The 72,089-nt window shown below is 39.0% G+C and overlaps 2 protein-coding genes across 3 annotated transcripts; both read left to right on the forward strand.

The window, feature by feature from the left end:
- Positions 1-16,624: 16,624 nt before the first annotated feature.
- LOC104094676 (aminodeoxychorismate synthase, chloroplastic) lies at positions 16,625-37,463 on the forward strand. 2 transcript variants are annotated; one of them, XM_009600650.4, is made up of 14 exons: positions 16,625-16,905; positions 17,528-17,908; positions 19,675-19,806; positions 20,245-20,312; positions 23,638-23,702; positions 24,121-24,187; positions 32,527-32,781; positions 32,862-32,988; positions 33,318-33,592; positions 34,069-34,148; positions 34,265-34,364; positions 34,818-34,900; positions 35,312-35,929; positions 36,555-37,463. In XM_009600650.4, the coding sequence occupies exons 2-14, from the start codon at positions 17,572-17,574 to the stop codon at positions 37,063-37,065; spliced, it is 2,718 nt and encodes a 905-aa protein (XP_009598945.1). In that variant the 5' UTR covers positions 16,625-16,905; positions 17,528-17,571; the 3' UTR covers positions 37,066-37,463. The 2 variants fall into 2 exon arrangements, with proteins under 2 accessions (XP_009598945.1, XP_009598944.1); XM_009600649.4 differs by having other exon boundaries at positions 16,625-16,792.
- A 12,720-nt stretch (positions 37,464-50,183) lies between these two features.
- LOC138892791 (uncharacterized) lies at positions 50,184-51,220 on the forward strand. Its single transcript, XM_070176530.1, has 2 exons — positions 50,184-50,546; positions 50,621-51,220. Exons 1-2 carry the CDS (start codon positions 50,184-50,186, stop codon positions 51,218-51,220), a joined length of 963 nt encoding a protein of 320 aa, XP_070032631.1.
- The last annotated feature ends 20,869 nt before the right edge of the window (positions 51,221-72,089 follow it).

Below are 72,089 nucleotides of genomic sequence, written 5' to 3' on the forward strand. Positions count from 1 at the left end.
GTAGGTAGTATTTTAAGTAATTTGAGATAATTCTTATCTATACGGGTAATTGGTTAATTATGGGTTAATGAGAGATTAACAAGTTAATCAAGTGATTAGTGGATAATTAATTCAAATATTTGGATAAGAATTAAATCTCCCAACGTGGCAGCAAGGCCTTGAAGTACTTGTGACTCTTTGGGTCTTGATAGTTAGGTGGCATGTGTAGGCAATTTTGAATAAAATAAATCCCAAAAGTGAGGCCCACACCACCAAGAATTAAAAGCTTGTGCTTGGCTTGGTTACACTTATCTTTGCATTAGGATGAAGATGAATCCTTTGGCCTACGACGTCGGATGGGATGAGGTCATGGCAGATCCATCATTAAGCTTAAGGCAAAGAGATTTTATAAGTGATGCTCGTGCTCTTGACAAAGCAAATGATGTGTTTTGATGAGAAAAATGGGAACTTTTATTGCATCGAGCTTGGTCGAATTGCAAGTCACTTTTATATCTAGTATACTAGTGTTGAAACTTACAATGAAATTGAAATGTTGTCATGCCATATGAATGAAAGCGAGGTCTACCATGTGATGGATGGAGCTTCAATAAAATTTCACACGAAGTTATATGGTGTAATAGCAACGATATTTGCAATTCTAAGGGAATATGGTGCAATCTTTCTCGAGAATATCATACGGATTTTCCCCTACTTCGATTCGCCGTTACGTGTTGTCACAAATGACATGTGTTTGGGGGATTGTCAAGAGAATTGTTTCAGGTATGTTTAGGCTATCCCTTCTTTCTTTTTGGCATGATCCATACGATACAAACGAAACGAGCGAATGTACAATTTCCATAAATGACTCTATTCATAGAAATACTAGAGATGCCTATGTTCTTGATTCCCATATGTCTTATTATTCCATCATTTGTTCATGGGTCTTAGAAAATATGTAAGTGGATAAAGTTTACTTCATGATATTAATCAAAGGTATAATGGTCTTATGATGTTCCGAAAGATTTTATTGACGTACTTTTCATGCATTGCATTCATTTATACATGTACATTGACCCATGACCAGATGGCGTTATATACGCGTATATTATATGTATATGGGATATGGGAAAAGGTTATGGAGTTATATACACACTACCACCTGATCAGCTGGTATACGTTGATGATTTGCCCACAATGGCCGAGATGATATGATGGGATGCCCTCAGAGGCTTGATGATATTATGAACGCATATACCTATGCATGGTATGACATTTATACGCATATGCATGGCATTGTAAATATTAACGATTCACAGGGTTATTCAGATTTACATGTTGAGTCTTTTACTCCATGTTTCTCTCATGTCTATTATTTACTGATTTTTATTCCTAACATACTCGGTACATTATTTGTACTGACGTCCCTTTCCTGGGGACATTGCGTTTCATGCCCGCAGGTCCCGATAGACAGGTCGAGAGTCCTCAAAATAGGCTATCAGCTCAGCAGAAGATGTTGGTGCGCTCTATTTGCTTCGGAGTTGCTTGTTTGATCAGTATGATTTAGACGTGTATTGTTTGGTATGGCGGAACTCTGTCTCGGCCTTTATGATAAGTATGTACTCTTAGAGGCTTGTAGACAGATGTCATATATACGGATACTTGTATGGCCTTGTCGGCATATGTTTTGAGTTTACAAATGATCATGTTGGCCTTATAGGCCCATATGTCCCGTGTATAAGTTTTTATATGAGGTTGGGTCGTTCTATGTTGGGTAAATCCCTCATGTTTACTCTGTTTATCTCATGACGCCCCTTCTGGCCCACTTACCTATGATGATGTAATAAGAAAGATTTGTTATGTTAGTACTCGGTTAAGTAAAGTATCGGGTGCTCATCGTGACCCATCAGCTTGGGTCATGACAAAAGTGGTATCAGAGCAGTTCTGTCCTAGGGAGTTTACAAACCGTGTCTAGTAGAGTTTTTTTTATGGGTGTGTTGTGCACCACACTTATAAGCAGGAGGCTACAGGGAATTTAGGATTGTCACTCTTTCTTCTTACTCTAGATCGTGTGGTAGAGCTCACTTGTAAGAACTCAATTTCCTAAACTCTATCTTATTCATAATACGACGATGCCTACATCCAGAAAGACGGTTGATAAGAGATATAGTTGTGGAAGAGTTGAGTCAGAGGAACTCAATTTTGCATCATACTTATGATGAGTAAATATGAAGTCTTCATCAGATTTTGTGTGTATTAAGACGTGTAAGCTTCTTGATAAGGAGCCTTAAGGCAAGAATATCTATCCACCCCTATGGTGAAAGGAAATGAGAGATTTAGAAGATAGATACAAATTTCAACAAGTAAAAGAAGCAAGGTGAAGAAGGGTACGAGGTACCCAGTTAGTAAAGATGAACATTATCTACAATTCAGGAAGAGAGATATAAGCATTTTGAGTTACCTTCAATAGTAACAGAGGTATGTACAATTGGCCACACCCATCTCATTTACGCCTTATGGGGGCTAACAAAAGTAGTATAAGAGAAGGACGGATATTAGGATCTGGTTGGGGTAAGAGTAACCCAAAATGGTGAATGGATTATTTGTGTTAGTTGACATTTCCGAAGGATATAGCAAATGTGCTAATAGATCTCCTTGTGAGATACCTAGATGGTGCACTCTAGAATAGTACAGCTAGATATGAATACTAGAATGTTCAAAGATAGTCACTGGAAGCCTTGAAGGGATAAATATTACCTTAGTGTGGATCCCGTCCCTAGTAGAAAAAGAATGTTAGGCACCCCGAAGAGCCAGTAGATGGAACAAGGGGAGTTAAAAAGCAAAAGAATGTCTTGCTCGAGTTTTCAGAATAAAGTGATAGACAGAGATTTTGGCAGGGAAATAAAAAGAGAGTTAATGAAGCATTATGAATGAGATGTGATACATGGATGACAACGGTAGATCGAAAAGATAACAGTATTACAGAGTCTATAGTCAAGTGAAGGAAAAGACGAGAGGTGACAGGCCTTGAGGCAATAAAAGAGTATAGGCCATAAAGTCATATCCGCATTTTGAGAAATAAGTTCGTGACTCCAACGTGATTACCAAAAGGAAAAGTTAGACCCAGAGTAATAAGAAATCGGCATGGACTGATGAACAAGATAAACTAAATATGAATTAGGGACTGAGTGATTTGATAATAGTCAGTATCATGAGAATTTCATATTGCGTTCCAGCGATAATAGAATGGACGACAGAAGAATACCTTTTAAAGGTCATTCAGGAAGACGCTTCCCTAAAGCAAGCAAGTTGAGTAAAGTTAAGCTTAAAGGGGACTGCATAAGCCAGTTACACTAAGTGTCACCCTCGCGAGTGAGGAATTTTGCTATCCTTGGTACAGAAGGATTACCGCGAGGCGAGTAAGGATCATTGATGATGTGAAAAGATGCCAAAGATAAGAAGGTAAAACATTTATACGTAGATCATCGTAGCACTAAATCTTAGTGCTCCCCAAAAGGGAAATATGGAGTGATGTGGCATTAAGTTAGAATTAAGTGGTTCTAGTAATTATGGAATGGTAAAGGAAGAATGCGATAAAAAAACTGAAAAATTGATGAGATTGCACTTATTCAAAGCCTACATATATACTACAATTCCAGAACATTATGCAAACACGGCGTCAAGGAAAAGAAGTAAGGGTCCCTGCCTGAGATGTTATTGATAGATAAGGAGCCAATGCGAGACGTAAGTTAAGACAAAGGAAATAACCCAAGAAACATTACGCGAAATATTGTTATGATAATGGGCCAATGAATAGTTAGTAATTGATTCGTGAAGAGCCTAGTTATGGCTAAACAGGAAGTTAAATACGAGTCAGCAGATTGTGCAAGATAAACATAGTAAAACCCAATATAGCGAATTCAGCCTCGCAGTAATGTCATTGTAATACTTGAGAAATATTCAGATAGGAGTTGGAGTAGTTAAAGGTACCGTATGCGTATTATGGGAATAAAAGAGAGTGCCACTAGGAAGACAGTCAAAATATCAATTCAGAAGCAACCCTACCAGCACAAGGGCATGGAGGTAAGTAACTACGGATAATTATAGGTGAGGAAGAACATCAAAAAATTTATTGGGTATACGATGTAATAAGACCACAGTTTTACAAGAGTCAGAGGGTCTTCCCTAAGTACAACAACGAAAGACTAGCTGAGGAAATAAGGAAAAAGGCTTCAACCTAAGCACAGTGACCAAAAGAGGAAATGGTCTTGTAACAACAGTCTCACAACAACATTGTATGCACTCCATAATAAAGTGGCACCTATCATGGCCAATATGGGTGGGCACTAAGATAAACCAAGTATTCATGTAACAAGTGGCAGAACGACCAGGAAAAGCAATTGCTTGCATTTAAAGAAAGTTAAGAAGGAATGAAAGGAATTATTCGATCAATGATCCAGAGATAATTACATTATGAACGCACTCAAGATTTCGGAGTATTATCCATGCAGCATATATGTTGATAATCATACATCCATAGAAGACTCTGGTATAAGTTAAAAGAAATAATTGACTCCAAGCCATAGACAACAGATTGAATTGTTAGAAAATTATATCATGGATATTCCAAAGCGTCCATGAAAGGCTAAATAATAACTAATACCATGAGCTGTAGATCGGAAGATATCTTAAGCCTACATAAAGGTTGATCAGAAGGAAGAGGAAACTAAAGAGTTACATCAACTAAGTAAATTAGGAGTCTGATTATTGGACCAGAAAGTTATAGACATCATGATTGAGAATATTGCAGAATTACTCTTAACATCAGAGGTACAAGATAGATAGTACAACAACCATTTTCTATAATGACTCTATGACTAAGCCAGTTAGAAGAGTACCAGCCTCATAAGAAGTCAGTATGAAGCTCTCACCGGATTGTGTATGCACCAGAGGTGCAAGTATTATAATAGAGCTTCAAGTTATGGATATGAATTATACCTGTATGGAAGGGAGGTCATGAAAGAGATAAAATATGTGATGCGAGATTTTAAGGTAAGTAAGGTAAAGGTGAATAACGTATGAGATACTCAGGTACAGAAGGTTGTGAATAGTCCATACTTCGGATAGAAGGCTAGAAGCGCTGGGATTCAGTATCTTGGAATGATAGTAGCGTCGTCAAAGGCATATCTTCCAGCCTATGGTTTCTAGGTACCGAGAGATCTAGTCAAGAGAGTAAAGAAGAATTAGAGACAATGTGATGTCTAGGTTGGTGTTACAGAATAACATAAGGAAATCTATGGTGCAAGCAAGTTGAAGGAAGGTTGCGAGTAGTATTAATAAATAAATATATGTGTAGGTCACAAGCTAAAGTATGGTAAAGTGACAAGGTTTTAGAAAGACGGGAGTAAGGATAAGAAAGGGCGAGTGAGAAGGTGACGAGAATGGATAAATACCCGGGATTAAGCCCATGAAAACAAGAAGAGATAATGATTTCTCTAAATTATACAAAGCTCATTATAGCCTGAATGAACTCAAAGGAGTCTAAGACTAATGGCATTTAGAAGAGATGGAATGTTGCCCTGGTAGTAGAATAATGGTGTAATTGTGGTAAATAAAGGATGACGTTTGGGCCTTCGATTGAGTTATGATTTGAAGAAAAAAAAGGGGATTGCATGAATTGTACAAGATTAAAATACCCACGTAAAGTGAATCATATTGGGATGCTATGAAATACGGTTATGGAAGTATAGTATCGCCCCTAGGTGGATCATTCTAATCATTTCAGATGTTCCCCGATGAGACATAAGCCCTAGCAGCAGTGTTACATAAAAGGTCAAGTTATAATGGTAGATTATAGATCAATATTGAGTTGAATCAACAATGGATGGATAAGAGTTACAAAGTATGAGACGAGGGTATGCTATCATTCTTAAGATAAACAGTAACGAGGAAGCATTAAAGGACTTAGATTTATACATCTATGATAAGAAGCGAGAGAGTAACTTGGAATTGGGTAGTAGACCTCGATAATAATAAAACCAAGGTAAGAGTTATGGTATAGTATGACCTACCTAGATGCAGTAAAGTCATATGGATGAATAACCAGGTCTATGAAATAAGATATAACAATATTCGTAAGTTCGACAAAGTACCGAGCGAAGAACTTCAGTATACCTATAGATGCCCAGAGGGACATCTTATTAAGCTATGTATATGTCTATAAAGTGAGGCCTAGAGATTGGCTAAAAGTTGGAGGAAAAAAAGGAGAGAAGAGTCGCATAGGCTCACTTACAAAGTCAGAGTCGTACAGGCTGCATGATAAAAGGTAGCAACAGTTACAAGATTAGAAGGATTCCGACCACGAGTCGTGGTGTGAGAAAGAGGCCTAAAGGGGGGAATGCCCTGGCCTCTGGGATTCATTCACAGAACAATTGTCTAGATGGCAAGGGGAGTACTAAAGTATTCGCAAGAGCTATGAGTTATGAGAATGATAAGTACATCAGTCAACATTCGAGGACGAAAATTCCAAAGGGGGGAATGATGTTACACCCCATATTTTCATATGTGAAAGTACGCCATAAATAAATTGATGAAATCTCGAAAATGAGATGTTACATCCCGTATTTTTGTACGTTAAAATTTCGTCATAAGTTAATCGATGTAAGCACGGGAATGAGATTTTTTTGAGGTTATAAGCATTATGCTATTTCAAACAAGTGATGAGTAAATTCGTGAAGGATAGAGAATAAGCAAATAAAAGAAAATGAGTTTCGTCGAAGTTTGGCAATTTGGGATAAAATACGGTCCAAGCTATAATACCCCGTATTTATGGACTAGTGCCATACAAGGTACCACATGATCATGATAGTAAGGTGTATAAGGTATGTTTAAGGTAGGTAGTATTTTAAGTAATTTGAGATAATTCTTATCTATATGGGTAATTGGTTAATTATGGGTTAATGGGAAATTAACAAGTTAATCAAGTGATTAGTGGATAATTAATTCAAATATTTGGATAAGAATTAAATCTCCCAACGTGGCAGCAAGGCCTTGAAGTAATTGTGACTCTTTGGGTCTTGATAGTTAGGTGGCATGTGTAGGCAATTTTGAATAAAATAAACCCCAAAAGTGGGGCCCACACCACCAAGGATTAAAAGCTTGTGCTTGGATTGGTTACACTTATCTTTGCATTAGGATGAAGATGAATCCTTTGGCCTACGACGTCGGATGGGATGAGGTCATGGCAGATCCATCATTAAGCTTAAGGCAAAGAGATTTTATAAGTGATGCTCGTGCTCTTGACAAAGCAAATGATGTGTTTTGATGAGAAAAATGGGAACTTTTATTGCACCGAGCTTGCTCGAATTGCAAGTCACTTTTATATCCAGTATACTAGTGTTGAAACTTACAATGAAATTGAAATGTTATCACGCCTAGGGGTGTTCAAAACCGAACCAAAATCGAAAACCGAACCGAAATCGAAGATTAATGGCTTATTGGTATCGGGTTAACGGTTTAACGGATGGGGAACGGATTGAAATTTTTTATTAACGGCTTATCGGTTTGGGGGCGGATTATTCAATTTTCTTAACGGATAATCCGTTAACCCGTTAAGAATATATATATATATATATATATATATATATATATATATATATATATATATATATCCTTCTTCCACTTCCATATATAACGTATTGTGTCACTATTTGAAGGAGTTCCAGTACTCTATCTCTATTACTAATCTACTAGGAAATACATTGTGAAAATAATATTGAGCATTTAATGATCTATTCAGAAAGAATATGTATGAGAAAAGTCATCTAAACATCAAACAAGAATCAAGACAGTAGTATTTATTTCTTTACTTCGTTGCCTAATGCTGAAATTTGGTGTATGCATATTTTTTTATAGGGATCTACTCGCTTATGGATTAAGTTGTTGTTTGAACTTTGAAGCTGCATAAATTCAAGCATTGTTTGGCGTTAGTTGCAGGTCAAACATTTCTGTTTAGTCTACTCACTTATGAATTAATCATTTTGAAATATGTATTCTAGACTCACTTTGAATATAGACTGAAATTTTATCATTTCAAAATTAATCATTGACTTTTCCTTTGCAGTTGTGGGCGGAGGAAAGACATGTATTCTAGACTCATCTGTAATGTAGTCTGCTTTGGGATATAATGGACTCATCTATTGTATTCTATAGACTGGAATGTAGTCTGCTGAGCATATGAATTTTATTTCGAGTCACATCGGTCAACAAACAATTAATGCACGCAATATAGATTGAATTAGGCCGATAAACCGTCCGATAAGAGCTAAACCGATACCAATCCGCCCGATATCTTATCGGATGGCTAGCGGATTAATACATTTAAAAGTCGATAACTGATAAGCTAAACCGTTAAGAGTAAATAACCGCCAAATCCACCCGATAAGCAGCCCTAGTCACGCCATATGAATGAAAGCGAGGTCTGCCATGTGACGGATAGAGCTTCAATAAAATTTCACACGAAGTTATACGGTGTAATAGCAACGATATTTGCAATTCTAAGGGAATACAGTGCAATCTTTCTCGAGAATATCATACGGATTTTCCCCTACTTCGATCTGTCGTTACGTGTTGTCGCAATTGACATGTGTTAGGGGGATTGTCAAGAGAATTGGTTCAGGTATGTTAAGGTTATCCCTTCTTTCTTTTTGGCATGATCCATACGATACAAACAAAACAAGTGAATGTACAATTTCCATAAATGACTTTATTCATAGAAATACTAGAGATGCATATGTTCTTGATTCCCATATGTCTTATATTTCAATCATCTGTTCATGGGTCTCAGAAAATACGTAAGTGGATAAAGTTTACTTCATGATATTAATCAAAGGCATAATGGTCTTATGACGTTCCGAAAGATTTTATTGACGTACTTCTCATACATTGCATTCATTTATACATGTACATTGACCCATGACCAGATGGCATTATATATGTGTATATTATATGTATATGGGATATGGGAAAAGGTTATGGCGTTATATACGCACCACCACCTGATTAGCTAGTATACGTTGATGATTTGCCCACAGTGGCCGAGATGATATGATAGGATGCCCTCAAAGGGTTGATGATGTTATAAACGCCTATACCTATGCATGGTATGACATTTATGCGCATATGTATGGCACTGTAAATATTAACGATTCATAGAGTTATTCAGATTTACATGTTGAGTCTTTTACTCCATGTTTCTCTCATGTCTATTATTTACTGATTTTCATTCCTTACATACTCGGTACATTATTTGTACTGACGTCTCTTTCCTGGGGACGCTGTATTTCATGCCCGCAGGTCCCGATAGATAGGTCGAGAGTCCTCCAAGTAGGCTATCAGCTCAGCAGAAGATGTTGGTGCGCTCCATTTGCTCCGGAGTTGCTTGTTTGGTCAGTATGATTTAGACGTGTATTGTTTGGTATGGCGGGACTCTATCTCGACCTTTATGATAAGTATGTAATCTTTGAGGCTTGTAGACAGATTTCATATATACGGATACTTGTATAGCCTTGTCGGCCTATGTTTTGAGTTTACAAATGATCATGTTGGCCTTATAGGCCCGTATGTACCGTGTATAAGTTTTTATATCAGGTTGGGTCGTTCTATGTTGGGTAACTCCCTCATGTTTTACTCTGTTTATCTCATGATGCCCCTTCTGGCCCACTTACCTATGATGATGTAATAAGAAAGATACGTTATGTTAGTACTCAGTTGAGTAAAGTACCGGGTGCCCGTCGCGGCCCATCGGTTTGGGTCGTGACAATAAAGCACAAAAAGAACCATTTGTGTGTGTACAATTATTCAAGTACTCTGCTCAGTCAATAATCTAGCATAGAATGATATGCAAGTAAATCAGGTTAATAACCAAGGAAATTTCATGTAAATATGAAATGTAACAACCAAACAACATTGGCCAGATTTTCCTCAGAAATTTCCAACACAGTACCAAACCATTGATCAATTTTCCTTAATCCGCGTGTATACCATCAAAAGAGAAACATGAGAGGGTGACCCTAGGGAGATGGATCTATATCCACACAATGCACTGATAACTCACGTGCTAATAATATCAATCACACGGACAACTCATGTACTGCACAGACAACTCACGTGCCAAAATATCAATATCTGGATTCGTACGGATAACTCACATACCAATAATCATAATCCGCCTGGCGTATTCACAGGCTCAATATTGCAGTCCGCCCGACATGGTCAAAGGCTCAATAACTCAATTCTCCCAGTATGGTCACGGACTATCAGTCCAGATCATATCACACAGAAAATAGATATATAAGATTACATGTACATGATCAATGAATATCAAGTTTCATACTTCTAGACTGGTATAAATGACATGCTAAGGTGTATGCATGTGCACAGTGTGCTATCATAGCTCAAATAAGTAATTCCATCACGAAAACAACAATTATCAAGTTAAATCAGGAGATTAACCTCTATGTAACCTCAAATATGGGTCAATTAGCTCACAACAGGGTACACATATGAGAAACATCACAGCATAAAGCTTAACGGTCAATTTAAGACATTTCATAGCCTAAGCACTACCCCAAGCTTGGATAAATACCCTGGTGTATGCACATGGGCTCAGCCCCACACATGTGCACTGCCTATAGCACATAGCTATCACAAATAACTCACACAAGTAGTGTCTCAATCAAGTTTAGATAATATACTTACCTCAAGCAAGCCCAATCAGTACTCTAAAAAGACCTTCCCTTGCGAATCAACCTCTGGATGATCCGAATCTAGTCAAAATAACTTAATACCATCAATAAAAGGCATAGGCAATGTTTCCAAAAGATAAATCTAAAATCTTTAACTCAAATTAAAAAGTCAATCCAAAACGTCAACCATGGGCCCGCACCTTGGAACCCGACCAAACTCACAAATTCCGAACACTCATTCCGTTACGAGTCCAAATATATGTGTTTCATCAAATTTCAACCATAGATCGACCCTCAAAGCATCAAATCTCACTCTTCAATAACATAGCCAAAACCCCCAAACCCCACCTTTAATCCATGAAAATTAGGTGTAATAATCAATGGATAATCAATATTTATCATCAAAAGTGATTAAACTTCACTTACCTCTTTAACTATGATGAAAAACACTCCAAATATTGTCCTAGACCGAGCTCCACAAATCCATAAATGAGAAAAATATCAATCCCTTCGACATATGTAGTCTGTCCAGCAAAACCACATCTGCGGTCAAAATAATCGCACTTGCGATGCCGCATCTGCGAAAACTCCATCGCAGATGCAGAAACTCATTAATACTAGACCATCCGCTTCTGTGGATCATTTCTCACACCTGCGTAAGTGCATCTGCGCTCCTTCATCCACTTCTGTGGACTCCCCTGCCAAACTCAACTCCCGCACCTACGCACATCTAGTTGCACCTGTGTATTCCTCACTTGCGATCCATGGTCCATATATGCGGACTTCTTCTGACAGGCTCACCCTCACACATGTGCTCCCCTAGATACATCTGCAGCACCGCATCTGCGGCCAAGGCCACCGTAGATGCGAAAACACTAGAAATCCAGAATTTCTTCAGCAAAAGCCACAAGTCCAAAAATGGTCCGAACTCAATCTGAATCATACCCGAAGCTCCCGGGACCCCGTCCAAACATACCAACCAATACAAAAACATAACATGAACCTACTCGAAGCCTCAAATCACATAAAACAACATCAAAACTATGAATCTCACCCCAATTCAAGTATAAGAAAACTAATGAACTTTCCAATTTCAAAACTTACGCTGAACAAGCCTAAACACTCGGAATGCCCTCAAATTCTGCATGCAAGTCCCAAATGGCACAATGGACCTATTCAAACTCCCAAAATCAAAATCCGTACCCACTATCAACAAAGTCAACTTCCGGTCTAACCTTCCAAACCTTCAACTTCCCAATTTTTGCCAAAACGCATAACCCAACCTACGGACCTCCAAATCCAGACATACGCCTAAGTCCAAAATCACCATACAAAGCTATTGAAATCATCAAAATACCATTATGTAGTCGTCTATAATAAAGTCAAACTCTGATAAACTCTTTCCACCTAAGCTTTTAACCTTGGGACTGAGTGTTCCAATTCACTCCGAAACTTTTACGAAACCAAATCAAATACCCTGACAAGTTAGTAACCACAGTTACACATAAGTAAGGCATCAAATAGAGGAAATAGAGCTAAAGTGCTCAAAACAAACGTCCGGGTCGTTACACAAAGTATCCTATTTGTGGGTTGGGCAAATAAAATACTGTGAACAAAAAGGAATTAGCTTCACATCCTTGTGGCAAAAAATTATAAGAGAAAAAAATATTGATGCAAAAAGTTAATGTGTACCTATTAACGTATAAAGACAAATCCCTAGAAAGAAGACAGTAATAGAAAAAATACAGTTATCCAATAGGAAAATAAAAAAATGTACTGTGATTTGCAGATAATACCGGGTGGAAGACAATTGTTGTACACTTTTATAGTGAAATAAAGAATATAAAAAGACTGCAAAAATATAATTATTAAGGAAGGAAAAGAAAATGAAAGCCTACATTAATTATGGATAGATGGAACAATACCTCACCTTCAGCAAGTTTAATTCCTGTAATAATAGAAAGTAATCAAGTAAACCTTAGTTTTTTTTTCTCAGGGATAAAATGGTCAAATAGATTTTAAAGGATATTTATCTAAATTAACTTTAGAGTTGGATGTTCCCATTTCACGTTTCCATGCTTTGGAAGTACCATGAGGACATGTCACATGTTTTGGACTTCCGCACGACAAAAAATGATGAGAATTTAACATATGAGAAGGAGTCAGTGGCTATTTTAGACTAGCAGGTTCGTAAGTTGAGATCGAAGAGGTTTCCTTCTGTGAAAGTGCAATGGAGAGGTCAGTCGATCGAGGCGGCTACGTGGGAGTCCGAGTCCTATATGCGTATAGATACCCCCACCTTTTTACCAGTTCAGATACTTTTCTATGTCCGTTCGAGGAAGAACGTTTCTTTTAGAGATGGAGAATATGACGACTTGATAGGTCATTTTGAGTACTAGCCCTAATTTATATATTTCAAGACCTCCCATAGCTTCATTTGATATTTTTTGATTTACATGCATGGTCCGTGTCGCTTTTCAGAAAGCTTTTATGTGAAAATTTGAAAACAATATGATTTTTGACTTAAAATAAGGTTAGAGTTGATCACGGTCAATATTTTGGGTAAACGACATCGAATTGGTATTTTGATGATTCCGGTAGGTTCGTATGATATTTTTGGACTTGTACGCACGTTTGGTTGGGGTCTGGGGGTGACCCGAGAGCATTTCTGCGTGTTATGTGAAAATGAGTTTTAAAGTTGAAAACCTTGAGTTTTGATGATCGATTATTGTTATTTGATGTTATTTTGATAATTTGAGGTAACGAGCAAGTTCGTAGGAGGGTATTACACTTATGTGCATGTTCGGTTTGGAGCCCAAGGGGATCAAGTGAGTTTTGAGTGTGTTATGAATGGGTTTGCAACTGGCGCTGCTCAGTAGTTGTTGGTGCACTACTGCAGATCTCGCATTTGTGAGGTCTGGGTCGCATTTGCGGTCAACAGATCACATTTGCGATAAAGGGGCTGGGATGGGTGACGTCGCATTTGCGAGGGAAAGTTCGCTTTTACAAAGGTGGGGACAGTCGCTTTTGCGAACATTTTGGTCGTATTCGCTACCACTAGACATTTAGGACAGCTTCGAATATGCGAAGCAATTATCCATATTTGCGAAGGTGGGAATTTCGCATTTGCGATAAATATGTCGCTATTGTGACTTCGTTGGGCCTGATGCACTGATTGCATTTGCGATTAGTGTGTCGCATTTGCGGACATCACATTTGCGAACAAGTGTTCATAAATGCGACGTCTGTAGCTGTGTAAAAGAGAAAAAATCGGAACTTAGCTTATTTTACACCATTTCTCAACCCCAAACGACAAACACTCTAGAGGCAATTTTTGAAGAATTTTTTCTTCTCAAATTCATTTGTATGCAACTCTAATTCATTTTCTATCAATTCCCCATTACTTTTCATGAGTTTTTAACATCAAATCTATGAATTTCATGATAGAAATTAGGGATGTTGGGTAGAATTTAGGGATTTTGTGAAATTAAAATTTAGACGTCAAATTAAAGTTAAATTTCGAATCAAATCACATAACCAGGGCTTGGGGATGAATGGGTAATCAAGTTTAGGTCCGAATCTCGGATTTCGACTAAGCGAGCCTCTGGTTGACTTTTGTTAACTTTTTTAAAAATGATCAAAATTGAACCTTTTTCATTTGTGGGTAGTTTCTAAAGTTTATTTTGAATTGTTTGATTGATAATTAGCTAGATTCAATTGGTTTAGAGGCTTGTTCGAAAGGAAAAGCCGTGGTTGATTGTTGATTTGGTTGCGGAGCGAGATAAGTGTCATGTTTAAATTTGACTTGAGGAAATTAGGACTTGTTGGTCTATTTTCTACGTGAATTATGTGTGAGGATGGTGTATATGCAAAGTGACAAGTATATATGTGTCGTCATGGGTTAAAGCATGCCGGTGAAAATTGATTTATTGTACCATGTTGCTTCATTTACTATGCCTTCTATGCTTTAGTTAAATTGTTATTCTTTAATTGTTCATTTTCGTGTTTGTTGATTAATTTGAAGTTGTTGGAATTTTGGAAGTTGAATTTGCTTATCATAACACCACGATTGAAGTTGAAATTTGCTTTCCACCTTGCTTGATACTTTGGATTATTATTGTTGTTTGGTAAGGAAGAGTGAAAAGCACGAAGGGTATTTTCGTGCACTTGATTACTTTATTATCATTTATCATATCATGTGAGGAAGAGCGTAAAAGTACAAAGGGAGACGCCGTGGCAATTTATTTATCATATCATATGGTGAGGATGCGAGTAAAAGTACGAAGGGTGATGCCGTGCCATTGCATTTATCATATTACATGGTGAGGATGAGAGTAAAAGCACGAAGGGTGATGCCGTGCAATTTGATAATTTTATTGCTTTACTTGATTTTCGAATTGTGAATTTACTTGGCTGCTTCGTTGCTTGTTTTAGAAAGAGACTACTTGGTGATTCTATGCTCGCCGTTCCGATATTTTGCTCATTTTTTTATATATTCCCTTCCCGTTATTACTTGGTTATTTCTGTTGCTTTATATATATATATATATATATATATATATATATATATATATATATATATATATAGAGAGAGAGAGAGAGAGAGAGAGAGAGAGAAAGAGAGAGAGAGAGATAGAGAGAGAGATTTTAGTAGGTGTCTTGTCTTAGCCTCGTCGGGGTTAGGCTCGACACTCACTGAGTACATTGGCTCAGTTGTACTCATACTATACTTCTGCTCTTCTTGTACAGATTTTGACGTTGGTATCAACTGAGTCCCGAGATACACTTAGCGGATACCAGTCAATGACTCGAGGTAAAGTTGCATCCCGTTTGCAGGCCTTAGAAGTCACTTTCCTATTTTATTGTACTGTTTTCATTTTATTCGGACAATGTTGTATTCCTTTAAACCCTTGAATTTAGTTGAATCTAGTTGTTTGTGTACTTGTGACATCAGATCTTGAGATGGTTTATGTTATGACTTTGATTAGTTATTAGATAATCACTGCTTTTCTTTTTATATTACTATTTACGTTGATTTGCCTAACATTCGATGTTAGACGTCATCATGGCTCCGCGCTTGAAATTTTGGATCGCGACAGAATACCTTAGTTATTAGTTACCGACCCAATCAAAGACAATAAACTACCAATGATATTTGTTAGTTAAAGTAATTAGGAACGTACAAGATCTTTAATTATATAAGAATATGGAAAATAATTTAACCAAAGGATAGGGAGTTTGATTGTTGTTGATGGTAAAGAGGTGACAAAGATACTTGGGTTTTGAGAAAAATGGTCAAGGAATAAAGTCATGGAAATTGTTAGGATTTTATCATGGAAAAGGTATTTAAAGGATAACACAAATAACAATAAAATAATAAAATTGTTGGTAAAATCAAAAGTGTTTTTAAGCTGTTAAACTATAAATTTGGGATAATAAACTTATGGCTTTAGACCGATTTTAGCTTATAAATACTTGATTATAAATACTTTTTGATCTTACCAAGCATGTAATAAACTAAAAAGTGCTTATAAGCTAAGCTTGTCAAACTTAGCTAAACATCCTCTATATATATCATGTGTATGTATAATATTTGTGTCTAAACATCTTTCATAATTAAATTCAACATTTTAGTTATCATAACATATGTCAAGCTTAGCTAAACATCCTCTCTCTATATATATATATATTATGTGTATGTTTAATATTTGTGTCTAAACGCCTTTCATAATTAAATTCAGCATTTTAGTTATCATATTATATGGGATGTTACGCAAAAAATCTTATCAGCGGTTTCCCAAAAATTTTCCATTTAAAATTATAAATACGTGCGAGATATGTGTAGTTCTTTCCTTTTTTAAATCTTTTTATTTTCTTTTGAGGGTAACGAATTTGGTTGGCACACATGCGCGCCGCCTCAGCCTTTGAAATCTTGTGGTTGCACACACACCAATGTCTCGGCTCTTTCATTCTTTGCTCCTCCACCAACCCACCAAACCGGTAAGAGAAATAAAAAACAAGAGATTTGGAAAACAAGTTATTGCTGCGGCACCATCAACATCCCAACCATAGGTATTACTTTTCCACCAAACGTTTTTGGATCTGTTAAGTCCATTGCATTTCTCTGTGAGATCTACTTCTTGGGTTGATGCTGTGTATTTCAGTTTGTATGCCTATGTGTGCATGTAAGTAAAAACGTCATTGTTTCGCTGATATTAACGTTTCTATGAAAAGGGTGTGTTCAGAAATGCTTCTTTTTGTCCATGGTGGGCTTCATGTATTTTTTTCTTATGCCTTGGAGCTTTAGTTGTAGAAAATATTTGTGAACATGTAATTCATTAAATAGCTGAATCAGTTACTATTGAATTTTGCAACAGCTAGAGAAACGAAGTTGAAAGATTCTGCAGAACTCGTTGGACATGTATTATCTTTTCGGCTGGCTGTTTACTTTTTAGGAAAATAAAAGAAAAATGAATCAACTTTTTGGCTGCTCTATTCTTTAGAAGAGGTGGTAAAAATTGTAGACAGTTTAGAACTTAAGAGTGAGGGTTCATTAGTTTTGTTGTACTTGTACTTGCTATAGCAGAATTGGAACACTGAAAGTTATTTGGTAGTTTGCCTTTAGGGGCAGTGGGATTGCATTTTCAAGAGAGCAAGGGGAAAAAAAAATACATTTTTGGTTTATGATGCCAAGGAAATTTGAACTTTGACTATAAACCCTTTCTAACACACTATTTATTTATCACTTGCGAAGTGACCGATTTAGGATTTTAGACATCTCCAACTGCCACATTTTATGTTTTGCAGAGGGATTTGATTGGTGAACCTGCGGTTTAGTTCTACAAGCAAAAATGAATTCTGCCATGTGCTCATCATCATCGTCATCCACGATTGCCTCTTCCTGCTGGCAGAATCTTCGAAGCAGAAAACATTATCTGTTAGCACCTGAACCTTTTGCAAGGATTGGTGACTCAAGTATGATTGATACACTCCGAAGATATAACTGTAAGGAAGGGAAGGTTGTGATTTCAAGTCATTTGGTATCTGGACATTTGGATGCATCGCGTACAAGAAAAAAGTTGTTAAACCAGCCAGTTCCGAAATTAGAATTTGTACGCACTTTGCTAATTGACAATTATGACAGTTACACTTACAATATATTCCAGGAGCTTTCAATCATTAATGGAAGTAAGCTCCCTATAATTCTGTCTTGAAGTTGAAATGAGTTATGTACCTGTATTGGCTTGTTCATATAACTTAAGTATCTACTCCTGAAAATGTGGTAGTATGTCTTTTTCTTATGCCTTCTTTGTTCTGTATGTAGCAATCACAGTAGTTGGGAGTTTACTAGCACCTCACTTAAGACTTTAAGCAGCATTCTTTCTGGTTAATTTGTTTGAACACATGCGATGTTCTTAATGTCTCTCTGCTATAGTACATTTTAAAAATTACCAATACTTGCTGAAATAAGTTGTACTTCTCTTAGACAAGAACTATTCTTTCTGCAGTTTTAATATGTCATGAAGTGGAAATTACTATCTTGAGCAGATCTATTTATAAATTTATTCTTGTTCCCTTCACTTGACAGACCCCCCCCCCCCCCCCAAAAGACCATATCATTAGCATTGTGCTTATGCAGAAACTAGCTATCCCCAGAGATACAATGACTAGCTATCCCCAGAGATACAATGCTTTTTTTTTCTTTTTCTTTTTGAAGAAAACTATCCAAGGAGTAGATCTCTTTTGTGTCGAAGGTCTTGTCCACTATCTATAGAGTTTTAGCAAATGTGACAACAAATATTATAGTAATGTCAGCTTGAAGCTGTAGGTGGCATGTTATTTCTTCGTCTGTTCAGCAAATCAAGCAGCATTTTACATTATTCCTGCTCCTTTGAGCAGTTTGTTCCCTAATTAAATAAAGTAAAGAAATAGAAAATTTTAAAAAGGAGCCACTCGTATAATTCCCTTCATGTGAATACAATTTGTATTTATTGCATAAATAACTTTCGTGTAGCAAAGGTAGGATTTGAAAATTTTCCTTCCCTTTTATACCTTTAAGTTGCTAAGCCTCCCTCTGGCTATCTATGATAGGCCTCAATTTGGGTCCAGCTTGAATATTTAGGGCCTGTCGTTTTTCTTACAACATGGAAGAAAATGGTCACTTTTATCTTTTCAGAACTTTAAGAAAGAAAGTTCCTCATCTCTCTCTCTCTCCTCTCTTTTCTCTTATATTTTTCCCTTTTCTTTATAGAGAAAGTGAGAAAGCGTGACTTCTGATTCTGTTATTCATTTTTTATTGATCTATATGCTTTACACCTAAAGAGTATAATTTTTGGGAGCTATTCATGTTGAAATTATGAATTGGAATTTCATTGCCTTCTTAATTGGTGAGGGCTATTTATTTGTAAGGCGTAAAATGGGAAATTTAGGATGATAAGATGAGAATAACATGAAACACTCTTACTTATCTAAAAAAAAACATGAATGCTTAGAAAGATGAGGGTATGGATTTTACTTACATAGTAATAGTAAATATGTGCTTGTCAAATGTTGAATTATCTGTAGGTGTCCAGTTTTTACTCTATTCAGGTATTTGAATTCTCCTGTGAAAAATAAAAGAAGTAAAAAACAACTTTTTGGATTATCAAATTAAGATTTAAGTCTCTTTTTTCTGATATGTTTTCCTGATATATGGATACTTCTAAATTGTAACAAATTTGATAAATTGATGCCCGTTGCCAATGTGCAGTTATCAGGACAAATTACATGCTAAGTATTAGATACCTTCATCTTCTATTGTATTTTTGGCAATTTTGATTGGGTAGTCATTTGTATTAATCATCTAGGACAAAGTCATCTTTGAATATGCAGTTTCCCAGTCTTTTCCTTAATTTTAGTGGATAGACATGAGTTTGTGATGTGTCACATCTTTTATTTTTTACTTACTGTGCCAGTGCCTCCGGTGGTGATTCGGAATGATGAGTGGACGTGGAAAGAAGTTTATTACCACTTGTATGAAGAAATGGCATTTGACAATATTGTGATATCACCTGGTCCTGGTTCTCCAACATGTCCAGCAGATATAGGTTTGACTTGGACTTATGAAATCCATGTGATCTACTTTCCTCTTTCCTTGTCTAGGACAACATAGAGCTTCTTATTAACGTGTACTAAAATGTATTAACTTGTTCGAATCAGCATATTGATAATTCACCCTCACCTTAGCAATCCTGATTTTAAGTGTGTTATACTGTTTTTTTATTTATTTATTTTAAAAAAATTCATTCTAAATCATGACTTCCCAACACGGCTCCTTTATCTGTCCTAGACGAGGATAACATACAAGAGTGTGCGTAGTTTTGCTCAGTGTTAGAGGTTGATGCTATTAACTTGGAAAACTTTCAATATGTTGGTATTCTACCATACAGGAGGGTGTTGACTATCTAATTGTCGTTTAGCTTCAACTTTACTTGCTTGTTATGGTTTTTCGGAGTAGCCTTTCACGCCTTACACCTATGTTTCAGGAATTTGCCTGAGGCTACTCCTTGAATGCATTGATATCCCTATACTAGGCGTCTGCCTTGGTCACCAGGTAATGTATCCAGTTATATCTGTCTGTAATATTTTTGTTCATTCTTTAGCATACAATTTTACATGGGATCTGCAAGTTTGTACCTGCAACCTTGTGTAGCCTGTCTTGCTGTTCTGTTCTCTCCTTTGGTACTTGTCAAACCTTTACCAAAATGTGATTTTGGTCGATTTCAGTGCTGAATTCCTGTTCTTCTATATGAGATAGGAAATTTTAAGTACTTGATAATTAATTGTTGTCAGGAAATAAATTTATGGGAGATGGTATTTCGGAAATCTTTTCAACTTATGTGTTACGTGGAGAAAGCAACAGTATGTACGGAATATAGAAAGTATCTTACAAAATACAAGGATTACCTATGGTTGTTACGTGGAGAAAGAAACACTATGTACGGAATATAGAAGTATCTTACAATACGAGGATTGGCCATGGTTGCATAATATTTTTTAGGCAGAACACGTAGGTGGCCCCCTAAACTTGCCATTGTTTCTCTCATTTTGACACCTAAACTAAAGGTAGTACCTATTGAACATATGAAGTGAAGACAAATTGTGTCAATTAGACACATATTTGACAGTTCCAAACTAATCTAGGTGCGTGACAACTACTCGCTTTAATGTGGCAAACAATACCAATCAGAAAAATACTTATAAACCAAACAGAGAGAAACACGTATGAAAATAAAGTCTATATCTGCAAAAGAAAAAAGGCAAAAAAAAAAAGAGGTGGCTGAAGGGAAGAGAAGTTGGTGGAGGAGGGCGGTGGCCGAATTTGAGAAAGAGATGGTGGTGGTGTTCGATCCCTCCAGCTGCGCCCTAAATTGCAACTTTTCTGTACAGAGCATGAGCCACGAAGCACCGTAAGTAATAGAGAGGTGCCACGGTGGATTCCCGACCAATGCGGCTCCAATCGAAATTCTTAACACAACAAATCAACCTAATCAACCCACCAACCCCTTCCATGGAATAATGTAGGGTTGCGTTTCATTAGTCTAGTGTAGATTCACGTATAAGTTATTGATCTTAAAGTTCAGTTATTTTCTGTTAACTCTTTAAGAAATGGAAATCGGGTGAGAATTGAAGAGGTGAAAACCAGAAAAGGAAAAAAAAAAAAAGAAAGAAAAAAATCAGATGGCAAAAATGGGCATTAATGTCTTAGAAGCAGCTTTCAATAGGTACACGAAGTTCTATTAAAAGTTTCATGACTTATATTTTAAAATTTTAAAACATATAGAGAGATTTGGTAAGGTCCTGGAGAGTGAGTGTTGAGCAGCGTGAAGCCTTTTCTGTCTGGATCTGAGGTGGATGGATTTAAGGAGGGACAAGAGGTGGTGGGTTGTGCAGTTGTGGAGGCGCGGTGGTGGTGGAAATTTAGGGGTAGGGGTGTTTTTTTGTGGTGGTTTGCACGGTGGTGGAGGCATGGTGGTTGTGGTGAAGCAGCAGCTATAGTGGTGGAGATGGTGGCGACATATTACGAAGGAGATTGCAGAAAAGACATTGGAAAAAAAATATTCTTCTCACGCTTTCAAAAGTGGTGTATTACACTGACGGTGCCATGCCAGCGGTGTGTCTAGTTGACACAATTTATCTTCACTTCAAGTGTTCAATAGGAAAAAAGTGTTCAATAGGTACTACTCTTAGTTTAGGTGTCAAAATGAAAAAAAGTGGCAAGTTTAGGGGGCCTATCTATTATGCCTATTTTTTATGTCATTACACAATATATTCAATTGATCTTCAAATATCCTTGCTTCTTTCCTGTTATTCCAAATTTCTTCACCAACTGGCTAATAGTGTTTGTCTATAACCAGTGTTTTAAAAGGCGTGGGCGTATTTAAATTTTTAATATTTCATAAAATAATATAATTACAATATATATTTATAAATAGATAAAATTGCATAAAAATTACTTAAAGCTATAAATATATGAAAAATATATATAGATGTTCTCTATCCGCACAAATAACTAGTCAAAACAATCAATTATACGCTACTTACAAGCACAAGTAACTTGAGTTGAAAAGAATAAAGTTTTTTGAGGAATAAAAGAAGATGACTAACCTGTAATTTTAACTTTGAACTTGGTGTTATGAAGGAGAATGGAGTTCTCTTTGTATTTGCAAAAAAAATGAAAAAAATTGACTACTTGTTGCTTTTGGGAGATAGTAACAGACTAGCGGACAAGATAAAGAATTGAAAATAAGACCATAAATTAGGGCTTCTATCAATAAAAAGGGTCATGACTTTTAAATTTAATATTTCAATTCCTTTTGAGTAATTACAAGTTGACTTTTTAGAATTTGGGTATTATATGAAGAACTTATTTAACAAATTTTGTTTTAGTTTGAAAAACTTTCTGAGGCTTACGCCTCACTACAAAAACGCGCCTCAAACGCCCGGGCGTACGCCCCGAATTGCTGGGCGTACGCCTCTTGAGACTTTCGCTCCACACCATCGCCTGGGGGCATTTTTGGTGCGCCTGGGGGCATTTTTGGTGCGCCTCGCCCCGAAAACGCCTTTTAAAACACTGTCTATAACTTTAAGGTGGTTATTTATAGCTAAAGGCCTAACAACGTGATATTAGTTATGGTGGCAATTGCAGCATGTTGTCAGCTAGATATTATTATTGACATGTCACATGTGATAATGGTGTTTTTTCTGCAAAAGATACATTTTTAAGTAATATATTGCCAAAAACATGTTATATTTCCCTTCTTTTCCCAACAAATCAAGTACTAGATCGATAAGTGGATTGACAACCCTCATAGAAGTCTGGCTTCTGGGTTTAGATATAGATGCATGTTTCTGTATCTGCTCCTTCACTTCTTCGACTGGTGGGTGTACAAAATAAGGTACTCTTTTGCACCGTGTTGCTTATGTATGATTAAATGATGCAGGACATCTTGCTTTCAAATTCATTTCAGAGCAGTTGTTCATTGAAATTTCTGTGAATATTTTTTGCTTGCATATCTATGTCAATTCTCTTCAGTTTACCAAGCTAGTACCCGCAACGTAGTTTCTACGTTTCTTGTGTCTGTTCATACGCATTGCTCTATTTTTACTTCCGCTAAATTTTTCTTCAGTCTTGCTATCAATAATCTATCATGTGTTTATACCTATCTTATATCTGATTAATTCATTGTTAGAGATAACCCTGGGTGCTTTTCTTCAGATAGTGTGGTTAATAGATCTTGTGTAAGCACCCACCCGTTCCCAGGAAAAAAATCATAGATATACAACTCTTGATGTGTAGGTACAAGCCTCTAGTAATGTCTTTGTAGATTTATCTGTAGGAGCTAAAGAGTGTACTTGATTTTCAAATGATTAAACAGGCTTTGGGATATGCGCATGGGGCTCAAGTTGTGCATGCACCTGAACCTGTCCATGGTCGTTTGAGGTATATGAACTGCGTTTTAAGTGTTCTATTTTTGTTGTCTTTTGTTTTTCTCTTCTTTTTTTTTTTTTTGAAAATTTTCTCGGTATTATATTAGCTAATGATCATATGAAACAATAAGTTATTGTCTCATTGAAATATGCATCTATATCTACTTGATAAGATAGTGATTTGATACGGCAACATTACAATTTGAAACCAAGTTATTAATAGTTTATTGGAAACACTTATAGGTTTCAAAGAGAAGGTTTCCTGATCTTCAGAATTCACAGTCAGGAGCTTAACATCTTTACTCCTCATTTTGTGGTTTCTCATGTTAGTAAAGACTTAAATATGATATTTTCTGCTGGGCAGCTGTGGTTCATTTTGGTCACTCATACTTTTCTCGTTTTCAAAATGTCGTTCTTTATTTAATGTGCAGTGATATTGAGCACAATGGTTGTCAATTGTTCCATGAAATTCCTTCAGGAAGAAATTCAGGATTCAAGGTCTGTTTTTTATGAATTTGCTATTCAGTTTTTCTATGTTTTGGTGTTGCGATTAGACACGTAAGCACATTAACAATGCTAGCTTGGTTTCTTAACTTTCTTTTCCTCAAAATTTCATTTGTGTGTTATAGATTTTAGAGACTTGAGAACATCATTTGGATGATAAACTGAAAATTATACAGGTTTCATCTGTGTTTCACCGACAATCATATGATTGGTCACCCTCCTTATAAGAGAGAGTAAGAGTTTTAGTCAAGGCTTGTTTTATTGGTTTGCAATTAGACATAAACTGGGAAGCACAAAAGCGTCTTGCATATTCTCATGGCTGTGTCAGACTGGTAGCTATGTGGGATCAGGACATATGACTTACATGCATGAGTGGACGACCATGGTAATCTTAGTTTCCAACTAAAGTAGTTGGATGCACAATGTAAGAATAAGTATCAGAGCAGCAATTTGAGTGTAGTTTCTCATCTCTGAGTGTTAGTTTTGGAAATATAATCATTGTATTGACACTTAAGATTAAAAATGGAAGTGAAAAATAGAAAGCAGGGGATGCTTTTATTGGCATTATTGGATATAGCTTGGGGGTTTAAGTTAAACTTCTACTTGAGTAAAATGGAAGTTCAGTCACTTTATATATCATTCCAATAATACCTGTCTGATGAAGAGTCTGGTGCTCGTCATTACTACCGGCATTGTCTTTTAGAGTAGAAAATAATCTTGTCATTCTCTTCGTGTATTTGTAGTAGGGGTGGCAAATGGGTTGTTTGGACTGAAGTTGGGCAGGTCAAGATGGGTTGAGTAAATAAATGGGCTAATGCCCAACCTTGCCCAAAGTTCATTTGGATTTTTTTTTTTGTCGAGAATGGTAACAAGTTTTATAAATCAGTGCACAGAAGAAGAGCAAAATAAAAGAAACAAAAAACCTATCCTTGCAATTTACAGAACTTCCTAAATATCTAGTATAGCTTCAGTATCCACTGAAGTCTCTTCTTTACACCAAAAATGGAACAACAAAAGAGAGTTCATCTTGATCTTCTGAATATTATTATCCATGCCTTCAAAACATCTCAAGTTTCTTTCCTTCCAAACTGTCCACCAAATGCATGGAGGAATCATCTTCTATCTGCTCTTCTGCCTGGGTAGGCCTCCTCCCCTGTTCCAACATTTTAGCAGCTCCAAAGAGCTTTTAGGCATTGCCATCTGATGCCTCTCATGCACAAAAAGATATTCCAGATTTGGGTAGTCACCACTCAGTGTAAGAATAGATGAGAATTGGTTTCAGCTTCCCTCCCATAAAGATAGCATCTTGAGCATGTTGGTATTCCTCTCATAAACTTTTTATCTGTTAGGCAAGCTTCTTTAACTACCAACCACATAAAGCATGCCACTTGTATGGAATTTTAACTTTTGTGTTTCCATGGCCACAACTCCAGCTGGTTGGGAGAATTGTTCAAGTTCCCAAATGTAGATTTCACTGTAAATAGGCCTCTGTTGTGTCCTTGCCACCAAATTCTGTCCACCTGTTGCTCCAAACCCTTGGATTGCTCCAGTGTCTTATAGAAATTCAGCAATCCTTGAAATCTCCCGGTCATTCGGAAATCTTCTGAATGTTAGGCTCCACCCCTGTTGGTTCCAGACTTCCCCAATTTTCGATCCCAGAAATTGATCTTCATACCATTCCCCACCTTGAAACCTTTTTGATTGCTGAAAAATGGCCAGAGATTTCTGATTGATTTCCACATCCCCACTCCATAAGGAGTCTTTACTTTTTTTGTTGTCTGGACCCCTCCACACCATATTTAGTGCTGAATACTTGTTTCCAAAGTGCATTTTCTTCTGTGGTGAATCTCCAAAGCCATTTCATAAGTAAGCTCTGGTTCTATCAAGTTTCTAATGCCAAGACCACCATCATACTTGGCTAACGTGAGAGTTTTCCATTTTACCAAATTGAAGCCCCTTTTTTCTTTGTTGCCCTGCCATAGGAACTTCCTTCTTAAAATGTCCATTCTCTTTTCCAGCTTTGGATTGGAAATAAAGACATCACGTAGGTAGGTAGCGAATCTAGTACACTGTTAATCAAGATTAGTCCCCCCCACCCCCACTCCCACCCCAAGGATAAGTATTGATTTCTCCATCCTATGAGCTATTTTTTTGCACCTCTAAAACCGCATTCCAGATCTCATGTGACTTGCTTTTTGCACCCAAAGGCATCCCAGGTATGTTGTTGGAAGGCTTCCCACCTGAGCTCCTAGTATTAGGGCCAAATTATCCATCTCAGGGACGGCATTAACAGGAATAACAAACTCTTGCCCCCAATTAATGTGCAAACCAGATATGCCTTCAAAGATAGTATCACCCTTATCATCCTTTGTTGATCAGTCTGAGCTTCACACAAAATAAGTGAGTCATCTGCATATAGCAAATGTGTGATCTCCAGACCTATCTCATGCATGATTAAAACTTTGAAACCCCTGATCCAATTGTTGTTTTGCAGTTTGTATCATGTTGTTTAGACCCTCCATAACCAGAATAAACAAAAAAGGTGACAGGGGATCACCTTGCCTGATCCCCCTATGTGACGGAAAGAACCCTTCTGGAGATCCATTTATAAGAACTGAGGATCTGACATTACTAATACAGAACTTTATCCAGCTTATCCATTTTCTACCAAATCCCATATTTTCCAGCAACTTCAGGAGAAAAATCCAATTCACATGGTCAAAAGCTTTTTCCACATCTAGTTTGCATAAAATCACAGGTGACTTATCTTTGATTCTGGAGTCCACACACTCATTTGCATTCAGAACTGCATCAGCAAATCTGTCTACCCTTGATGAAGGCCATTTGTTGAATGTTCACCAATTTATACATCACTTCCTTCAGCCTTTCAATTAGCACCTTAGAGATGATTTTGTAGACTAAACCTATCAGCTGATAGGTCTGTAATCATTCAGCTCCTTTGCTCCATTCTTCTTTGGAATCAAGGCCACATAAGTAGCATTGAAGGTTCTTTTTAAAACATTCCCCCCTATGAAAGTTTTGTATAGTGCTCATGATATCCTCTTTGATGATGAAAACCCCCATGGTGTAACCATCAGGTTCGGGAGCTTTGTCAAGAGCACATTGCTTAATGATCTGGAACACTTCCTCCTCCTCAAATGGTCTCTGTAGTCTCAGCATCTCAGTTTCTTCAATTCTGGGGTTGTTACTCATATTGAAGCCAGGTCTCCATTCCTCTGTCACAGTATATGGCTTTTGATAAAAGGATAGTATCTCCCTCTTGATATCAACAGGTTCCTTAACAATTTCTCCATCAACTTCCAATTGGTCTATGTGATTATATCTTCTGTGAGCATTAGCAGTTCTTTGGAAGAACTTTGTGTTTCTATCTCCCTGTTTTAGCCATAAAGTCCTAGACCTCTGTCTCCATGCTATTCTTCATTTTTGGCCAGCTCCTCAAAATTCATACATAAGCTAGTTTTCAATAAAATTTCATCCTCAGTTACAGGTCTTTGCTCCTGCTCCCTGTCAAGATCAGAAATCTAATTCAAGATGTTCTTTTGATTTTCTAAACTTCCCATGCTATCCTTCTTCCATACTTTCAACTTCTCTTTCAGAGCTTTGATCTTGCTTGCTGGTATGAAATCAGGTCTCCCTTCAAATACAAAAGAGTCCTGCCAATTCTTCACTAACTCATTGAAACCCTCCACTTCCGGCCACCAATTCTCAAATTTGAAGTAGGACTTGTTAGGTTCCCAATTCCCACATTGTAACTCGATTGGGATGTGGTCTGATGTGATTCTAGGCAACACCGATTGTTTTATGTTTCTAAATTCCTTATCCCATTCTGATGAGATGAGAAATCTGTCCAATCTGCTCGAAATTTTGTGTTTGTTACCCCTTGCCAAGTGAAATTACCCCCAGAAAGGGGAAGATCATTAAGTTCCATTTCTTCAATAAATTTTGAAGTCTTTCATGGCTCTTGTCAACATGTTATTGTTCTTCTTTTCTGAGATGAATCTAGTTGTGTTGAAATCCCCACACATTACCCAGGGACCACCAAACAAACCTCTAGAAGCTCCCACTTCCTCCCATAACCCCTTTCTTTCTCTTCTAGTATATGGGCCATACACCCCGTCAAGTGCCAGGTGAAATCTTGTCCTTGAGCGTCAAAACGACAAGTTAAAGAATGAAGCCCAATATTTAAAACTTCTCCCTTCCAGATTTTCCTATCCCACATTAATATTATACCCCCTCTCGTGCCACTTAGCCTCCAGGCAGCCAAAACTAACACCTCTGTTTGGCCAGAGTTGTTTCACTATCTCTACTATATCACCTTCTACCTTTGTTTCTTGAAAGCAAAACACATCTGCTTTCCACTTCTGAACCATACTTTTCACCTTTCTCCTTTTTGCCTCCCTGTTTAATCCCCTCACATTCCATGAAATAATTTTTACTTTCATGGATGATCTTCAATTGTCGCTCTCCCCCTGTTTCTACACCTTCCCACTCTCATTGAATTTCATATTAATAACCAGTCCCTTTACCTCATGCATGCCTTTGAATTTTGGTGTCGTAGCAATAGCCTTCTCTGCTCCCGTTTTGCTCTGTTTTCTTCTGCTATCTCTTTTGATAAAGAGTGCTAGAGCTTCCTTCTCACACCCTAAAAAATCCACCCCAAATAGATTGTTCAATCTGATGATATTACTGTGTACCCATAAAGTTGCGTTCATCTCAACATCAACAATAAGTGCTTGGATTGGTACGGCATCTTCGCGTGACTACTGCTCTTCCCCTCTTATTTCAACTATTTGCATGTCGGAATTCTGCGGCTGAAATTGCAAGAAGCCTTCGTCACCGTCTTCGTTCAAGAGTGCTCGACTTTCCCCTCCCTGCCTATCCACAATTTCTAGACATTATGCGTTTTTTTCTTCCTCGTGAAAAGAACCCAAAACTTCTGTCATACTTGTCGTAGTTTCCAAAGTCTTTACACTCCAGTTTTTATTGGCTTCTATCTCTAGCAAAAATGGGTCAAATTTATCAGGCTCAAATAAATCCTGGCCCAAATTAAAGATAACCCTATCCTAGCCCAATGGTGTTATGACTTCTGAGACAGCCACACCTGCTAGGTCACGTGACCTTTTTTTTTGAAATTAGACCATCCTTCGAAGAGCCCACATATATAATACAGGCTACAGACTTAGCCAACTGTCCTGTCCCATCTTACTCTATACAGTAGGGGTTATGTTCTCCATGCGTCCGAGCTTCTTCTCCGATCGCTTATCTAGTGACCACCCGTGCCGGAATGTCACATCAAATAGGTATTTTATAGATAAATCCCCCCGTTTCCACTTCCACTTCTTTGGATATTGCTTCACCGTCACCTTTCACCTTGATTCCGGCCCATCTAAGATGATTTTACAGAGAGGTTTCTTCTTCTGTTTCTAGCCATCCTCCACAAAAATCACCGATCTCTTTGAAAACTTTCTGCGACCACAAGTTCAGAGGAACGGCCAATAGTCGAACCCAAACCCAGTCTCGTTTCACATTCGTTGGCCAGCAACCCACAGTAGGAGTCCACCACTCTAAATTCAGCTTTTTTTCTTCCATCACCACTCTCCTGTGAGGACATGTTCAGCCACCTTCGTCGATGGAAGCTCGAAGAGAAAGGTAAAGTCATTCATGACATATACGTTTACCCCATGTGCTGCCTTCCATGAAGAGCTTACCCATCTTCGAATCTCATTTTAGGTTGGGACCTCCATCTTTTCAAATCATCATCAAATCTGCCGACGATGCATCTTCCAAGCAAATCGACACCAGATAGCTCCGAGCTCCTTGGAATAATGATTATTGAATTTGTAGTTAGGCGACATATGTGTCCTTTTGTTGTTCACTTGTTGCGTCTGAAAGATTCTAGATAGGTTGACTTGTCCTCTGTATTTATTGGAAGAACATTCTCTGTCTCCTGTCTTCTTCTATTAATGAATTTCTCAATCTTAACTGCTGTGTGCCCCTACCCTGCATTGAATGAGGTTTCTGGAATAATCAAGACTGATTTGTGTTTGCCGTGTAAAGCAGCTATGCTAATGTATCTTCCGTATCTGTTGTTCTTGAGTGTACAGAAAATGTCTGTGAAATGGTCCTTCATTTTCCATCCTATGACTGTTTCCCCTCTCACCTTAGACGTCAGATTCAGCGTGTCTGGAATCCATTGTGACACCTTTGAGCTGTAGATGACTCGCCACATGAAGTTTCTGCTTCTCTCCACCCATTCGAACCAGACTTCATTCCTCGTAATTATTTTTGTGATGTCATAAGATTTGAACCCAGCTGTAAAATAAATCGTTGTTTCCCCATGTTGAGATGACCTGAGAAAATAGTAAGCCAAGTTTTTATGCAATTACTAAAAAATGATTGATGAAAAACGTAGCTTCTCCACTGAGACAAGTCGCCGGAATTGAGTTTGAATGATCAGAAATTGTTTTACCCGGTTACCTTGGAAAATGTGCCCGTGAGCATTTTTTATCTTAAATGCCATAGTTCATAATTGGAAAATATTTTCCCTTCTCTTGCTAGGGAAAACATTTTCCTCCAATTGTAGGAAAACGAGTTTATAAGGAAAATATTTTCCAAACATTTAAACCAACCGAACATAAGAAAATTAGAAAATATTTTCCTTCATACCAAACACACAGCTATAACATGGGTCAAGGTAGAACTCTAAGATTGAGCATTTCCATGGGTCAAGGTTGGGAATCATCATGGGTCCATTTGGGCTGATGATTTGTGATGGGTTAACTTGGGCTAGCCTAAAACAGCCCATCTTCAAAATCGTTCTAGCCAAAACCTATTAAAACTTGGGCGGGTCAAATGCGTTTGAGTTAGTTTTGCCACCCCTAATTTGTGGAAGGGAAGGGAGTGTATAAAGCATATTATTCTCCTCCTGATAATTATAAAATATAAATATAAACTCTTTGTGCTTTAACTGTTTTTGAAATAGAAGTGTTAGGCTTCCTGAGGTGGTGACTTGTGTTAGTCAGTGCTTTTTTAAAGCAAAAAGTCCAAGAAATGACAAGACTCCTGGGGCTTTAAGCGAAAAGCTAGGTGATGAAGCACCTGCTTCTTTGATGTAACACACAATATACAGAAAATACAGAAATTGTCTAGCAAGTGGGATTATAGTATGTATTATTAGCAATTACATTTCTAATTTTGATCTCCAATACAACAAAAACAATATTAATCAACAACTCAAATTAAATATCATTTAAGGTCAACAAGCTCACAAAAAGATAACGTCAATCACTACTATGATCTTCAATTTCAATCAATTGGTTAGCTGCTTTATAAACAATATTGAAATTAGCTTTAATTTTAAAGAGATACTCCCTCCGTTTCAAATTAGATGAGGTGCTTTCCTTTTTAGTCTGTTCCACATTTCTAAATTTGAAAATAACTCAACTTTAAAAGATGGATGCTGAGCTTTTAAAGGATGGATGTTGAGCACATTAAACTCTTCATTATACCCATTTTACCCTTAATGAGAAGCTTTGATAACCACACAAATGTCATGGCCCCACAAAGCTTTTACCCCTTAAGCTTTTAAGACCACAAGTTTCAAAAGTCTTCTTTTTTCTTAAACTCCGTACCGAGTCAAACTACCTCATCTAAATTGAAACGGAGGGAATACTTTTTATTGTCCTGTATTTAGGCTATAATTAAAGAATCGGAGAATAATTAGAGAACAAACAAGAAAAGGAGAAATATTTATCGTTGACATCAAGAAAGGGTAGGATAGAGAAGCAGAAGAAAACCTAAAACAGAAGTAGTAGAAGTAAAAGACGCAGACAGAAGAAGAAAAAGAAGAACAAGTTATCTTGAAGACGAAATCATTAAGAAAGAAGCAAGTCAAGAAGTATAAGAAGAGTTGTTGCAAACTGTAGAAGAAAAAAAAATTAAGAGAAAACTGAAACATACATAAACAGGAATCCTAGTACAAAGATTGCATAAGACAATATTTTATCTTTTTTGGAGTTTTAACCTTTTAAAGTCAAATTCAAAGAAGCGATCGGTTCTAACTTGGATGGCTTTGTGTGTTCCTTTGAAGCAAGAACTCTCCCTTCGCATTGCTTCATCGCTTTAAGAGACAGACTGATCGCTTCTAAATAAGTGCTAGTACTTGTGTCGTTTTGTAATTTTTGCTACCTGAAGCTTTACATCGATCTTTAAATATACAACAATTTAAATGTTTCTGTGGTTTAGATAAGAAAGAGAAAATGGCAATCATAGAAGTTAATTTATCTTGGTTGAACTTTCTTGACACATTTCAGGTGGTTCGGTATCATTCCCTTGTAATAGATCCAAAATCACTCCCAAAGGAACTCATTCCCATAGCTTGGACCTCTACCACTGAGACACTCCCTTTCCATGGTGTTGGAGAATCCGATTCATTCTTTCATGCATCCAAAGAAGCAGAAGATATTTTTCATGGGATGTCGGAGTTATCAAGTGATTCAAAGGATGTGCAGGGTGGAAAAGTCCTTATGGGTGTCATGCATTCTAGTAGGCCTCACTATGGATTGCAGGTGAGTTTGGTCATTCACTTTCCATGAGAATCTGCTCCTCTTTTACTAGTATGTAACATGGATTTTGCCTTTGCTACCAGTTCCACCCGGAGAGTGTTGCAACATATCATGGAAGACAGCTTTTCAAGAATTTCCGGAAAATCACAGAGGATTATTGGCTCAGGTTAACGTCAGCCTGCATCAATGAGAGAAGGGTTCATTATGCTGGTAACTGCACTATAAAATAGAGATAGTTCGATGGAGCTACTTATTTAGTCTCCTATACTCTGAGTCCTTTCCATGGGATTGGATTATATGTTTATTTATAGAACTTTACAAATGGTTGTGTCAAAAAGGTGTCTGAATTTCCTATCATTTCTCGGGTTCATCAAAAGTACTTAAAAGTAACTAATTTTGATGGGTTTTCTTGTATGCATCTCATATGCTATTTACCAAGCATGTAATTCCTAAAATCAGCAGCTAAGTGCTTTCAGTTTTTCCTGCTCTGTTTCAGTAGAGTGTTCCCACATTTACTCTGAGCGGTAAATTTTACTTAGCATGCATGCAGGTTCCTAATGTAAGCCTGCTGTCCCAAGGTGCTGCAAGAAATGGGCATCTGGTGAATAAATCGGTTGAGCGGAGAGCTGTCAAAATGGATGAAATCTTAAATCTATCACATCCGAAGTACAGTGTAAATTTTTTGAAGATGACATGGAAAAAACTAGATTGCTCTGCCAGCCAAGTTGGTGGAGCGGAAAATATTTTCTGTGAACTATTTGGAGATCAAAAGGCTAAAAACAGTTTCTGGCTGGATAGTTCTTCAATAGAAAAGGTCCTTTCTTCTCCAGCTTGTAGTTTCAGCACCTTACATGATTCTTTTTTTTGGTTGTCACTGGATTTTGGAGCATGTTTCAAATTGCATCGCATCTGTCATATCTTTTGTTCATTTTGTTAAAGTTTCTTCTTTGTTGCTCCCTCAGGTTCTGTGTCCTCTATCCACTTTCATCATTTCTCTCCCAATACAAACCACCACCCCCCCCCCCCCCAAAAAAAAGAAGAAGAAGAAAAAATAAGCTATTGCCACTTTTGTGTCAGTTTAAAAGCAAGAAAATCAGATTCAATAGTTTCTTATGGTAGTTTTTATTGATTGGTTTATCAAATGAAATGTAGAGGGTAGGTTAAAAGAATTATTCTTGTGAATTCTCATTTTCATCGGTTGAATTCTTTTTTTGAGGTTGGCTGCTTTGCTGTTCTTTTTCTCTTCCTTTTTTTTCCCTTTCTAACCATGATACAGCTTTTGGTATTCAGGGAAGGGCTAGATTTTCCTTTATGGGGGGAAAAGGAGGTTCACTCTGGAAGCAACTTACGTTTAGATTGTCAAATCGCAGGTGAAAATCTCTTCAAATATTTCCTGAGTGCCTTACTTTAGATCTTTCCATTTCTCAATTGATCTCTGCTTGAATGCTACATCATTTTTCAATAACATGTTGCTTTATATTTTCAGTGACATAACGTGTAAAGGAGGTGATCTATCAGTTGAAGATGCTAATGGCCATGTTAAAACTACATTTTTGGAAGATGGATTTTTTGATTATATGAATAAGGTAGTTTCTGACGATTTCTTTCAATATGTGTCACTGAAATTGAAAATCACCACATCAGTCAATGTCACAGTCCTTAGTAAATTGGGGGTAAGACAAGTAGATGAAATGCTATCGTGGGATATTCCCATTAACAAGTTGACTGCGGGCAATAAAATAACATGTTTTCCAATATCTTCGGCTTCTTAGAAAATCTGTTCCATCTGATGTCTTATTAAATTTTTTGTAAGCAATGGCTGTTTTCTTTGTATTTATACTTATGGTTCATTTTTATTCAAGTATAATTTCGAGCTCCTTTTTGTTCTGTGTTCAGGAGAGCCCCCCCCCCCCCCCTTCATTAAGGATGTCGAGTTCCTTCCATGAATTATCTAGATTGATGAATTTTGTTTGGAAGAATATTTTTGAGGATTATTTCGCACATGAGTATTCTAATTTGGTCCTATATCTCTGCACCAGGAGCTCCTATCATTTTGTTTCGATGAGAAGGATTATGAAGGATTACCATTTGATTTTTATGGTGGTTACATTGGTTATATCGGGTATGTCGTGATTTTATGACAAATAATCTGAATCCTCCTCCTACTCTATTCTGTTAAGTACTTCTAAATGTTTCAAGGATTTGCTTTGTATGTTTGGAAGTTTTCTTTCCTTCTTTTCCTTGAAACATTCACTGCTGCATGTAGGGGGTAAGAGAAGTTGAATAAATTGGACGGGTGCATGAGAAATGTCATCTGCTCATGTAGATATGGCTATGTCTGGTTTTCTGTCCTTTCTGTCATTGTTAAGTTTTATGACAAATTAAATCAAGCATTAAACTTGCTGGGTAGGACTCAAATATAGTTGATCTCTAGGAGGTTGGGTTGTTAAACTTGGTTCTTCATTTTTGCATGTGCGTTTGGAGGAAGAATTTTTTCTCATGACTTGATCTTCTTGTGGTTTTCTCGATACAGGTATGATCTCAAAGTTGAATGTGGCGTGGCATCTAATCGTCATAGATCGAAGGCACCAGATGCTTGTTTATTCTTTACGGATAATATTATTGTCATCGATCATCAGTGTGACGACATATATACTTTGTCATTACACGATGTGAGCACAACTAGTACTTCTTACTTGGACGATGTGGAGAAGAGGCTGCTCGACTTGAGAGCTTCTATGACGAAAAGGTTGCAATCACGGGCATCTCGAGGATCGGCAGTGGTCCAACTAATGTCAGGTTTTTCTGCTGAGAAATCAAGAGAGGAGTACATCAAAGACGTTAAGAATTGTCAAGATTTCATAAAAGAAGGAGAAAGTTATGAGTTGTGCCTTACAACCCAGATGAGAATGAAATTGGGGGAAATAGATTCTCTGGGACTTTATCTTAATCTCAGAGAAAGAAATCCCGCACCATATGCTGCCTGGCTTAATTTTTCAAGGGAAGACCTAAGCATATGTTGTTCTTCTCCTGAAAGGTTCCTACGATTGGATAGGAATGCAATTCTGGAAGCAAAACCCATAAAAGGGACTATAGCTCGTGGTTCCACCCCTAAAGAAGATGAATTTCTGAAACTGCAATTAGAATACAGGTACAGAAATCGAAGGATCATAATAGTAGCATCTAATACTCAAACTCTCGCTGACACTTATTTTCCTCAGGAAGCTTTCTGACTATTGACTTGTGTTACCTTTTATCTTATATAGTATGTTTTCCTTTCATGTCTAAACTTCATTTCTGCCAGATGTTCTAGTCTTTTATGCTGTTGTTAGTTCTTCTCAACTCTCGCACTTATATACATGCTTTTTAGCCTCTAATACTGGTTGGGTCATCCCGTCAGCCAGAGGCGGACCTATGGCTTAGGTTGAGGGGTCACCGGACCCCGTAAACTTCGACAGAAATCTTGTATATGTATATGTATATACCTTGAAAATGATTAATTTAAATCTCTTGGCACCCTTAATGCTAAAAGCTATTAGGGGGCACTGATTAAATAGAATATTGTGCCCCCGTCGCATTAAATTCCTGGGTCCGCCTCTGCCGTCAGCCACCTTTCCTTTGTGCTTATGTTGTTTAGTTCTTTATTTAACTTCTATATTCAGTTTTGAAATTGTATTTCTGAACCATCTGGTGGCTGTATGATTTGTGTCATAAGTTGTCTTGGAACAGAACTCATGCTTACTAATCCTGACCAAGTTCTGTATGCTTTGTCACAGTGAAAAGGATCAGGCGGAAAATTTGATGATTGTTGACCTGTTGAGGAATGACCTCGGGCGTGTGTGTGAGCCTGGCTCTGTTCATGTCCCACATCTCATGGAAATCGAATCCTATGCAACAGTTCACACCATGGTCAGTACGATTCGGGGGAAAAAGCGATCAGACGTAAGTGCAATTGATTGTGTTAGAGCTGCATTTCCTGGTGGGTCAATGACAGGTGCACCAAAGTTGAGATCGATGGAACTTCTTGATCATCTTGAAAATTGTTCCAGGGGCATCTACTCGGGCTGCATTGGATTTTTCTCTTATAACCAAGCATTTGATCTCAACATTGTGATACGGACTGTTGTCATACACGAAGGAGAAGCTTCAGTAGGAGCAGGGGGAGCCATTACAGCTCTTTCAGACCCCGATGATGAGTATGAAGAAATGATTTTGAAAAGTCGAGCACCCACTAAGGCTGTTCTTGAACATCAGAGCAGCATCATCTTCTCAGACACACATAAGTGACACGACCACTTGAAAAACCCAATGAAGAATAGGGGTATAGAACTCATTCAGTTGTTTCTGAAAGGTGGGAGCAAATGCAGCTTCTTGTAGTTAAAAGGAGGAGAGGAAGCTGTGGATGAAAGTAGCAGGTAGCCTATGATTCATACAAATATTCGTCAGCACAGTCTATTCATTCTTTTGATCGCGGTTACTGGAAAATATTGCCATTATAGTATACAAATCTACACTGACCTGCAGCGACTAAAATACTGTACATAGTGTTCTGAAGGACCTGCAGGAATTTACAGAAATGTTTGTAAACCTGTAATAGTACTGAATCGATAGTTCACATGTTTGATTCTTTGTTGTAAAATCGTCGAACAATTTTTTTATTTGGCTGACTTTTCCCACTTCCACAACTTTATGACTGCTCAATATGCTTGTGATATTAATGTTTGTATAAGAGGAATGAGAAATCTTTCCACGTAGATGTGAATGCTATTTTGGATCTTGATCATTCATTTTGTTGTGCATAGGCGTTCAAGAACTAACCTGAGACAAAAGGAGGATCTGATTGGACATCTGCAGTCAATCTATTAGAAAGTGTGCAATAAAAGATATAGCTGCGAGAATGAAATCATCTATTCTTTCATTTTGTAATAGCTGTGATAATAATGCATGCGTATTATGGTTGGTTGTCCATTGATTTGTGTTGAGCTTCACCTTGTTGGTTATAAGCTAGAGAACGAGATGAGTTGTGGTATGTTTATATATAGCGTTAAACTCAACTTATTCTGAATCCTCATAATAATGAATATCAACTTCACCTAGTTTAGGATTGAGACATTATCGTCTTTTCAGTTGTGTTGCACTTATTCCTGCTCTACTTCACTCAAGAATTGTAGAACAACTACTTATATAACGGGAAGTCATGTCCTGGAGTCTGAACAAATTTCATTCTTGATTATCTCTGGAGTTTGAACAGATTTCAGGATGTTATCCTTGATTCTTGATTATCTCATTACAATCATGGTTAGGTGGCAAAGTTCCTTGTAAAGGGTAAAAGCATTTGTGCGACTTTCAATTTGTATAACTATAAAAGTTTCTCATTAAGAATAAAATGAATAAAATAAAAAGTTTAAATTTAAATCTATATCCAAATATAAAAATGTATAGCGGATTAATAAAGAAAGTGTGTCAAATAATTGAATCAGATGAAGTAGTAAAAAGGGTAAAAAGGGTCTGAAAACTACAATGATATTATAAACTGAAATGCATACAATCAACTCTGAATTTATTTATTTATTTTTCAATTGACAATATTTTGTTTGGATTTTTCCACCTAAAAAAAATTAGTCTAGCTTACTAATCAGATTCCTATATAAGGAAGGGAGATGGAAAGGAAAACACAACTCGAAAGAACTAAGATAAAGTCCGAAGAAGATGACAACCAAAATTTCGAAATTATTTTGTGAAAGAGAAGACCCGTCAAAGAAGCTGTCAAATCAAGAATCCATTTGCGATTTGAAGGACCAAGAAGACACACCATTAAGAAAAGAAGATACGTTGCAAAATTTAGCCTTCTTTAAAAGGTCATTAGTATTAGAGCAGGAATTACATATAGTGTAATGGTGTATTAATGAGATCTTTTTGGAAAAATTCTAAAAGTCATTGGTATCATAGCAAGAGTTACAACCAGCGTGATAGTATGTTAATGAGATTTTATTAAAAAAACATCTATAAAATTCATCTGTATAAAAGTCAGAATGAGAATATAAAAAGTTTGTTTATACATATAGAGTTAAGCCAAAAAATGTTACAAGAAGAAATGAAAGCAATATGCAGAAGCTAAAGGAGTAAGGATAGCCGAACAAATGGAGCATAATAAAACAAAAAGAGAAAAGAGAAAACACTAGAACAATAGAAATATCACCGAAGAATTTTGAAGAATAAGATAGATATCAAAATTAATCATAAAAGAATATTTAGAAGAATTTGATCCAGACAAGGAAGAATAAATATTAGATTTAGTACAAGAATTTAGAGATATAATATTGGAAGCAAAAAAGAGTCAACCAAGTTAGAATGGTATTAAACAAAATATAAACTCGAAAACAAAATAACAAATAATCTGTTCTTAAAAAAACTTTGTTTTGTTATCGGAAAGGTAAGGACCGTTTGGTTGGTCTAAAGAGGAGATTTAGCATTAATTAACGCATTGTTTAGTTGTTATTTTTGTTTCTCATAAATGATACCTTAATAAGTTTTGCGAGAATATGTATATTATTTTATGTTTACCCTAAAATTTTATTGAAAGGCTAAACCAATTAAATTTGTAAAGTTACGCCTCAAGCAATTGAATAAATATAATTAAGTTGATCTTTGTTAATATAAGGCAAGAAAAAGATGATAATAACAACTATTAAGTGCAAGATGAGTAGAAATTGAATTGAAGTAAAAGTGAGAATGGCCAGAATCTCTTATTGAATAATTTACAAGGATGAACAGAAGTTTACTTAAGCTTTAAATGGCGATTGTAGTTTGGGGGTAGGAATATTTTTACTATTATACAAAGTGTAACCATCTCCCGAGTATTACAGTTAGCCATTATTGGTAGTATCTGTGTCACATGCGTATCTCGCCGGTTACGATTACGTGGGGTTTCGAACCGTATAATCGGAATAGCGGAACAACTGACTCGGGGTGATTGTATCTTTCGAAATGCGTGCCACTTGTCACAATTTTTAGATGCCACGTGACTCAAAAATTAAGGCATAACTTTTTTTAACCTTTTTCCTTTTCTCTCCTAGCCGTTATTTCCACGTCATGGAACCGAACCGATATCCGGTCAGGCTTATAGCTGGATTGTAACGACCTGATCGGTCGTTTTGAGATTTAACATTTCGTTCGGCGGTTTGAGACTTTGAATAGCTTCATATGATGCATTAAGACTTGCGTGTATGGTTGATTTCGATATTCGAGAGGTTTAGGATTGATTTGGAAGGGTAATTCTCAATTTTAAAGCTTTAAGTTGGAAGAGTTGACCAAGGTTTGACTTTTGAGTAACGACCTTAGAATAGGGATTTGATAGTTTTAATAGGTTCGTGTGGAAATTTTGGACTTGGGCGTATGTTCGGATTTGAATTTGGATGTTCCTAGAAGGTTTTAGCCATATTTATCGAAAGTTGACAACAATTTAAAGAATTGAAAAATTTAAAAGTTTCATCGGGAGTTGACTTTAGTGTTATCAGGCTTCGATTGGCGTTTGGTACTTCGGATAGGTTCATTTGGTTGATTGGGACTTGTATGCAAGGTTTGGTTGTGATCCGGTATGTCTAAGTGTGATTCAGACGAGTTTGGTAAAGTTGGAATGTTTGAAACTTAAGAGAAAGATTTTTTTAATCGTCGATTCTTAGTTTTGATATTATTTACTGTGTTTTGGGTCTTTGAATAAGTTTGGATAATGTATTTGGACTTATTGGTATAATTGGATGGGGCCACGAGGGGCTCGGGTGTGATCCAGGTAGTTTTGGACCATTTTGGTTGAGTTTGGGACTGTTGTGTTGCTGGTGTGCTGCATTGCTCCACAATCGCAGAGCTAGACTCGCGATCGCGGAGAAGGATTTGGAAGGAAGGCGTTTGTTCTTCGCGTTCACGTGGTCTATGCTGCATTCGCGTAGAAGGATTTAGGAGGCAATGTTTATTTGTTCATTGGGATCGCATGAGTAAGGCCGTGATCGCGAAGTGTATTATCTAGCAGTGATTTAAGTTGTCCAATTTGGGACTTTGCCCATTATTTCATATTTTGAGCACTAGATTTCGAGATGAGGAGATTTTGAAGAGCAAATTCACTACTACATTGGAGAAAAATAATTTTCACTTGGATTTGGTTATCTAACTTGATTCCCCATGGATTTCTACACCTATAACTTGGAATTTTAGAGTGAAATTTTGGGTTTTTGTTTACATTTAAGAGGGTGTAATTTGGAAATTAGGGGCTGATTTGGACCCAATTTTAGAATCTAATAATATATTTGGATTTGTGGAATTATAAATAGTCGGGATCTACCCTTTGACTCGGATTTTGGCCGTGTAGGCTTGTGTTGACTTTTGGAGATTCGACTAAAGATTGACACTTTATTATTTGGAATTGATTCTTATGGCTTTGTTTGATGACATTGAGTTTTACTTAACTAGTTTCGAGTCGTTTGGAATTGGAGTTGAAAGGGAACACAAATTGTTGTTGATTAAAGCTTGCTGGGTGGATGTAAGCTCCCGTTTGGCCGTAAAATTTTGGAGCTTTTTTTCAAATTTTTAGTCACATAATTGTTTTGTTGATTCACGATTCGGTGATTAAATGGCTTATCTCATTCAAGATAAATATTAAGATAAGACGTTTTGAACGATAAAATTACTTATTGAATTATTGAGATAAATTGAATTACATGATTAGCCATAGACTTATGTTCTCTATCTGCATTTTTATTATTATGACTTGGTGCTTTTTTTTAAATGTTGCCTTATATATATATATGAGTTTGACGATTGAATATTGTGAGAAGATGAAAATTTTGGCACCACAGATATTATGAGCAGATATTGGTTATTAATGATATTGTGTGGATCGGGTGGTATGTCGCCACGAGTATGTGTGTGGATCGGGTGGCACACTGCCACGGGTACATATGTGGATCGGGTGGTGCGCAATCATGGAAATAATTATGGATCGAGTGTTAGGTTGCAACGTTATTATATGTGGATCGGGTGGCACACCACCACGATACTTGGATTGGTACTGTTTATCAGGAGGTAGGTGATAACCCATGCTACATTGGGCCCTGTGAGTGTAGGCACTTGATTATGTGCTTAGTGAGGGGCTTATGCAAGGCACTCGTATAGTGCTAAGTGTGTGTGTGTGATAATTCAAGGGTTTTGAGCTAGGCTCCAAGACCGTGCTGAGAGTATGTGTGTGTGTTTGTGTCAAGCACTATGTATGTGCTAATATTGTATTTATTTGATGATTTAAATTGTGATCTTGTTTACTTGGGCATGTGTAATTAACATGGAGGAATAAAGTTGTATTTTTCTCGTGCTAATTGGTATTGATGTCTCTACTTCATGTTTAGTACGTGAAATCACAATTTACCTTGATATTCTAAGTGATTTCTGTTGAAAGGTTAATGTCTTGACTGATATTCCTGAAAAGCATGTCTTACCTCTAGTTTACTGTGATTCTATTGACAGACTTGATTGATGATACCATGCTCTATTTCATGCTCTATTCATGATTTATATGCTTATTGAGTTGTCAGTAGGTGTCAGAGTCGTCCTCTCGCCACTATTTCTTCGAGGCTAGAATTGATACCTATTGTGTATTGTAATTTATACTCATAATATACTTCTGCATATTTTGTGCAGGTTTTGAGAATGGTATTCACGGTATCCTTGAGCTGAGTAGGATTATTGTTGGAGACTTCGTGGTGAGTTGCGTGGCATGACCAGGTTCGCAACAAATAAAGTCCACTTTTCCTGCTTATCTACTTTTGTCTAGTGTATTTCTTTACCGAACAAATGTATTTTGATCAGTTGATTCTAATTGCTCTTGTTAAATGCTAGTGATATAGTGACACCCGGTGTTTGGGCGTTGTAGATGGTTGTGATCGTGTTTACACCTTATCATTGATTATCTAATTATGATTTATTTCACATTGTTATTTACATCATGAAATAGTTAAATGGTTTAAAACTTATATTCTTTTATTAATGTTGAGTGTTGGCTTGCCTAGCGAGCGAATTAACTCCATTACGGTTTTTGGTAGGATTTTGGGACGTGACAAGTTGGTATCAGAACTCTAGGTTCTAAGGGTCTCACTAATCATGAGCAGACCTTGTAGAGTCTTGTGGATCGATACAGAGACATCAATATCTATCTGCAAGAGGCTATAGGGCTTTAGGTACTTTCACTTTCTAGATTCCTTATTGTGCAGCTTTAGTTCGTCTTGAAGCCTACATCTTCAGTTCCTTCATATTCGTTCGTATGCAATTTTGAGTATTCGATATCATTTGGGCACCAATGAGTGTGATGATGCTACAGAAGTGGCACGGGATGTTTTTCCCGGTGTTATAAGGGTAGATTACTATTATTAGTTTGTGAAGTCGTTTGTATCTATTGTAGCTCTAGTTTTGGTATTTCCCACAGGTACGAGGCCTTACACAGTGTATTATAATACTTCACACGTTGGTCTTGCGCAGTGTTGTTGAAGAATGGTTGGGCGATTGTTCGTGTGTCGCAATAGTTGGAACCTCATGAGAAGGATTATAGGGTCATGATCTGGATTTCAGTATTTGTTCTGGTGGAGGAGAGGCACTTGGCTGTGGATGTTCAGGATTTGGCTTATGGATTTGTGATATTGGATATTTTTGAGCTTAGCGGAGTTCTTGCTTGTATGGTTGCGCGGTCGTTCTTGTTTGAGCACATCGGAGCTCGTCAGTGTGATGATCATCATTTGCTTGTCCTTAGGGATGCGGTGTTGCGGAGTAGTGCTAAGGAGCTGGTCCTCAGTGATGACGGTGAATTGCAACTTTTGGGTTGGATTTGTGTTCATGGTGTTGATGGATTGAGGTAGTCCTCTCTAAGGAAACTCATAGCAGGCATCATTCTATTCATTCAAGTAGCACATGGATGTATCATGGTTGGAGCAGCATTATAGGTTTTGGAGGTAGGATTATCACAAACCTTGAGGAAGTTTGATGTTATTTGGGTCACTGTGGGCAAATGACTAAGTATGTAATTTCATTTTGGTGGTGACTTCTTACACCTTGAGAGTTTGAATTTGACGAGAAAGGGTTTGTTTGAGCTACGAAGGGAATGCGAACGCTTGATTATCATTTTGGTGTGTAACACAACCTTGAATTTTGAATGTGGTTGGATATTTCAGTTGTTCATTGGCGGGATATATTATGATTGGTGCAACATAAGCTTATGAGGAATTCAACTGAGTAACAGTGTGAGATCATGGTAGCTAAGAAGAAGAAGTCATTGTTGGTTCTTAAGTTATGTGATTGTGACTTAGAGCCAAGGGTGGGAGTCTACCATCAACTTTGGATCACATGGTCATGCGTTGTTATAGATTTTGGACTAAGGGATGCTTGCGGGTTAGATATGATTTAAGGAGGATGACCTCGAGGATGATGCAAGCAAGGAATTTACCGGACGTGTGATGTATTACACCTTATGGATATAGGGAGGTTGTGGAGCGACTCATGGTTGATATTTCTTGTGGATGTTACGGGTAAAGAGAAGGTTTGATCGGTTCCTTCTCTTTGAGTATTTATGTGCTAACATAGCACTAGTTGTTCGACATGTTTGGTTGTGCATTCAGAACTAGGTCTGAGTAGGAGACTCTCGAGGATGGTTATAATAGGTTCAGGATTTGATATGTGGTGTCCAAGGATTTTTAAATTTATGTGTGACTAATGATTCAAGATCTGCATTGGATTGCGAAAGGGATTCGGGGTATTTCTGTATCATTATCTATTCTACGATGCAGTGTTGAGAGGTAAAAGAAATAACTTCAATTCGTAGAAGGTCTCTTCATAGTGGGCGTATCGATTTGAGGTACTAATGGTGCATGATAGGGAATAAAGTGGCTTATGGGCCTCTAGATAATGTGGTTTCATGTTGAGGTCACTTGGGATGAGTTTTGGTTGTGGTCCATAGTGTACTGGGAGGAGAAATGTTATCTTGAAGGAAAATCAAAGGTAGTCTGAAGAAGTGTCAGTTTAGCACTGGATTGGATTAACATGGTAATAAGGATAATATATTCCTCTGGTATATTAAAGCTTTACATGCGCTTTTGGTGGTAATACTTTTGGGTTTGGCAGTCTGCATGACTTGGTTAATTTAGAGGTATTCCGTTATGATGGCTTGATTATGTGCAAATAGATTCCGAAGAGTATGTGATGACTTTGACCACGACCTGCTGTTGGTGTCTTCTACAAGCACGAGAAGATTGTTACGTGTTGTGATTTTCTCCTGAATTGAGCTACGTGGGAGGTTTCTGGTCAATGGAGTATGTATCCTATTTGTGATGCAGAGTTGATAACGAGATTATCGTGTGTTCGCATAATAATATGATAGATCCAGTGAGCTATATGGAATTGGGATTGAATAGACCATGTTGAGTTTCAATTGCTGAAAGGAAAATCATGAGTTCTAGACAGCATGGGAGATTTTTTATGTTTAACAGAATGCTAGCATTATCTGGTACCGCCTAAGAAGCATGTGTGATGTAGAAGACGCATTGCATATTGGCTTGCGAAGGCTTGATTTGTACCCCAAAGATCGCATGGTTGCTAACTGTTGATGTTCAGATTTTGCCACTCGGCGCGGAAGATTTATGAAAGTAATTCTAATGATGTGATTATGTATGCGTGATGTGGTAGTCACCTAAGTAGGGGAGTTAGAGATCCAGTATGGAAATTATTGTATTCCTGATTTTTAGAGACTGATTCTCATAGAGGCAGACTATTTCATTAGTTAGGGATTGTGGAAAAGTGTTAATGGTTAGGCAACTGATTGTATGTGTCATGGATTTTTGGAAGCTTATTTACTTAGTTTGGGATGATCTGGATCGGGTTGGAGGCCCATTAGTAGGCCTAATGAGAATGTGTGTTTCACACTGGATTGGATTTGCTTACTCCGTGCAGTGTTTATTATGGGTGTGTCATTGGGTGGACTTTATCTTGTTCATGCACTGATCTATTTCATATGTTAGTCTCTTATGTATAGTGGGTTGTGAGGCTACTTGATTATTCCTACACATGTTGTGGCCCTGTTCAGGCCTTGTGGAATTGTTTGGGCAAGATGGCTCTTGATATGATTTGCTTATTGCACCTTAGTCGTGCTTGGTTTTTCCTCTATCACATTATGTTATCCATCTCCCCATGGTTATGTTTATGCAATTTACGTGCTTGTTGTTGATACGCATGTGTTCAGTGAATATGGGCATTATGGCTCGATAGGTATTCCCATGTGGATTGATATGTTTGGATCGGGTTGTACACCACAACAAAGTTATGGGGGATACCATTCCTTATGTTTATTTTATGTGTTTTATTTTTCCTCCGAGGGATGAGTTCATGGCATTATGCTTTTGTTGGTATACCTATTAAATGTGTTGGATAAGTTCTCCTATTTGATTTTCTTTCTATTATTGATCATAAACGAGTTATTGCTTGTTTGGCGCACGGATCGCGACGTATGACATGCTTGATGGTATTTGATGTGGCCTATTAGTCGAGCAGCTTGTACTGTGTGAGACGAGGTTATTGAACCTGTAATCAGTGCAATCCGATTTATATGAGGAATATTTGGAAGAAGAATGCCGTTAATCAGTTCAGAATTTGGCAATGATTCCTGTTGGGTGAGAGAACTCTATGACTTATTGATATGGGGTGATTATGAGTTTCTACACGTTTTCTTCATCATTAGCAGTGTTGTGAAGGTTTGACACAATGGTTTTATTTGATGTGATGCATATTATTGGTACCGGGTTTGGTGATGAGCAGTTATTATGGTCGAAAGATATTGCTATGGGCATATGAGCGATGGGGTACATCGTGTGGTTACATATTGAGAGCGTACTTATAGCTTGATGCAACTTGTGGGGATTGATATAGTGTGTGTATATACAAGAATCAGATCTTGCATGGAATTTCGGATGCTGGAATTTAGTTCTAATACTAATAGGCTAAGGTGGAAGAGAGAATCTTCAGTCTGGACTGTATTAATAGGCTTATATGATTTTAGGTGATGAGAGATCACCCATGGGTATGTGTTTGATGGGTTATACAGTAATTTGTTAGCTTTGAAATATTTCTTGGCATATTTGAGGACGAACATATGTTTAAGTGGGGGAGAACGTAATGACCCGACCGATCATTTTGAGCTTTAGCATTTCGTTCGGCAGTTTGAGAATTTATGTAGCTTTATATGACGCATTAATACTTTCATGTATGGTTGGTTTTGATGTTCCAGAGATTCAGGATTGATTTGGAAGGGTAATTCTCAATTTGGAATCTTTAAGTTGGAAGAGTTGACCAAGGTTTGATTTTTGAGTAAATGGCCTTGGAATAGGGATTTGATGGTTTTAATAGGTTTGTATGGTAATTTTATACTTGGGCATATATTCGGATTTAAATTTGGACGTTCCTAGAAAATTTTGGCCCTATTTGTGGGGAGTTGGCAATTTGAAGAATTGGAAAATTCATAAGTTTGACCGGGGATTGACTTTAGTGTTATCATGATTTGATTGGCATTCCAGAACTTCGAATAGGTTTATTTAATTTATTGGGACTTGTGTGCAAAGTTTGATTGTGATATGGTATGTCTTAAGTGTGATTCGGATGAGAAGGATTTTTTTATCATCAATTCTTAGTTTTAATATTATTGCGGTGTTTTGTGCCTTTGGATAAGTTTGAATAATGTATTTGGACTTATTAGTATGATTGGACCAGGTCCCAAGGGGCTCAGGTGCGATCCATGGTAGTTTCAGACCACTTTGGTTGAGTTTGGATTGTTGTGTTACTGGTGTGCTGCAGTGCTTCGCGATCGCAGATCACGGAGAAGGATTTGGCAGGAAGGCGTTTGTTCTTCGCGTTCGCGTGATCTATGTCGTGTTCTCATAGAAGATTTAGGAGGCAGTGCTTGTTTGTTCATCGCGATCACATTGGTAAGGTTGCGATCGCGAATAGTATTATCTGGCAGTGATTTAAGTTGTCCAATTTCGGTACTTTTCCAATTATTTTATATTTTGGACCCTAGACCTCGAGAGAATTGGATTTTGAAGAGAAAATTCACTACTATATTGGATGTATGTAAGTTTCACTTGCATTTGACTATGTATCTTGATTCCATATAGATTTCTACACATAAAACTTAGAATTTTAGAGTGAAATTTTGGGATTTTGTCTACAACTTTAAATGGTGTAATTTGGAAATTTGGGGGTTGGTTTGGACCCAGTTTTGGAATCTAGTTACATATTTAAACTTGTGGAATTATGGGTAGTCGGGATCTAACCCTTGACTCGAGTTTTTATCATGTGAGCCCGGGTTGACTTTTGTTGACTATTGGATATTCGATTAAAGATTGAAGCTTTATTATTTGGAATTGATTCCTATGGTTTTGTTTGACATTATTGAGTTGTACTTGACTAGATTCGAGTCGTTTGGAGTTGGATTTAAAATGGAACACACTTTTTTGTTGACTAAAGCTTGTCCGGTTGAGGTAAGTCTCTTGTCTATCCTTGTAAGAGAAAATTCTCCCCATATATGATCTATTTACTACTTGTTGCTTGATTTAGGAGCCATGTACATGCGGGGTGACGAGTGTATATGCTTAGATAGGTTATGACCATATGCGATAATGTTTGGCTTATGATTATACCTTGTTTAGACTATGTAGACTTCTTATTCATGTGTCATTGGTTTTATGACTACGTGATGACTTGAAATTGTGGCTTAGAAGCATGCTTGAGGTTATGACTTATTATATTGGGCATAAATAATTGTTTGCCATATTGAGCTTCTTTGTCGAGCCATAGTCACATACTTATTTCATTAATTCATGATCCGGTGGTTAAATGGCTTATCTCATTCATGATAAATATTAAGATAAGACTTTTTGAACAACGAAATTACTTATTGAATTATTAAGATAAATTGAATTATATGATTAACCATAGCCATCTTTTAGCCTTATGTGCTTTATTCTTAGTTATATTATTATGAGTTGGTGTTTTTGTAATGTTGTCTCATACACACAAACACACACACACACAAATATATATATATATATATATATATATATATATATATATGACTTTTAGAGTTGAATATTGTGAGAAGATGAGTAGTTTGGCACCACAAATATTATGAGTGGATATTAGTTACTGATGATATTGTGTGAATCGGGTGGCATACCGTGACAAGTATGTGTGTGGATGGGATGGCACGCTACCACTGGTACATGTGTAGATCAGGTGGCACGCCGCCACGGGAATAATTATGGATGGGGTTGCATGTCACAACGTTATTATATGTGGATCGGGTGGCACGCCTCCATGGCACTTGGATTAGTACCGTCCCTCCAGAGTCAAGTGATAACCCATGCTACATTGGGCCATGTGAGTGCAGACACTTGATAGGTTCTTAGTGAAGGGCTTATGCCAGGTACCTATACAGTGCTCTGCGTGTGTGTGTGTGTGTGTGTGTGTGTGTGTGTGTGTGATGATTTAGGGGCTTCGAGCCAGACACCGACAACATGTTGAGAGTATGATTGAGAGGTATTTATGCTACGCACTGTTTATGTGCTGAATTTGTGTTTATTTGATGATTTAAACTTTGATCTTGTTGATTTTGGCATGTATAATTATTAAACAGTTTGGCGACAGTTGTGTGATTGGGTTGATCCTTGCATCTATTACTAACCTGTTTAATTCTTTGTTTCTTAGCGAAAAATCGTAAAAAAATGGAAGATAACGATGTCAACATCGCACACAACATTGAGACCCAATGAAATCATCCTCAATATAAAGATTCGACCAGTGATACCCGCAATGAGGAGAACGTAGCAACAACGGTCCATGGCGGGCAATATCCATGATACATTTGGGAGGCATCTCCCGATGATGCTAAAGACGAGCACGTTGCGAAAATAGTGAGAATCCTTAGGGAACAACAAAAGGCTATTATGAGCCATCTCTCGTGACAAGATCAGGTCATGACAGAGTTGAGGCAAGTGTTGTTGGGTGCTTCCAACAATGCGAATGGAAGAGGTCCAGTTCCTCCCGATGCTCCCACAAACCAAACAACACAAAGGGTTGATAACAACACCCCGAGGGGTGAAGTCGGCTTTGACGAAGCTGGGGGGGGGGGCAACGGATCTGGTAATAATAATGGGAATGATCCCTTTAAAAACGAACTCATGCGGTTTATGAGGAAAATAAACGCCCGAATGGACCAAATCCCGGATGCGCCGCTAGTGTTGAAAGGACCGGATTCAAAGAAATACATTGAGTTGCCGTTCAAACCAAACACGACACCGAAGTTAATCCCGTAGTGGTTTAAAATTCCAGATATGCCAAAATATGATGGAACTTCAGATCCTCAGGAGCACATCACCACCTACACAACAGCGGTGAAAGGAAACGACTTAGCTTCGCCTGAGATTGAGTCAGTCTTCCTGAAGAAGTTCGGGGAGACCCTTACAAAGGGGTCCTTGACATGGTATTCACTTCTACCCAAGCACTCAATATATTCCTTCGAGATGATCACAAATTCTTTTATCAAGGCCCATGCCGGGACCAGGAAGGTGCCGGTACAAAAGGCCGATATATTCAGAATTGCACAAGGAGAGTCTGAATTATTGCGAGAGTTTGTGTCCAGATTTCAAAAGGAAAGGATGCTTCTACCGGTCATGCCAGATGAATGGGCAGCTGAGGCATTTACTAAGGGGCTGAACCCGAGGAGCTCTAGCGCTTCCCGAAAACTAAAAAAAGTCTGCTCGGGTTCCAGGAAACAACATGGGCAGATGTCCACAACCGCTATGAATCGAAGATAAGAATAGAGGATGACCAACTCGGTTTCCTGACATCAACCAAGGGTCGGTATCGAGAGAAGAATAAGGAAAAGTTGAAGGATGATTTCGATGTAGATCGACGGTCTCCTAAAGGTCAGTTTTTGCCCTACGAAAGGGTCAAAAGATGTGGAAGAGGTTTCCGATCGGCGAACAGGTTCACTACCGATAGGAGAGTTGACCGTGGCCGAAATAACAGATCGTTGAAGGACAAAGAGATATCAAGCTCCCGAGATTCCACCTACCCCAGATTGTCCGAGTATAACTTCAATGTCAGCATAGTGGAACTGGTATCGGCGATGAGGAGCATTAAGGAAGCACAGTTTCTGAGGCCGATGAGATCTAGTTCCAGTCAGAGGGATCCTAATATAATGTGTGAGTATCATGGAACTAACGGTCACCAGACTGGGGACTGCCGATATCTGCACGAGGAGGTGGCAACATTGCTGAAAAATGGCCATCTCATAGAGTTCTTAAACGGCTGCACTAAAAATAACTACGGTCGCAACCGGGATAACGCGGAACCCTCGATGACATGAGAAGATCCTCCTTGTCTAACAATCAACACGATTTTTGGAGGTAATGATATTGATGGTGTGACCTTTTCAGTAGCAAAGAAAAAAAGGGTATCAGTGACTCATAGCAAAAGACTCCAGAAAGTCGCCAAGGATGATATCACCTTCACGGAGGAGGATGCTGATGGATTCTTACTACCGCACAATGATGCCTTGGTAATTTCTCTTAATGTTTTAGATTTTAAAATTAAACGTGTTTTGGTGGACCCGGGGAGTTCAGCAAATATTATCCAATGGAGAGTGCTGGAATAAGCCAGGTTAACCGAAAGCATCATTCCGGCCACAAAGCTCCTCGCTGTGTTCAACTTAGCAAGTGTGACAACCTGAGGGGAAATCCTGCTGCCCACAAATGCTGAAGGGGTCATGAAGACGACCCTGTTTAAAGTAGTAGACGATGACATGTGCTACAACATTATTCTTGGAAGAGCATAGATACACGAAATGAAGGTTATGCCATCAACATACCATCAACTTCTGAAATTCCCAACTATAGAGGGAATTAAACAAATAAGAGGAGATCAACCGGCGGCAAGGGAAATGAACACGATTTTGGTTTCCATTGGTAAAGGGAAGGAACATGCAACATAGCAATTATAGGAACAAATGCCTGTTCCCGAGCAAAACGAAGTCGACAAAGGGGAGGAGCCGTCAGAATCGTATCATGTACCAAGGTATTTCCTGGTACCAGAAGAAATGGACGCAACCAAAACCACAGCGGAAGACCTCGAACATGTCGCATTGTTCGATAAGTTCTTAGAGAGGAAGTTCCACTTGGGGACATGATTAAACCCCAAGCTCATGTCAGGGTTTATAGAATTTCTTAAATTTAATGTTGATTGTTTTGCGTGGTTGCATGCAGATATGACTGGTATTTTGCTAGAGGTGGTTGTGGACAAGATAAGCCTAGATCCCACCATCCCTCCAGTAAGGCAGAAGAAATGCCCAATTGCCGAGGTTAGAAACGGGTTTGTTAAAGAAGAGGTAACTCCATTGCTTGATATCGATTTAATCCGGGAGGTAAAGTATCCTGACTGTCTAGCTAATGTAGTAGTAGTAAAAAAAGAATAATAAATTTTGCATGTGCGTAGATTATAAGGATATGAATATGCCGTGCCCAAAAGACTCATTCCCATTGCTAAACATTGATCAAATGATTGATGTGACGGCCGGGCACGAGTTGATAAGTTTCCTCGATGCCTATTATAGGTACAACCAAATAAAAATGAACCTGGGGTATCAGGTAAAGACTTCGTTCATAACGAACTTTGGCACATATTGCTACAATGTGATGCCTTTCGGGCTTAAGAACGCCGTAGTCACTTACCAGAGGCTTGTGAACAAAATGTTCGAAAAGAAAATAGGGAAAATAATGGAAGTTTACATAGATGATATGTTGGTTAAGTCTTTAAAAACATGTGATCATGTAAAGCACCTCCAAGAAACCATTGATATCCTAAGGAAGCACAATATGAAGCTTAACCCCAAAAAGTGTGCATTCGGAGTCAGCTCCGGTAAGTTCTTAGGTTTCCTGGTGTCACAAAGGGGGATCGAAGTCAATCCTGACAAAATTAAAGCTATCGAGGATATTCCCGACCAGCTATCAAATGTGAAAGAGGTTTAAAGGTTAACTGGAAGACTGGCCGCTTTAAGCAGGTTCATTTCCTGGTCTTCAAACAAATGTCATCACTTCTGAAAAAGAAGAACAACTTCGAATCGACTCCGGAATGCCAGTAGGCCTTGAAAGATTAAGGTATTTATCGAGCCCTTCGCTACTATCAAAATCGGAGGAAGGCGAACAATTGCTAATTTACCTAGCGATCTCGGAGGTAGTGGTAAGTGTTGTTTTAGATCACGAAGACGAAGGTACGCAATATCCTATTTATTATGTTAGCAAGATTTTAACGGGAGCGGAGACTCGCTACCCATACCTCGAAAAATTGGCCTTAGATATCGTAGTCGCCGCTCGAAAGCTTAGGCTTTATTTTCAATGTCACCCGATAGACTTGGTGACAACCTTTCCCCTGTGGAATATCCTTCACAAACCCGAACTAACAGGTTAACTAGACAAATGGGCAGTCGAAATGAGTAAATTTGACATAGAATATAAACTCAGGACTGCGATCAAATCGCAAGTTTTGGCCGACTTAGTGGCCGATTTTTGTCCCATAATGCTGCCTTTGGCCACCAAAGAAGCGGTGATTGTATTGGAAACAACATCAGGAGTCTGGACCTTGTTCATATATGGAGCTTCTATCATGAAAAGGTCCAGGCTCGGGGTAGTACTAATTATGCCCTCGGGAGATACCCTGAGGCAGGACATCAGAACTGGTCCCTTGACTAATAATGAAGCCGAGTATGAGGCTTTGATTGCAGGACTTGAACTGGTCTGGGGACTAGACTCTGAGGTCATTGAAATCAAATACGATTTTCAACTAGTAATAAATCAGGTATATGGGATCTTCGACACCAAAGAGGAACGCATGCAATAATGTATGGTGAAATTCTAGACTCTGCTCGCACGACTCAGGGAATGGTCGATCACCCATATCTCGAGAGAAGAAAATATAGAAGTAGATGCACTGGCTAATCTGGGCTCGTCCACGGAAATGAAAGGATCAGACTCCAGTATAGTAGTATAGCTCATGCACTTAATATTGGATGTGGATGGTTATTATGAAGTAAATGCGGCCAATTTGGTCTGGGGCTAGAGAAATTAGATCACCGACTATCTTAAGCACGACAAACTACCCAAGAATCCCAAGGCATCCCGGGCACTCCGCACTAAAGAAGCTCGTTACAGCTTCTGGGGAGGCCAGTTGTATAGAAAGTCTTTCCAAGCCCGTTGGCTCGATGTTTAGGATCCTCCGAGGCTAATTACGTCATGAGAGAAGTTCACGAAGAAATCTGTGAAAATCACTCGGGTGCGGACTCACTAGTATTAAGTTAATTAGGGCAGGATACTACTGGCCCCGGATGGAACAAAACGCTAAGGCATTTCTTCAAAAATGTGACAAGTATCAACGTCATGCACCGTTGGTGCATCAACCGGTAGAACTATTGCATTCGGCATTATCGGCTTAGCCATTCATGAAATGGGGGATGGACCTAGTTGGTTCACTGCCGCCGGCTCCCGCTAAGGTAAGATTTCTTTTGATTTTAATTGATTACTTCTCTAAGTGGGTTGAAACAGGTCCTTACCAAAAAATTGCCGAGCGTGAAGTGGCCGATTTCCTGTGGGAGAACATAATTTGCAGGTTCGGAATACCAAAAGAAATAGTCTGCGACAACGGGCCGCAATATATAGGCGCAAAAGTCTCAAAGTTCTTTGAAGACTTGAAAATCAAAACAATCACATCTTCGCCATACCACCCGAGCGCAAACAGCCAATCGGAATCGACAAATAAGGTGATTATACAAAATCTCAAAAAGAGATTAGAAGCAGCCAAAGGAAAATGCCCCGAAGAGTTATCGGGAGTATGATGGGTATATCGAATGACGACCAAGTCAAGCATGAGAGAGACACCTTTATCTCTCGTATACAGAGCAGAAGCCGTGATTCTAGTGAAAGTGGGAGAACCTACCATGAGATACTTCCGGGAGGACGAAGAAGCAAACAACATAGCGTTACTGGTTAGATTAGAGCTGCTTGACGAATGCAGGGACTTAGCGCATATAAGGATCGTGGCTCAGAAATAAAGAATAGAAAGATACTATAATCGAAGAGCCAATCTCTGTTATTTAAAAGTGGGGACTTGGTTTTAAAGAAAGTGACTGAAAACACCCGAGAGCTCAAAGCACGGAAGCTGAGTCCGACGTGGGAAGGCCCCTACCGGGTTTCAGCTATCACCGGAAAATGATCTTATGAACTGGAAAATCAAGACAGAGAAAAATTGTCGAGCAACTAGAATGTGGCACATCTCAAAAGGTACTATTGTTGATGAGCACTGCTTATAATAAAAGTATGTTCTGCACTCTTTTTCCTTTCGTCAAGTTTTTGTCCTGATTGGGTTTTTCTAGAAAGGTTTTTAACAAGGCAACAACGGAAAACATACTACGAAAGAAATGCTATCAGTAGAAATAAGACCTTTAAACAACAAGGCAAGGAAACGACAATCCACTACGGGATGGTTAGATAGTCTTTGGCTCGATCGCAAAGTTCCTAACGGGAAACAAGGCTTGCTATCGGACCAAAAGATATCTGACCGTTCATGAGTGCCCATTCACTACAAGCCACTGGGGGTAGTTAGATAATATTTGGCTTGGTAGCAAAGTTCCTAATGGGAAATAAAGCTTGCTGCCGGACCAAAGATTATCCAACTATTCACTAGTGGAATATTTAAAGGAGCAAGACTTCCAGTGTTCCAATTCACATCCTACGCATTCGAACACTGGGGGAAAATGATATGAGAATGCATCAACCTGACTGCCACATAAACCTGGACTACGAAATCTGGGAACAAAGATGTATCATCCGGACCGAGGACTGCGCGGCCATCCCCATAGAAACAACTTGTAAAAATTAGCCACAAGTAATGGCAATTTCTTTTTAGCACAACTAATGCTTATGTACTTTTGAAAATGGGAGGAATAAAGTAAAGTCCTTTTATTTTTATCTTGTTTCTTGTCCAAACGATGAATTAATCTTATCATTTGAAAGTTAATCAAGTACTTCAAATGCTAGTGCCGGAATGAACAGGAGACGTCCTCTTCAAAAGTACCGTAAACATAAGAGGGTCCTCTCTTATGAAACCCTCACAGTAAAGGGATGGTTCCCGAAGCATTTATGCCCACAACTCAAATGCTATCAGGGAAAAATGCACCTAGAGCCTTGCATAATTCGACGCAAAAAAATAAACTTTTGCGCAATGCTTAAACAAAAATCATTTTTATATAACAAAACGTACCAAGCAGCATAAGTAAAAAAGTATGAAAAGAAAATAACAGAAGAAAATAAAAGAAGAAAACTAAACTACTGTGTCCCCAGAACTTAGGGGAAGAGAAGCATATGCGCCCCTAGAAGAAGTAGGCGGATCTGCCGCCAGCTCGGGATCTTGGCCTTCATCATTATCCCCTTCAAGTTCCTCCTCAGTTCTTGAGAACTCGGAACCGAAACCAAAAGAGTCAGTTGCATTGGGTCAAACCGGGAGGCACCTTTGGGCAGTTGACTCTAGTTCTTGGGCCTTGGCGATCTCGGCATCAAAGTCAATGACGCTCGCTTTGGCCTCGTCTAAGGTTTTTCTCCTCATGCTATACATTGAATATATTTTCTCAACAGTGAGGGAATCCACTCGGTGCTGGAGTTTTGACTTAAGCTGATCAACCTCGGTCGAAAGGCTATTCTGCTCGGATCTTGTGACCTTAAGTCTGAGATCAAGGTCACGGATAGTGGAGATATAAACCTTATTGTATTCCATGACTTTCTTATACTTATCCTCCATCTGGGCATGCTTCTCCTTAGTAGCAACAACATCAGCCTCTTCAGTTTTGGAGTTCAAAGCTACCTCCAAATTATTCAATTTCTCAGTAAAGGCATCCTCACGCTCGGCAGCAGCAAGTACATTATTTTGGACCTCCGACCACTTAGGCTTCTAGAAATTGTGTATTTAACTAGGAGGATTCTTGGCTAAGGGCCATCACTTCTTGTTCGCTCTGCTGCAACAGAGCCTCCAACTCACCGGCTTCGGCAGCTTATGCTTCCAGTGCCGGGAGGTGAGCAGCAATTTGGTCCCGCTCGACTAACAGTTGATCCCGCCCGAACGTGAGTATATCTTTATCGAGGATCAACTTTTGAAGTCCCTCGGAGGCAAGGAAGTTGGCATGCGAAGCAAAAATCCAAGTTAGAAATTGTCGCGACCCCTAATTCCCTCTGTAAGATGTCGTGACGGCACCTAGTCTCCAAGACTAGGTAAGCCTAACAAGTATGCGGAATAACTAAAATATTAAGCTAAAACTCAAAACGTCAACAACTATAATAAATAAAAATTGCAACAAAAAAATAAATAACTCCCAAACCCGGTAGATATAAGTCACAAGCTCTAAAGAGAAATACTAAATATCCCCACACATCAGAGTCTAATGAGGATAAGGAAACAACATAATAAAGATAGATGGGGACTCCGAGGTCTGCGGACGCTGGCAGATGTACCTTGAAGTCTCCACATATGGACTAGCTCACTGATACCTAGTCTGGTTGGCAGTACCTGGATCTGCACAAAAAGATGTGCAGAAGCGTAGTATGAGTATACCACAACGGTACTCAGTAAGTCTCAAGCCTAACCTCGGTAGAGTAGTGACGAGGTCAAGTCAGGGCCCTACTGGAAATAATAAGAAACAAGGCAGAAGATAAAATAATATAATGAAATGACAGAGAAGTGAAACAATGAGAATTTATGGAATGGTAATAACACGAAATCAAAGAAGATAAATACAGCATGAAAGGAAAGCAAAAATATTACAAGTTAAGGAAAGAAAACAACAACCAATATAGCAAATAGAAGAAATCAACAGGGGCACTACCGAGGTACCACTTCATAGTCACAAAAGTAAATATCTCAAGATCTTTCCTTATATCATCGCGAGAGCCTTTATATTTTTTTGAAAATCATTTTCCCGAAATAGCATCCCGCGTTTTAACCAACCCTATCACACCACATGACTTCTAGTAGTTCCCCTACTAGCCACGCGTATCAAGCCCACCTTATCTCGCTGCATGTGTTTTAACACTCAGACCTTATACAACCGCATGCATATCAATAATCACAACGGCACGACAAAAACCTCTTGTAAGAAATAACAATCGCACGACAGAAATCTCGTGCAACAACCAAACAATTATCTCAACAATTATCACCGAAACCAAAACATAACAACTGAAACAATGATATTTCAAGGATAGCAATTTCAAGTAAGGAATCCCACAGTTAAATAAGGAATATGGAATCAAGAAAGTAGGTAATTCAACTAAGCATGTGGTAAAAGTTGCAAATAAGAGATAAGACAAGTAGATAGGTGAAATTACGCTAAACATGATGACTATACATGCTAAAGTAACTCAGTTAAGGCATAAAAAGGAAACTACTTAGATAAATGAATTTCAACACTTAGCCTGTGTACGCACTCGTCACCTTGCGTACACAGCCCTCACATATAATAAATCGTCACAACAATATCACATCCTAAGGGGATTTCCCCCACACAAGTCACTTACCTTAAACCCTGCTCAAACAATCAATAAGAAGGCCTTTCCCTCAATTTTTCAACTCTGATCGGCTCGAATCTAGCCAAAATAATTTCATACTATAAATATAACTATCGGAAACTAATTTAGATAATGAAATTATGACTTTAGCAAAGAATTGAAAAATCACTCCAAAAGGTTGACCCAGACCCGCGTCTCGGAATCCAACCACAATTATAAAATCCGAACACTCATTCGATATCGAGTCCAACCATACAAGAATAATCCAAATCTGACCTTATTTAGCCTTTCAAAACCCAAAAATTTGGTCTAAGAACTTTACACCTTTTTCCCCCCAATTTCTCAACACAAATCCTTAATTAAATGAAAAAATTAATGATAGATTAGTGGAAATTAATCAAAAATGAGTCAAGAATCCTTACTAAAATGTTTACTTTGAAAATCTCCCAAAATCTCGCCTCAATCCGAGCTCTCAAAGTCCTAAAATGAAAATGAGAGCAAATGCTCGATTTTGGAATTTTAATCTGATGCCCAGGTGTTTACACTACGCGATCGTGTAGAAAAAAATTACCATCAGTTCAAAAGCCTACTACGCAAACACGGAAGCACTTATGCGAACGCATACCACTTCCCTTTGCCAATTTACACGAACGCGTAACACCCCACGCGACCGTAATGAAGAACACGCGTGACCTACAGACCCTAAATTCTTCAATGCGAACGCGACCACATACACGTTTGCGATTCACTGGAACCCGGCCTTCCGCGATCGCAGACCAATTCAAGCGACCGCATAGAAAATCTTCTACCCAATGCCAAACTGCCCTTCGTGATCGTGTTAGCCCAATTGCGATCGCATAAGAGAACACCAGAACACCAGATTTTAGCAAACTCTACATGATCCAAAATGTGCCGAACAAGGTCTGAATCACACCCGAGGCCCCTGGGACCTCAACCAATTATACCAACAAGTCCTAAAATATCATACGAACTTAGTCGATCCTTCAAATCACATCAAACAACGCTAAAACCACGAATTGCGCATCGATTCAAGCCTATGAACTTTTGAACTTCTAACTTCCACATCTGATGCCGAAACCTATCAAATCAAGTCCGATTGACCTCAAATTTTGCACACAAGTCATAATTGATATTATGGACCTACTCCAACTTCCGGAATTGGAATCCGACCCCGATATCAAAAAGTCCACTCCCCATCAAACCTTCCAAAATATTCCAATTTTCTAACTTTCTCTAATTAACGCCAAAATGACCTACGGACCTCCAAATGAATATTCAGACACTCTCCTAAGACCAAAATTACTATATGGAGATATTGGAACCAACTAAACTCCATTCCGAAGTCATATTCATATAAGTCCAACTACGCTAAACTCATACGACTTTAACTTGATGTATTCAACGAGTTTTTAGCCTCGGCCGACAGGCCAGGGTAATCTTTGAAATTTCATCGTGATGGGGATAGATCATTGCAATTGTTGGTCTTCAACGAGGAATTCCTATCAAGAACGAAAGTTGGGGGCTCGAAGACGATCAGATACCGTCTTAGTCTCAACCATAAACAATGCCGACCAGGGATTGGACGACCTTCAACATGTACTAAACTCAGCCCTATGCGTACGGCACCTTGCGGCGCTACTTGTACGAGGTCTCGCCGTTCCATTTCCAAAAGCCATAAAATCAACTAGTCCCGAAAATGGATGGCGCTTAAGCACGCGACCTACACCCGGCCGTCGGGGCAAGTTCCAGGCACCGATGAGTAGGAGAGCACGACGGTTGCTTAGGGACTAAGTGTCCCATTCTACTCTGAAACTCTCCCAAACCCGACACTAAGCGCTCCGACAAGTCAAGTAACCACAAAAATAAGATAGAGGGAGCAATAAATAGGGAATCGGGGCTAGTATTCTCAAAATGACTGGTCGGGTCGTTACATCCTCCCCCTCTTAAAATAAATGTTCGTCCTTGAACGAGTATAAAGACATACCTGAAGTGGTGAAAATATGAGGATAACGGTTGCACATATCATGTTCGGTCTCCCAAGTCACCTCCTTGACTGGCTGGCCCCTCTACTGAAGCGATGTTGTTTGACCTCAACTTTTGAACCTGCCTGTTCAAACTGGCCACCGGCTCCTCAACATAAGATAGATCTTTGTCCAACTGGAGTGAGCTGAAGTCTAACACATGAGATGGACCGCCGTGATACTTCCAGATAATGGAAACATGGAACACTGGATAAAATGCTGAGAGACTAGGTGGTAGTGCAAGTCTGTAAGACACCTCTCCAACCCTCTCAAGAATCTCAAAATGTCCGATATACCTAGGGCTCAACTTGCCTTCCTCCTGAACCTCATAATGCCCTTCATGGGAAAAACTTGGAGCAAGACCCGCTCCTCAACCATGAATGCAACGTAGTGAACCTTTCGATCCGCATAGCTCTCCTATCTAGACTGGGCTGTAGGAAGTCGATCCTGAATCAATTTAACCTTTTCCAAAGCATCCCGGACAAAATCTGTACCCAATGGTCTAGCCTCACTTGGCTCAAACTAACCCACCGGAGACTGGCACTACCTACCATACAAAGTCTCATACGGTGCCATCTGAATGCTCGACTGATAACTGTTGTTGTAGGCAAACTCTACACATACGCACGAAGCATATCCTCCAATATCTAAATAGTGCGCTCGGACTGTCCGTCCGTCTGAGGGTGAAATATTGTACTCAACTCCACCCGAGTACCCAACTTATGTTGTACAACTCTCCAGAACCGCGATGTAAACTGCATACCCAGTCAGAGATGATAGATACCGGCACGTCATGAAGCCTGACAACCTCGCGAATGTAAACCTGAGCCAGCTGCTCTGAAGAGTAAGTAGTAACTACGTGAATGAAATGAGCTGACTTGGTCAATCTATCCACAATCACCCAAACTGTATCGATCTTCCTCTGAGTTCGTGGGATCCCAACAACGAAATCCATAGTGATATGCTCCTATTTCCACTCTGGAATCTCTAGCTTCTGAAGCAATCCGCCTGGCCACTGATGCTCATACTTCACCTGCTGACAATTTAGGCACCGAGCCACATACTCCACTATGTACTTCTTCATTCGCCTCCACCAATAGTGCTGCCTCAAGTCCTGATATAACTTCGCGGTACCTGGATGAATGGAGTACCGTGAACTGTGAGCCTCCTGGAGAATCAACTCATGCAAGCCATCTACATTGGGCACACATAGCCTGCCCTGCATCCGTAATACACCATCCTCTCCAATAGTGACTTCCTTGGCATCACCGTGCTGAACCGTGTCCTTAAGGATAAATAGACGTGGGTCATCATATTGACGCTCTATGATACGATCATAAAGATAAGACTGAGAAACCACACAAGCCAAAACTTGACTCGGCTCGGAAATATCCAATCTAACAAACTGGTTGGCTAAAGCCTGAACATCTAAGGCTAAACGCCTCTCTGCTACCGGTAGATATGCTAAGCTATCCAAACTCTCCGCCTTGCAGCTCAAGGCATCGGCCACCACATTGGCCTTCCCAAGATAATATAGAATGGTGATATCATAGTCCTTAAGCAACTCCAACCACCTCCGCTACCGCAAGTTAAGATCTTTCTATTTAAGAAGATGCAGTAGACTTCGGTGATCGGTGTAGACCCCACAAGGGACACCGTACAAATAGTGTTGCCAGATCTTCAAGGCATAAACAATAGATGCCAACTCAAGGTCGTGGATAGGATAATTCTTCTCATGCACCTTCAGTTGTCTAGATGCGTTGGCAATCACCCAATAGTCCTGCATCAACACCGTACCGAGACCAATGTGCGACGCATCACAATACACAGTATAAGACCCCGAACCTATAGGAAATACTAACACTGGGGCTGTAGTCAAATCAGTCTTGAGCTTTTGAAAACTCTCCTCACACTCCTCGGTCCACTTGAACGGAGCACCCTTCTGGGTCAGCCTGGTCATAGGTGCGGCAATAGTCGAGAAACCCTCTACAAATCGACGGTAATACCCCGCCAAGCCAAGAAAACTCTGAATCTCCGTAGTTGAGGACGGTCTGGGCCAACTCTACACTACTTCAATCTTATTCGGATCTACCTTGATCCCCTCACCTGATACTATATGACCCAAAAATTCCACTGAATCTAGCCAGAATTCAGACTTCAAAATTTTTGCATATAACTTCTTTCATCTCAATGTCTGAAGCACAGTCCTCAGGTGCTGCTCATGATCCTCCCGACTCCAGAAGTACACCAGAATGTCGTCAATAAACACAATAATGAAAGAGTCAAGATAGGGCCGAAATATACTGTTCATCAAGTGCATGAATGCTGCTAGGGCGTTGGTCAGCCTAGAAAACATCACAAGGAACTCGTAATGACCATACTGAGTCCTAAAAGCAGTCTTTGAGATATCTGGCTCCTGAATCTTCAACTGATGATAGCCTGAATGCAAGTCGATCTTAGAGAACACTTTGACACCCTAAAGATGATCAAATAGATCATCAATACGGGGCAATGGATACATGTTCTTCGCTGTAACCTTGTTCAACTGGCGATAATCAGTACACATTCGCATAGAACCATCTTTTTTCTTTACAAATAAGACTGGAGCACCCCAAGGCGACATACCAGGCTGAATGAAGCCCTTATCGAGCAAACCCTACAACTATTCCTTTAACTCTTTCAACTCTACAAGGGCCATACGATAGGGTGGAATAGAAATGTGCTGAGTGCCCAGTAACAAGTCAATACCAAAGTCGATATCCCTGTCGGGCGGCATGCCCGAAAGACCTGCCGGGAATACGTCTAGATAATTCCTCATTACCGAAATTGACTCGATGGTAGGAGTATCAACACTAACATCCCTCGCATATGCAGGATATGCATCACACCCCTTCTCAACCATCTGCTGAGCCTTTAGAAATGAGACAACCCTACTATGGACATAGTCTAAAGTACCTCTCCACTCTAGCCGCAGTAGACCTGGCATAGCCAACGTCACCTTCTTGGTATGACAATCAAGAATAGCATGATGGGGCGATAACCAATCCATGCCCAAGATAACATCAAAATCCACCATACTGAGCAACAATAAATCGGCTCTGGTCTCAAAACCACTAAGAACAACCAAGCACGACCGATACACATGGTCAACAACAATATAATCTTCCACGGGTGTAGACACATAGACAGGAGAACTCAAAGAATCACGGGACATGCACAAATACGGAGCAAAATAAAATGACACATAAGAATAGGTGGAGCCTAGATCAAATAATACTGATGCATCTTTATGACAGACCAAAACAATACATGTGATGACAGAGTCGGATGCAACTGCCTCCGTCCTACCAGAAAGGGCATAGTATCTAGCCTGGCCTCCCCCTCTAAGGCGACTTCTGCCTACTTGACCTCCACATCTAGCTAGTTGTGCAGGTGGGGTGGAAATTGGTGCGGTGACCATGGACTGAGAAACCTGAGGACCCAATGGAATGCGCAGAGCTTGAGTAATCTGTGGAGGTGCACCCCTCCTAGGTCTGGGGAAATCGCTCGCCACATGACGAGTGTCACAACACTCAAAACAAGCTTTCGGAGGACGTGGCTATTGTGGTTGGCTCGGGCCTGATCGGCTGGACTGACTGCTGAAAGCACCCCATGTAGGAGGTGCGCTAGACAATGGCAGAGCATAATAGGGATCCTAAGGCCTAGGGGTAGCCGTAATACCGTTGGAAGTGCTGAATGAACAGTGCGACTCACATAGCCCCTACCATGACGGGATACAACTGGGGCACGGGTATCACTGTATGTGCCAGACTCTTGAGACGTCTTGGCCACCCTCTCCTCTCTATCCCGAGTCAGCATACCCTCCAATCTCCTAGCAATCCCCACTACCTGCTTGTATACGATGTCCATATCCAACTCTTGGGCCATGCTAAATCTGATACAGGGGTTGAGCCCCTTGATAAATAGACTAACCCTCTCTCGAACAGTAGCAACCAAGGATGGTGCATGCCTAGATGAATCACTAAACCGGACCGCATACTCTGACATGGTCATAGAACCCTGGCGCAACTACTCAAACTCTGCACATCATTTATCTCTGAGACTCTAGGAAACATACTCCCTCAAGAACATATCTGAGAACTAAGTCCAACTGAGTGAAGCTGCCTCACCTGGACTACCCAACTCATATGCTCGCCACCACTGATAGGCCGCTCGTTTAAGCTGGAACATAGTGAAAGAATCCCCATTAGACTCCGCAACACTCATAGTACGGAGGATACGGTGGCACTCCTCAAGAAAACCCTAGGCATCCTCTAACGCCAAGCCACTGAAAGTAGGAGGGTGGTACTTTTTGTACCTCTCGAGCTTGAGCTCCTCCTCCTCAAAAATTGTTGCCCTAACCTCGGGCTGAACTGTAGCTACCAGTTGCATTGTTATGCCCTCTGGAACCTGGTCGACTTAGACCCGCTACTTTGGGGTATGGGCGGCAGGGCTTTGTGCTCCTCCCCCGACCTGAGATGTGGCAGGAGCAAGTGGCGTCAACCCTGCCTGAGCCAAAGTGCTGAACATGCTCAGAAACTGGGCGAGAGTCTCCTGGAGGGCTGGTGCGGTAGTAGGCGTCTCAGGTGCCTGCCTTCCAACTGGAGCTACTGGTGGCTCCTCTGTAGCAGCTCTTGTGGGTGCTATGGCTGTACCACGTGGATGTCCTCGGCCTCTACCCCGGCCCCGGCCTCTCGCGGCTCTAATAGGGGGTGTGGATGTCTAGTCATAAGATCCAGTTGTACGCGTCCTCACCATCTGTGAGAGAATAGAAAGTTATAAATTTAGAAACTGAAGTCAAAAATTTCGCACGATAAGGAATCAAAGAAGTGAAGCTTTTCCTAATAGTTCCATAGCCTCTCGAAGATAAGCACAAACGTCTCTGTACCGATCTGTGAGACTCTACTAAACCTGTTTGTGACTCATAACACCTATGAACCTAGTGCTTTGATGCCAACTTGTCGCGACCCCAATTTCCCTCCGTAGGATGTCGTGACGACACTTAGTCTCCAAGACTAGGTAAGCCTAACAAGTACGCGGAATAACTAAAATATTAAGCTAAAACTCAAAATGTCAACAACTATAATAAATAAAAACTGCAACTCAAGTATAAACAACTTCCAAAACCCGGTTGATGTTCGGCTAAAAATGCATATATTTAACCACTGTTGTCTCACATTCTAGTACTTTTAATCATCTTTTGAGTATTAATTACATTACTTTGTGCTTAATATTATATTTTAATTATGTAGGAATAAAGCGGTGTGAAGATGAAGAGATTTGGAGCAAAATTGAATAAAACGCGGAAGAATAAAAAAGAAAATTAAAAGAATAAAAAAAGGGGGGGACACCCTTTAGGTTTTGTCCCCCCAGAATGAAGACAAAAGAGTAAGCTATGGAATGCAAAGCAAAACGCAGCAAAAAAGGATTGCAAAACGTTACTGGTTTCTGCGCCAAGGCCAGCGCTAGGCGCCGGACTAATGTTGGGGGCGTGAATTTTCCTATTTCGCCCGGGACAAGGTTATTTCGGTCCTACACGGTTCCAACTCGTATAAAAAGGGTCCTAAACCTATTTTGGAGGGAGGAGAACGGTTTTGAGAGTAACATTTAACAAGGAGAGAGCACATAGCCGCCGTGGATGCCGGGTTTCATCTTTCTTCTACCAAACATAGTACTCCCTCCGTTCCAATTTATGTGAACCTGTTTCTTTTTGGAACAGACCAAAAACGAAATAGGTTCACATAAACTGGAATGGAGGGAGTAATTTTTATGCTTCTTTGTATGATTTGTTATTTGGCTACCATGTCTATGTGGAGCTAAACTTCACGTTCTAGGGTTGTGGTTCTTTCATGACTATTGTTATTCGGATATTGATTTTGCTTTCTTGATTTATCATATTGGTTTATTTATTCAATCTGGTGCTTAATTATTTAATTGGTTGATCACCAATTGAATACTATCTACGAATCTAGAATTGAACTCGAAAGTGGGAATTCTAGATTGCACATAGGATTGAGTAGAGCAAGTTCTTGAACCTGGGCATCGGGGAACGGATTCGCAGTTAGGATAGACATATAACTAATTGCTTTTCTTGGTTGATGTACAGGAATTATAAATATGTTCTTGTTAGTTCTAATTCCATATACATATATGCGTTAGGTTAGCTTGAATAGGCGAGTAAGAACTCCACAGATTCTTATGAGCAATATTAACCCTGTCAACCAATGAACTAGATGAATTAGTTAGTCAATTCAATTGAAAAATACAATAGGATTGTTAGATAGCCCATAACCCCAGATCATTTTTATCACATTGATAACATAAAAATCTGCTCTTCTTTTGTTCAACGTTCACTATTTGTTTTTCCTTTATTTTAATTAGTTTAGAGTCAAATACTTCTAGGTTTAATTCTTGTTTAGATAATTAGGATAGTCTAATTTAGTTAATAGTTAATCACAAGTCCTCATGGGTTCGACATCCGATTTCTAGTTACTTTATAACTTGACAACCGCGTATACTTACGTGTGTGTTTGGCCACAACACTGGTCGATATAAGTCACAAGTTCTAAAGAAAAATATTAAATATCGCCATACAACAGAGTCTAATGAGGATAAGGAAACAACATAATAAAGATAGAGGGGGACTCCAAGGTCTGCGGACGCTGGCAGATGTACCTTGAAATCTCCACATACGAACTAGCTCACTAATACCTGGTCTGGTAGGCATTACCTGGATCTGCACAAAAAGATATACAGAAGCATAGTATGAGTACACCACAACGGTACCCAGTAAGTACCAAGCCTAACCTCGGAAGAATAGTGACGAGGTCAAGTCAGGGCCCTACTGGAAATAATAAAAAACAAGGCAGAAGATAAAATAATATAATGAAATGACATAGAAGTGAAACAATGAAAATTTACGGAATAGTAATAACATAGAATCAAAGAAAACAAATACAACATGAAAGGAAAGCAAAAATCTTACAAATTAAGGAAAGACAACAACGGCCACTACAATGTATAGAGGAAATCAATAGGGGTACTCCTGAGGTACCGCCTCGTATTCCCAAAAGTAAATATCTCACAATCTTTTCTTATATCACCGCGGGAGCCTTTATATTTTGTTTTGAAAATTATTTTCCCGAAATAGCATCCCGCATTTTAGCCAACCTTATTACACCGCATGACTTCTAGTAGTTCCCCTACTAGCCATGCGTATCAAGCTCATCTTATCTCACCGCATGCGTTTCAACACCCAAACCTTATACCACCGCATGCGTATCAATAATCACAACGGCACGGCAGAACCCTCGTGCAAACAATAACAACCGCACGGCAGAAACCTCGTGCAATAACCAAACCATTATCTCAACAATAATCACGGAAACCAAAACATTACAACTGAAACAACGATATTTTAAGGATAGCAATTTCAAGTAAGGAATCCCATAGTTAAATAAGGAATATAGAATCAAGAAAGTAGGTAATTCAACTAAGCATGTAGTAAAAGTTGCAAATAAGAGATAAGACAAGTAGACAGGTGAAATTAGGCTAAACATGATGATTATACATGCTAAAGTAACTCAGTTAAGGCATAAAATGGAAACTACATAGATAAAATCAGAATTTCAACATTTAGCCTGTGTACGCACTCGTCACCTCGCGTACATGGCCCTCACATATCACAAATCGTCACAACAATACCATATTCTAAAGAGAATTCCCCTACACAAGGTTAGACAAGTCACTTACCTCAAACCTCGCTCAATCAATTAATAAGAAGGCATTTCCCTCGATTTTCCAACACCGATCTACTCGAATCTAGCTAAAATAATTTCATACTATAAATATAACTATCGAAAACTAATTTAGATGATGAAATTACGACTTTAGCAAAGAATTGAAAAATCGCTACAAAAAGTCGACCTGGGTCCACATTTCGGAACCCGACCAAAATTATAAAATCCGAACACCCATTCGATATCGAGTCCAACCATACAAGAATTATCCAAATCCGACCTCATTTATCCTTTCAAAACCCAAAAAATTGGTCTAAGAACTTTACACCCTTTTCCCCCAATTTTTCAACCCAAATCCTTAATTAAATGAAGAAAATAGATTAGTGAAAATTCATCAACAATGAGTCAAGAATCCTTACCTAAATGTTTTCTCTGAAAATCCCCCAAAATCTCGCCTCAATACAAGCTCTCAAAGTCCCAAAATGAAAATGAGAGCAAACCCTCGATTTTGGAATTTTAATCTGCTGCCCAGATGTTTACACTACGCGATCGCGGAAATTCCCACGCAATCACGTAGAATAAAATTACCGTCAGTTCAAAAGCCTACTACGCAAACACGAAAGCACTTATGCGAATGCGTACCACTGTCCTTTGCCAAGCTACGCGATCGCGTAACACCCCACGCGACCGTAATGAAGGACACGCGTGACATGCAGACCCTAAATTCTTCAACGCGAACGCGACTACATGCACGCGTTCGCGATTCACTGGAACCCAGCCTTCCGCGATCGCAGCCCACTTCAAGCGACCGCATAGAAAATTTTCTCCCCAATGCCAAACTGCTCTTCGCGATCACGTTAGCCCAATCGCGATCGCATAGGAGAACACCAGAACACCAAATTTCAGCAACCTCTACATGATCTGAAATGCGCCGAACAAGGTCCGAATCACATCATAGGCCTCTGGGACCTTAACCAATTATATAAACAAGTCCTAAAATAGCATACAAATTAGTCGAGCCTTCAATTCACATCAAACAATGCTAAAACCATGAATTGTGCATCGATTCGAGCCTAATGAACTTTTGAACTTCTAACTTCCACATCCGATGTCGAAACCTATCAAATCAAGTCCGATTGACCTCAAATGTTTTACACAAGTCATAATTGACATTACGGACCTACTCCAACTTCCAAAATTGGAATCCGACCCCGATATCAGAAATTTCACTCCCGGTCAAACCTTCCAAAATCTTCCAATTTTTCAACTTTCGCCAATTAACGTTGAAATGACCTACGAACCTCCAAATCAACACCCGAACAGGATCCTAAGACCAAAATTACCATACGGAGCTATTGTAACTAACGAAATTCCATTCCGGAGTCATCTTCACACAAGTTTAACTGCTATCAACTCCTATGATTTTAACTTTCAATTTAGGGATTAAATGTCCCATTCCACTCCGAAACTCTCCCGAACCCGACACCAAGCGCCCTGGCAAGTCAAGTAACCACAAAAATGAGATAAAGGGAGCAAAAAAAAGGGAATTGGGGCTAATATTCTCAAAACGACCGGGTGGGTTGTTACAAAAATCCTTCCATAACAAATCAAAAGAAAACAAACAACAAAGAAAATGAGGACCATACCGCTGATGCATTGTGCATGGCATTATTTACCATACACTCCCCCCAAAGAGAGTATATTTTCTTCTTGTCTTTCTATGAAGCCAGTGGCTTCAGCTAATTGGCGAGTTCCACTAGTCGGGACAGTACATGGCACTCGGTATAGACCGAGAGGGAGACGCTCATCCTCCCCCTCTGAGGATCTGCAGGGGCGAATAGTTGTGCCCCAAATTCCCATGGTCTGGGGACTAAGGAGGGGAGATATACTCCTCTCGGGTGTCAGTTGCCGGTGGGGGTGATGTAGTAGTTGCTAGTGACAAAGGTATAACCGACGTGGAAAGAGATGAATTTGATAGTATTGTGGGTTAAGAAGAAGTTCCGGCAAAGGCAGTGTTGATTGTAGGTTGCTCATCAACCGAAGACGGAACGGTTCTCAGCCCCATAGTACCGGGAGAAGCAATTGAGGCTCGAAAGTGAGAATTGGCATTCTCCGCTATATCACAGACTCTGTGGGTTCAGCCAAAACGTCCTCCTCAGGGACAGTAACAGAGCCCTATAGATTACCTGAAATCAACAGAAAAAGAAGTTAACCAACTTTCTTATACATGAAAATGAGGTAAAGACAAGATTAGTTTTGCAAATCAACTTACAATGATTTTTGGCCTTTCACCCGTATTTGAGGGCCAGTTCTTTCCACCGGCGGGTCTCAGCCGTGGTAATATCTAGAATCTTCTGAACCCACTGGTCCAAGCTTTCAACCCTTGGTGGTGTCCACCGAGTTACAGAAATAATAAAAAAAGAAGGATTAGTAACATCATGAAATGACCTTTTATCAGAGAAAGGATAGACGTTGAACTTACGTGTACGAGTCCATGATTTAGGGAAAGATGGAGTTGTGACCGGGATGATATCCCTGGTGGAAACTATAACAAACCGCTCCATCCATCCACGGTCGTTGTCATCATCCATGCTTGTGAGCAAAGCATGGTGGCCACATTTGCTAGAGTTTATTACTCCCCCACGAAAACTCTTGGGGGAGTAGAGATTCATTATGTGAGCCAATGAGATCTCTTCCCTCGTCTCCTGGAATAGCCGCCATACAAAGGCTACCATCCGCCATACAAAGGGGCTCACAAGTGCCAAGCAGACTTGATACCGGTGGCAAAACTCTAAGATTACAGGGTCGAGTCCCCCGCTTAATGAGAATGGGACCAAAGTGAAGGGGTACGTGTAAATATGCGTAAAACCCTTCTTAGGGAAGGCTACTCGCTCCACCAGATCGGGAGAAATGATGTTCAAATCATGACAACCACAATCCTCCTTCACAGCAGGAATACTAGAAGGACGGATGGAAGAAGGGTACACGCCAACATCCCATGTACAAATGTTTGTAGAAGGAAACTTTTCTTCAAAATCCTTGACTGTACTGAGCCTTCTGGGAATGATGGTGCTCACCGTAGGAGGGGCAGCATCATCGGTGCTTTCTTTGTTTTTTAGAGAATTTGAGTTTTTAGAGGAGGAAGCCATTGTTAGCAGAAGGTAATAAGAGTTCTTTGAAGAAGAAGATTAAAAGCAAAGAAGAGTTGAATGCAAAGAAGTTGAGAAAGTTTTGAAAACCTGTAAAGTGTAAAAGAAGAAGAATGAGGCGAATAAGTAAAGGAATAGGCGGCTAAAATCGTGGTCATGATTACCTCGAGAACCGGCGAAAGTATTGCTAAATCGTGGAATGACGCGTGTTCGGGGCATTAAATGCGGAGAGACGTACGTCTAATCAAGCGTCAGAAATTTCTCAGAGGGGATAAAAAAATTTCCCACCAAGAAAGGTATCTTTACCAACTTTCCGAAGATAAAAAGATGTGCCACCGAAAAGTAGGGGGACTATCTGTATAGGGTAAAATCGGTTCGTATTAAGTACTCGGATAATAGAGCGACACGTGAAACTGGAGACAAACGGAAAGTGAGGCAAGTAGAAACCAAGACCGGGAACAGCAACTTCGGTTGGCACCGGGAAGACCCCGAAGGGAATATTGCTAATAAAGATAAATGAATGTTTGCCACCCGATGACATTCAATGAAGAATATTTTTCAGTATTAAATACACAATCCGTTATAGAGAATTTTGGCATTCATAGCCTGTCGTTATACATTTATCAATAGCCCCCATAATTGTCATTTAAGAGGGATTTGATCATA

Source organism: Nicotiana tomentosiformis, chromosome 5 (genome assembly GCF_000390325.3).
Source record: "Nicotiana tomentosiformis chromosome 5, ASM39032v3, whole genome shotgun sequence".
NCBI lineage: Eukaryota > Viridiplantae > Streptophyta > Magnoliopsida > Solanales > Solanaceae > Nicotiana > Nicotiana tomentosiformis.

Bases quoted from the DNA above. Each gene is read 5' to 3' on its own strand.
- LOC104094676 (XM_009600650.4), top strand. From the start codon at position 17,572: ATGAATTCTGCCATGTGCTCATCATCATCGTCATCCACGATTGCCTCT. The intron at 20,313-23,637 runs GTAATGTATCCA...ATGATTAAACAG, and splicing joins GCGTCTGCCTTGGTCACCAG to GCTTTGGGATATGCGCATGG. The intron at 33,593-34,068 runs GTCCTTTCTTCT...TTTGGTATTCAG, and splicing joins ATAGTTCTTCAATAGAAAAG to GGAAGGGCTAGATTTTCCTT.
- LOC138892791 (XM_070176530.1), top strand. From the start codon at position 50,184: ATGCCAAAATATGATGGAACTTCAGATCCTCAGGAGCACATCACCACC. The intron at 50,547-50,620 runs GCATTTACTAAG...CTCGGGTTCCAG, and splicing joins CAGATGAATGGGCAGCTGAG to GAAACAACATGGGCAGATGT.